Genomic DNA, 72,089 nt, shown 5'->3' on the forward strand with positions numbered 1-72,089 from the left:
ATCAAATAAAATCCTCATCAATCTACACACAATAACCCATAATGACAAAGCTATTTAAAATGTTTAAAAAAAAAACTTATTTACATAAGTATTCAGACCCTTTGCTATGAGACTCAAATTGAGCTCAGGTGCATCCTGTTTCCATTAATCATCCTTGAGATTTTTCTACAACTTGATTGAGTCCTCCTGTGAGAAATTAAATTGATTGGACATGATTTGGAAAGGCACACACCTGTCTATATAAAGGTCCCACAGTTGACAGTGCATGTCAGAGCAAAAACCATGAGGTCGAAGGAATTGTCCGTAGAGCTCCAAGACAGGATTGTGTCGAGGCACAGATCTGGGGAAGGGTACCAAAACATTTCTGTAGCATTGAAGGTCCCCAAGAACACCGTGGCCTCCATCATTCTTAAATGGAACAAGTTTGGAACCACCAAGACTCTTCCTAGAGCTGGCTGCCAAAAGCCACCTAAACAAGATTCTTTGGTCTGAAGAAACCTAGATTGAACTCTTTGACCTGAATGCCAAGCGACACGTCTGGAGGAAACCTGGCACCATCCCTACGGTGAAGCATGGTGGTGGCAGCATCATGATGTGGGGATGTTTTTCAGCGGCAGGGACTGGAAGACTAGTCAGGATCGAGGGAAAGATGAACCAAGCAAAGTACAGAGATTCTTGATGAAAACCTGCTCCAGTTCACCTTCAAACAGGGCAATGACCCTAAGCACACAGCCAAGACAACGCGGGAGTGGCTTCGGGACAAGTCTCTGAATGTACTTGAGTGGCCCAGCCAGAGCCTGGACTTGAACCCGATTGAACATCTCTGGAGAGACCTGAAAATAGCTGTGCAGCAACGCTCCCCATCCAACCTGACAGAGCTTGAGACGATCTGCAGAGATGAATGGGAGAAACTCCCCAAATACAGGTGTGCCAAGCTTGTAGCGTCATACCCAAGAAGACTCAAGGCTGTAATCGCTGCCAAAGGTGCTTCAACAAACACTTTACTGAGTAAAGTCTCTGAATATGTATGTAAATGTGATATTTAATTTTTAATTTTTTAAAATAAATTAGCTAACATTTCTAAAAAACTGTTGTGTGTAGATTGATGAGGGGAAAAAACAATTTCATCCATTTTAGAATAAGGCTGTAACGTAACAAAATGTGGAAAAAGTCAAGGGGTCCGAAGGCACTGTATGTGATCGTATACAAAGGTAAGCAAGGTTTGAAGTGATTGTTTTAATCAAATATTATATCGTTTTGGGCTTCTTGCGGTCAATTTGCAGTCTACAAATTATTTTTAATTATGTTCTGGCCCCCTGACCATCCACTCAAGAAAAGATCTGCCCCGAGGTTCAATCTAGTTGATGATCCTTAGTATAGGGAGTCTCAACAGGTGCAGCATACCTTTGGGAGTGTGGTGCTGTAACATTTAGTTCCCAGGTGCAGCATACTGTTGGGACTGTGGTGCTGTAACCTTTAGTTCCCAGGTGCAGCATACTGTTGGGACTGTGGTGCTGTAACCTTTAGTTCCCAGGTGCTGCATACTGTTGGGACTGTGGTGCTGTAACCTTTAGTTCCCAGGTGCTGCATACTGTTGGGACTGTGGTGCTGTAACCTTTAGTTCCCAGGTGCTGCATACTGTTGGGACTGTGGTGCTGTAACCTTTTGTTCCCAGGTGCTGCATACTGTTGGGACTGTGGTGCTGTAACCTTTAGTTCCCAGGTGCTGCATACTGTTGGGACTGTGGTGCTGTAACCTTTAGTTCCCAGGTGCTGCATACTGTTGGGACTGTGGTGCTGTAACCTTTAGTTCCCAGGTGCTGCATACTGTTGGGACTGTGGTGCTGTAACATTTAGTTCCCAGGTGCTGCATACTGTTGGGACTGTGGTGCTGTAACCTTTAGTTCCCAGGTGCTGCATACTGTTGGGACTGTGGTGCTGTAACCTTTAGTTCCCAGGTGCAGCATACTGTTGGGACTGTGGTGCTGTAACCTTTAGTTCCCAGGTGCTGCATACTGTTGGGACTGTGGTGCTGTAACATTTAGTTCCCAGGTGCTGCATACTGTTGGGACTGTGGTGCTGTAACCTTTAGTTCCCAGGTGCAGCATACTGTTGGGACTGTGGTGCTGTAACCTTTAGTTCCCAGGTGCAGCATACTGTTGGGACTGTGGTGCTGTAACCTTTAGTTCCCAGGTGCTGCATACTGTTGGGACTGTGGTGCTGTAACCTTTAGTTCCCAGGTGCTGCATACTGTTGGGACTGTGGTGCTGTAACCTTTAGTTCCCAGGTGCTGCATACTGTTGGGACTGTGGTGCTGTAACCTTTAGTTCCCAGGTGCTGCATACTGTTGGGACTGTGGTGCTGTAACATTTAGTTCCCAGGTGCTGCATACTGTTGGGACTGTGGTGCTGTAACCTTTAGTTCCCAGGTGCTGCATACTGTTGGGACTGTGGTGCTGTAACCTTTAGTTCCCAGGTGCAGCATACTGTTGGGACTGTGGTGCTGTAACCTTTAGTTCCCAGGTGCTGCATACTGTTGGGACTGTGGTGCTGTAACATTTAGTTCCCAGGTGCTGCATACTGTTGGGACTGTGGTGCTGTAACCTTTAGTTCCCAGGTGCAGCATACTGTTGGGACTGTGGTGCTGTAACCTTTAGTTCCCAGGTGCAGCATACTGTTGGGACTGTGGTGCTGTAACCTTTAGTTCCCAGGTGCTGCATACTGTTGGGACTGTGGTGCTGTAACATTTAGTTCCCAGGTGCTGCATACTGTTGGGACTGTGGTGCTGTAACCTTTAGTTCCCAGGTGCAGCATACTGTTGGGACTGTGGTGCTGTAACCTTTAGTTCCCAGGTGCTGCATACTGTTGGGACTGTGGTGCTGTAACCTTTAGTTCCCAGGTGCTGCATACTGTTGGGACTGTGGTGCTGTAACCTTTAGTTCCCAGGTGCAGCAAAGCTGACACACTAAAGATGCGGCAGATGTCTTGACCACCCTCTGGCTGTTGTCCAGACAGAGGTAGCGTTGGAAGGTACCCCAGACACTGTTGGTGTCCACGTCACCTCCCTCAGAACCAGTGAACATCTCCAGGTTTTTACACTGGGTCATCAGCATCATCTATAGAGAGGGCAGAACAATACAGGAGATGGAATAAGATTTCGAGTCCAAGTTCCAACTTAAAATCCTTGAACAGTCCATAGACATTGGTCAAAAAATGGTTAACAAAAGTATGGCACTGGAGATTGAGGAAGGTGAAGCAATACATACTTTATGTGCTGAGTTGTGTTAGGTATAAGATGGGTTGGTGACTCACTGGTCCAAACTTGAGGTCCTCTTCCTCGTTGGTGTAGTGGTCCAGGGCGATGAAGTAGAAGCCTGACTCCACCTGGTCAAATGTGTTCTCTCTACACACACTGACCTGTCTCCTGAGAACAACTGGAGCGAGAGAGAGTGTAAAACAATATGTCAGGAAATTATGTCACAGACAAATCAAATCAAATTTTATTGGTCACATACACATGCAGATGTTAATGCGAGTGTAGCGAAATGCTTGTGCTTCTAGTTCCGACCGTGCAGTAATCTAACAATCTAACAATTTCACAACAACTACCTTATACACACAATTGGAGTTGAAATGTTTTAACATCTTAATGTTGCCTTCAAGGTAACAGTCCATTTACAGACTGCTGTGGCTATATCAAAAGAGGCAACTATAGTTCATTATTTAGCCAAATCAGTGAGAAGATGTGGGACTGAGCCGAGCTGTAGGGCATTTTAAAATGTATGTCAAACAAAAACAAATGATTTCAAAGTGAAACAAACCATAGAACTATGCACAAGGACGATTGAAAAATCATTGCCTCAGCATCCGTTAGTGTGTAATTGCCCTGTACCAATCAATCCACGCCACTTGTCAGTCAGCATGGCTCAGTACTGAAGAGCATGCGGTCAGTTCATGCCCAACCCACCTTGTGGAGAGCCAGCCTCCTATAGGTTCACCCTTACCTACACTACTGTTACTGTATGGTTTAGCAATGACTATCACATACATTCAGCATATAAACATCTTAGTTTCGAACCAATAGACAGAAGCTTTGGCTTTGGTTAAACCACATGGCTAAACATTAGTTAGCTAGCTAACGTTAGCTTCCTAGCTAGCTGACATTCACCTAGCTTGCCTCATCAATAGCCTGCTTTAATAACAGAAGACCAAATAACTACTTACTTCAAAATTTAAATGATAGTTGATTAGCTAGTTAGTTGGTTAGCCAATTTCTCAAATCTTCTTCTTTTATGATATAATGGTGGTTCTTCTTCTATGGTCCGCAAACCAACGTTAAAAGTGCATGCTGCCACCTAATTATTGCAAACTATGACATGAAGTAATAAACACATTTCAATATGTTGCAAGAGAAAAGATAATTCGCCCTTATTAAACTCGCCAGATCATTTTCCATCAAAGGATGTAGATTTAACTCGTTCGACTGCTATGATTAAGCAATAAGGCACGAGGGGGTATGGTATATGGACAATATACCACGGCTAAGGGCTGTTCTTAAGCTTGATGCAACGCAGTCTGGATACAGCTGTGAGCCGGGGTTTATTGGCAATATACCACACACCCCCTGGGTGCCTTATTGGTTGCCGTATTGCTATTATGAACTGGTTACCAACGTAATTAGAACAATATATTTAAAAAAAAATGTATCATACCCCTGGTATACAGTCTAATATACCGCGGTTTTCAGCCAATCAGCATTCAGGGCTCGAACCCGGTTTATAATTGTAAATAAATCCCTTTAACGTATGTGTCTAACTATTGATAAATCCGTCAGGAGAGTTTGAATGATGAAAGTTGGACAGAGGATCTCGAAATCTCTGAGCAAGAAACACTTGGAGGAACTTCAAAAAATGAACGTTAGACTATTTTCTGGCAATTCTGCCCTTATTATGTGTGTAGCGTGGTGCGTACTGGCGGCAGAGAAGTCAGGCGCAGGAGAGTGAAAACTGATTTACGACGGTGTTGTTTAATAAACTTAAAAACCACCGTAAACAGAACAATCAATGAATGGGTCAAACAAAACCCGGTATCCACCAGCAAAATGTACACAAGCATTACAAGAAAACAATTCCGGACAAGGACATGGGGGGAACAGAGGGTTAAATACACAACATGTAATTGATGGAATTGAAACCAGGTGTGAGGGAAGACAAGACAAAACCAATGGAAAATGAAAGGTGGATCGGCGATGGCTAGAAGGCCGGTGACGTCGACCGCTGAATGCCGCCCGAACTAGGAGAGGGACTGACTTCGGCGGAAGTCGTGACAAGGTGCCAGAGATTAAGACTACAAACATTAGAAATGGTCTATTTGCGAGATTGACTTGTCGTTTCAATAGGCAAAGGCTACTGACTAAAATCTGGGTTGAAGATTGGAATTCAACTGTGCCATGGTTTGATTGGATAGATGATGGTAGCCTATATCCCCTGGTAACTTTTTGAAGAATCTAGAAGAAAAAGAAACGCACACCTATTAAGGCGAGGTGCTGGCTAGCGGAGTAGAAAACTTGAAAATAAGGGAGAGCCGCACACTCTAGGAGCTCAGATGCAAAAATGTAATATCCAATGTTTCGACAGCCAAGCTGTCTTCATCAGGATATGATCACAAACACTGCGAGATGACTCATTTATATAGTGTCAGAAGACACACAGGTGTCTGTAATCATATAACGCAGAGACGAAATCGAGTGGTTTGCTTCCATAAAGTGGGCCGCAACTGGATAAGTCAAGTTTTTGCACCTAATGGTGCTACGATGCTGTCACAAAATCCTTCGTTGTGTTGCAGGGAAGACCAAAATGCAGCGGAGTTGTGGATACTCATATTTTAATTAACAAAAAAAGAGTAAAGCATCCACTTGACAAAACAATAAATGATAACCACAACACTAAACAGTTTTGCAGGCTCACCAACGCAGTGCAAAAACAACTACCCACAAAACCAAGTGACAAACATACTCCTACATATATGACTCCCAATCAGGAACAACGATCCCCAGCTGTTCCTGATCAGGAGTCACAAGACCAACACAGAACAATCACACACACAAGACTGCCATGTCCTGACCCCAAAACTACTACAACAGCTCCATCTGCTGGTCAGGACGTGACAGTACCCCCCCCTCAAGGTGCAGACCCCGGAATGCACCTAACAAAAAAAAACACCAACAAACAAAATCCCCAACAAAACCCATAAACAATAACCCCTAAACAATAAGGGAGGGAAGGGAGGGTGGCTGCCGTCAACGACGGCACTGTGCTACACCCTCCCTCCCCAACCCACCTATCCTGGAGGTGGCTCAGGTGCAGGACGTGGACCTTGCTCCACCCTCGGTGTCGCCCACTTCGGTGGCGCCGATAGCTGCGCCAGGCAGACAGACCCCTCGGGCTGGGCCGGGGGACAGGAGGGCCCCTCGGGCTGGGCCGGGGGACAGGAGGGCCCCTCGGTCTGGCCACTCCGGCAGTTCAGCGCAGTCTGGCCACTCCGGCAGTTCAGCGCAGTCTGGCCACTCCGGCAGTTCAGCGCAGTCTGGCCACTCCGGCAGTTCAGCGCAGTCTGGCCACTCCGGCAGTTCAGCGCAGTCTGGCCACTCCGGCAGTTCAGCGCAGTCTGGCCACTCCGACGACTGTTGACTGGCGGGCAGCTCCGACGACTGTTGACTGGCGGGCAGCTCCGGCGACTGTTGACTGGCGGGCAGCTCCGGCGACTGTTGACTGGCGGGCAGCTCCGGCGACTGTTGACTGGCGGGCAGCTCCGGCGACTGTTGACTGGCGGGCAGCTCCGGCGACTGTTGACTGGCGGTCAGCTCTGGCGACTGTTGACTGGCGAGGCTGGGCTGACGCACTAGACTCCTGATGCGTGGGGCTGGTACTGGACGTGCCAGCCTGGAGACACGCACCTCCATGCTAGTGCGTCTAGCGGGAAACACCGGACCGAAAGGGCGCACTGGCGGTCTTGAGCGCAGGGTTGGCATCACCCCTTCCGGCTCGATGCCTACTTCGCCCTGGCACATGCGGGGCGCTGGTACCTTGCCTACCGGCCTGAAAATCCCAAGCCTCACCACAGCCCCAACCCCAAAGCACGGGACCTGTCCAGTCTGCCCTACAAGGGTACGGGGAGCTGGCCTGGGGCTGTAATCTCGCCCCGCCAAATAGCCCTTGTGCCCCCCCCTAAAAAATTATTGGGGCTGCCTCTCGGGTTCTACCTGCCTCCCAGGCAGGTTGTCACAGTGGACCCGCAACTGCTCCCATGTCCAGTCAATCCTCTCCGTCAACACCTCCAGCGACCAGGAATCCATCACCTCCCGAGCGCGCTGCTTCCAACATTCCTCCCTCACTTGCCTCTGTCCTCTTCTCCGCTGCTTGGTCCTTTGGTGGTGGGTAGTTCTGTCACAAAATCCTTCGTTGTGTTGCAGGGAAGACCAAAATGCAGCGGAGTTGTGGATACTCATATTTTAATTAACAAAAAAAGAGTAAAGCATCCACTTGACAAAACAATAAATGATAACCACAATACTAAACAGTTTTGCAGGCTCACCAACGCAGTGCAAAAACAACTACCCACAAAACCAAGTGACAAACATACTCCTACATATATGACTCCCAATCAGGAACAACGATCCCCAGCTGTTCCTGATCAGGAGTCACAAGACCAACACAGAACAATCACACACACAAGACTGCCACGTCCTGACCCCAAAACTACTACAACAGCTCCATCTGCTGGTCAGGACGTGACAGATGCTCTGAGATACGTACTTTTAATTCACACTTTGTTTTACCCACATAATTTACCACAAGGACAAGTTATAAGATAAATAACTGCCTTAGTGGAGCATGTAATAACACCTTTGATTGGGATAGATTTCCCTGTTTGGGAGTGTTTGAAGGATCTACATTTATAAGTGCCATTGCATTGAGCACAGCCATTACACTTGTAATTTCCATCCAGTAGGGGCGCAAATAGACGTTGTTCAGGAATATCTTGGGGTGGTAAATCAGAGTGTACCAATTGGTCTCTGAGATTTCTGCCCCGCGAGAATACGACCAAGGGAAGGTCCGAAAACACATTACCGAGACTATCATCAAATTTTAGAATGTGCCAATGTTTGAGAACGAATCCCTTAATTTGTTCAGAGAATAGTGGGTAGTTAGAACGCAAGAATGCGTCTTTTTGCGAGACTGACCTTGAAAAAGGTCATGTCTCGTTTTGTTTTGAATTTTCTCATTGGCAATATTAATCTGATCATTTTTGTACCCCCTCTCCTTGAACTTCAGCCATATTTCTGTCAAAATCTGATTGTTTTTTGCAAATTCTTTTGATTCGACAGAATTGGCTGTAGGGCAAACTATTTTTCAAGGGGAGTGGGTGACATCTATCAGCCCTCAACAAACTGTTACGATCAGTAGGTTTCCTGTAAAGATCAGTATATAGAACATTATTTTCACACAAGATCAGAAGATCAAGAAAACTGATTTGACGTGTATCAGATTGCATAGTGAATCTCAAATGTTCAGAACAGGAGTTAAGAAAAGCATAAAACGCCTGGAGCTGTTCTGCATCACCCCTCCATAGAACAAAAATATCATCAATATACCGTTTCCAAATAATGATGTTAGGCAAGAAAACATTTTTAGAGGATTGAAAAATAGACTGTTTCTCCAAGTAACCCACATACAAATTAGCATAGTTAGGAGCCATGGGGGATCCCATAGCAGTACCCTTCGTCTGAATAAAGAAATCATTTAGAAACATGAAATAGTTATGTGTGAGTACTATTTCAGCCAATGTTATAATGCAGGCACTGGAAGGTAGTTCATTAGGGTCACGTTGCAGAAGAAAATGTTCCATAGCTTCAATACCGCCCTCGTGTGGAATATTTGTGTATAACGACTCAACATCAAAAGTAACTAACAAGGTATTCTCAGGGAGAGGATCAAGAGATTCAATGATAGAGATCATACTGCTGGTGTCCTTTACAAAGGAGGGGAGCTGTTCTGCGAGTGGTCTAATAAAAAAGTCAACAAAAGTAGATAGAGGGGCCGTTACTGCATCAATGCCCGCTACAATAGGGGCCGTTACTGCATCAATGCCCGCTACAATAGAGGCCGTTACTGCATCAATGCCCGCTACAATAGGGGCCGTTACTGCATCAATGCCCGCTACAATAGGGGCCGTTACTGCATCAATGCCCGCTACAATAGGGGCCGTTACTGCATCAATGCCCGCTACAATAGGGGCCGTTACTGCATCAATGCCCACTACAATAGGGGCCGTTACTGCATCAATGAACGCTACAATAGGGGCCGTTACTGCATCAATGCCCGCTACAATAGGGGCCGTTACTGCATCAATGCCCGCTACAATAGGGGCCATTACTGCATCAATGCCCGCTACAATAGGGGCCGTTACTGCATCAATGCCCGCTACAATAGGGGCCATTACTGCATCAATGCCCGCTACAATAGGGCACCCTGGAGGGTTTGTAACATTCTTGTGTAATTTCGGCAAAGTATAGAAAGTGGCAATTTTAGGGTGTTGAATAGCCAGAAAGTCATGTTCTTTTTTGGTTATCTGACCAGAATTGAAATACCCATCTAGGACAGTAAAGATCATGTTCTGAAATTGGGAAGTAGGGTCACTTCTGAGTTTCTTGTAAATGGTGTTGTCAAGCAGTTGTCTGTGACACTCATTTACATAAGCTGTCCTGTCCATGAGTACAACCGACCCACCCTTATCAGCAGGACGAATAAGGACTGACGTATCGGATTGTACAACCGACCCACCCTTATCAGCAGGACGAATAAGGACTGACGTATCAGATTGTAAATCAAGCAAAGCTTGTTTTTCATCCTTAGGCAAATTATGGAAAGATTTGGACTCCTGTTTGTTCTTAAGGAGATGAGCAACATCTTTTTCAACAAGTCTGCAATATGTCTCGATAGAGTGATTGCGATTGGCTGGAGGTATAAAATAACTCCTGCTTCTAAAAGGAGTCGGAGTATGTAGAGGTGAGTAACCTACTGGTTCAATAGAAATGTCAGGATTGGGGGAGCTAAAGTATTCCCTTAAACGGATGGTTCTAAAAAACTTAAACATGTCTACCTTAACATCAAAATCGTTACACTGTGTTGTAGGCACAAAAGATAACCCTTTATTAAGCAAAGAGACATGGGCAGGGCTCAATATATTGCTTGATAAATTAAAGACACTCAGTCCCGTGGGTTCTGGGACCGTGTGAACGGTCTCCTCTGCCTCTGATAGTCGTTTCTTCTTACCCCGTCGGGTGCGGCTTCTCGTCGATGCGCGTGCCTGCGGCCACCTGCGCCCTTCCGTTGGCCCAGTCTCTCGTTGAATAAAAAACTACCACTGGAAGCCGATGAGGCGCTGGTTGTAGAGTGTTGGTCAGACGGCGGTGGATGGAAGTAAGCGTCATCCCTCCTGCGTCTTTCATGGAGAGTTGGTGCAGGACCTCCTCTGTCAGGGTTTCTCCAGAAGTAGACTTTATCCTCGGTCTTATCTTTTTTGTCTTGGTTGAATTTCTTGATTTTAAGTTCCTTTATTTCTGTAGACAGCTTGTCCTGGAGGCTTGGTTAGTTTTCATCAGTTCATTGAATATGCCATCATCATTAACAGCTATTTGTAGAGCTGTGCGTTTCTCTTTAATCGTATTATCCATTTCACTAAAATCCTTTTTCAACTGGTCAACAATTAATGTCATTAAATCAATAAAGCACTTGTTCAGGATGGCACACCAGCGCTCACAGAAATCATCTGTGCTCTGTCCCAATGATGGCTCTTTTTGCCACCTGAGTCCACGTGGAATAATGCCTTGACGCACGGAATCACTAAGAGTGACTATATGTAGATGCATTCTCGTCTGGAGCTTAGATAAATGTAACAGTTCTTTCGAGAGGTCAGAATTACCTCCCGGCATGTCAAAAAGGGACTCCAAAACAATGATCTTATCACGCTCCCTTTGGCTATATTCAAAGTAGTCTTGTATGGGTCTGTGACCAGTGTCAGGAAAATAATTATCATTCGGCATCGTTTTAGAGCTTTTTTGTTGGTAGGGTGCTGTTTACTGGGTAACAGAACAATCTAGAAGAAAAAGAAACGCGCACCTATTAAGGCGAGGTGCTGGCTAGCGGAGTAGAAAACTTGAAAATAAGGGAGAGCCGCACACTCTAGGAGCTCAGATGCAAAAATGTAATAACCAACGTTTCGACAGCCAAGCTGTCTTCATCAGGGTATGATCACAAACACTGTGAGATGACTCGTTTATATAGAGTCAGAAGACACACAGGTGTCTGTAATCATGGCCAAGTGTGGCCTAATATCATTGGTTAACTCTGAAATATAAAAATGGCATACAAAGAACATACAAAAGAACAAATGGATAGCATACGATCATAGATACATTTTAGACTACACAAGCTTACAAACAATTACAATGGCAAAGTCAAAATAATCACAAGAATGGCTTCAGATCAAAGTCTACATTGAGACCGAAGGGAGCAAGGGTCTTTAAATTAAAGATCCAGGCAGCCTCTCGTTTCAGATGTAACAATTATTCAGGCAGCCATTCTTGTGATTGTGACTTTGCCATTGTAATTGTTTGTAATCTTGTGTAGTCTAAAATGTATCTATGATCGTGGTACAGACTTTTGACCAGACAAACAGGTCATTTTATTTTTCACGTCAAGTAATCTCTGCTTTAAGTTGATTGGAGAATCATTTTTTTTTGTTAGATATAAGAAGAATGAAACTTTTTGTTGCATCATATCCCTGGATCTCATTTAATGTTTTGGCCGTTTGGGAACTTCGAATGTGGACTGTATGCGTCCGAAACAACCCCACTTCAGGCTTGGGCAGTGGTTATGGTCAAGAGGAAAGGAAGCCACTACAATCGTCATAAATATGGAAGAATTCTTCAGATTGTTTTGGCTGGGAAGCACGTAGACGCCTTAACTCAGCCTCCCATACTTACAGCCCTTAACCCCAGCACACCCTAACCCAAACTCAGCCCTGTCCCCCAGCCCTGTCCCCTGCACACCCTAACCCAAACTCAGCCCTGTCCCCCAGCCCTGTCCCCTGCACACCCTAACCCAAACTCAGCCTTTACCCCATCCCTGTCCCCTGCACACCCTAACCCAAACTCAGCCTTTACTCCCAGCCCTGTCCCCTGCACACCCTAACCCAAACTCAGCCCTGTCCCCCAGCTCTGTCCCCTGCACACCCTAACCCAAATTCAGCCTTTACTCCCAGCCCTGTCCCCTGCACAACCTAACCCAAATTCAGCCTTTACTCCCAGCCCCCTATATGGTATGTCTGACTTTCTGATTTGTAAATTCACTGCAGTTCCCAACATTGACCAGCAGGTGGTAATGATACTCTCTTCTCAGACAGTAAATGACCACCAGTCAGCTACATTTATTTTGTTAGGAGGGGATGGAAAAGCATTGAGACTATTTGTCATGGAAGCAATTTCACTCATTTACTCATGTGAATGGGTCCAAAGAGATAAGAGAAGCTAATATTGATCGGCACTGTTAAATCTTTACAGCTCAGGATAATATGACTATAATTAAAGAACATCACTACCATCTGTTGGCTGGATCGGTCTTCTGATTTGAATTGAAACAGTTTTTAGAACTTTAGAGATGAACTAAAATATGATGATAGAAGACAGCACCATGCTGTATGACAGCATCAACCCTCTAATGTTGCTCACTAGTTAACAAAGTCACAAACCCTGCCCATTTTTACATTTTACCAGACGCTCTGTAGTGAGTCCATTCATTTTCATACTTTTTTAGTAATTGAAACCACAACTCTGGCATTGCAAGCGCTATGCTCTACCAACTGAGTGTCACGGCTGTCGAAGTGATTAGACCAAGGCGCAGCGGGTTGCGTGCTCATCATATTTATTTATTATAGCGAACACGAAAAAACAAGAAAACAAAGAAAAACGACAGTACAACAGTTTTGCAGGCTATACACAAAGCAATGCAAAAACAACTACCCACAACCAGACAGGTGAAAACAAGCTCCCTAAGTATGACTCTCAATCAGAAACAACGATGTACAGCTGTTCTTGATTGAGAGCCACAACAGGCCAACAAAGAAATACAAAACCTAGAAACCCAAAACAAGAACATACACCAAAACACATAAATACAACGCCCCTCTACATACACATAACCCCCCAAACCACATAAAACAAATACCCCTTGCCACGTCCTGACCAAACTACAATAACAAATAACCCGTATTACTGGTCAGGACGTGACAGTACCCCCCCCCCCAAAGGTGCAGACCCCGGATGCACCTCAACAAAACCCCAAAAGAATCCCCTAACTAAAGGGAGGGAAGGGAGGGTGGCTGCCATCCCCGACGGCACTCGTGCAACACCCCCCGCTCCCCAAACCTCCTATAGTGGACGTGGCTTAGGCTCAGGCCTTAATCCCCTACCTGACCAAACCACCCCCACTGCATACCTCTGCCTGAGGCCAGTCACTGAAGACCCTGGACTGTACTCTGGGTGCTCCGGACTGTAGGGCGACTCTGGGAGCGCCGGGCTGTAGGACGACTCTGGGAGCGCCGGGCTGTAGGACGACTCTGGGAGCGCCGGGCTGTAGGACGACTCTCTTGGTTCCGGACAGTGGGCCGTCTCTCTTGGTTCCGGACAGTGGGCCGTCTCTCTTGGTGCCGGACAGTGGGCCGTCTCTCTTGGTGCCGGACACTCTGGACGAGGCACTGTTGCCGGACGCTCTGGACGAGGCACTGTTGCCGGAGCTTAGGACGAGGCACTGTTGCCGGAAGCTCGGGACGAGGTACTGTTGCCGGAAGCTCGGGACGAGGTACTGTTGCCGGAAGCTCGGGACGAGGTACTGTTGCCGGAAGCTCGGGACGAGGCACTGTTGCCGGAAGCTCGGGACGAGGCACTGTTGCCGGAAGCTCGGGACGAGGCACTGTTGCCGGAAGCTCGGGACGAGGTACTGTTGCCGGAAGCTCGGGACGAGGCACTGTTGCCGGAAGCTCGGGACGAGGCACTGTTGCCGGAAGCTTGGGACTGGGCTGACGCACTGAAAGCCTGATTCGTGGTGCTGGTACTGGAGGTATCAGACTTGAGGCACGCACTTCAGGGCTAGTGCGAGGAGCGGGATACACTGGACCGTAGAGACGCACTGGCGGTCTCGAGCGCAGGACTGGCACCGCCCGTACTGGCTGAGTGCTCACTTCCCCCTGGCAAATGCGGGGCGCTGGCACTGCGCACACCGGCCTGAAAATACTTGGCCTCGCCACAGTACGCATTACCCCGAAGCACGGGACCTGTCCAGTCAATGGTTGCTTGACAAAAGCACGGGGATTTGGCTCTGGTCTGTCACCTGACCCAGCCAATACTCCCGTGTGCCCCCCCCCCCAAAAAAATTCTGGGGCTGCCTCTCAGGCTTAAATGCCAACCGTGTACCTATATAACAGTTCCTCTCCTCTTCGCTCCATTTGTGCCGTTCCTCCCTCCCTGTCTCCACCTGTTTCCCAGGCAGCCTCTTACAATAGTCCAATAGTTTCTCCCACGTCCAGTCTATCCGTGCCTCCAATAATTCCAGCGGCCAGGATGCCATCTCCTCCCGAGCGCGCTGCTTGCTCCACTCCTCGTAGTCCACTTGCTGCTCCCTCCTCCGCTGTTTGGTCCGAGTGTGGTGGGTAGTTCTGTCACGTCCATCGTAAATATTGGACCAAGGCGCAGCGGGTTGCGTGCTCATCATATTTATTTATTATAGCGAACACGAAAAAACGACAGTACAACAGTTTTGCAGGCTATACACAAAGCAATGCAAAAACAACTACCTACAACCAGACAGGTGAAAACAAGCTCCCTAAGTATGACTCTCAATCAGGAACAACGATGTACAGCTGTTGCTGATTGAGAGCCACACCAGGCCAACAAAGAAATACAAAACCTAGAAAACCTAGAAACCCAAAACAAGAACATACACCAAAAGCCCGGAACACATAAATACAACGCCCCTCTACATACACATAACCCCCCGAACCACATAAAACAAATACCCCCTGCCACGTCCTGACCAAACTACAATAACAAATAACCCCTATTACTAGTCAGGACGTGACACTGAGCTACATTCTTCAAATCTGATTTTAACCCTAAACCACACTGCTAACCTTATGCCTAACCTTAAACTTAAATTAAGATCAGAAATGTACATTTTTATTTTCTTGATATTTTACGATAGGCCTATAGACAATTTAGACTTTGTGACTGGGTTTTCTAATAACCAGAGAGGCTGGGGGGAGGAGTTTACTCCAAGTACCTGTGCAAAGGTGAAAGTGATAGTTTTGTCTCAGTATAGACCTGAGATGTAGATTGTTCTGTAAAAATGTGTAGATATGCACAGATAGTGACTATTAGAGTGGTTATGGATTTAAATCAATTATTTTGAATGTGAAGTGGAGGACGTGAAGACCAGTAAAGGTAAGAGGAGATCTCAGTATATTTCACTTTCCAAACTAGACACAACAGTCCTGTTTTAAAACAATGAGGACTGGAGAAAGAGGAAGTGATGTTTGTATCTCTGTGATTGAGCAAAAGAGAGGATTTGATGAATTGTAATCATGTAAATATGAATGTTTTCTCTTTTTATTGCAGTTAAAATGACGTCCAGAGTTCATAGTAAGTCACCATGCTATAATTAATGATGAACTTTTCTTTCATGTATCTGGGAGAACAGAACTAAACCAACTATTGAAAATGAAATGTGTTTGTGGTTTTATTTCTCTTTATGTGTAAATGTGTGTCTGGATGAAATGTGTTTGTAACATGAGGAGTTGTAGCTGAGTTTGTGTCTGTGAGAAACAGCTCTACTGCTCCACAGTGACCTCTCCCTCCAAACATCTTTTTATTATAGAACCCATTTAATCCAGTCGGACACAATCCGGAAGAAAATAAACCTTTTGTACTTTACTGGCTCTAGAGTAATTAAAGTTGTACATATCAACAAATAATTTGGGCTTCTGAGTGGCGCAGCGCTCTAAGGCACTGCATCTCAGTGTGAGAGGCGTCTCTACAGACTCTGGTTCAATTCCAGGCTGTATCACAACCGCCCATGATTGGGAGTTCCATAGGGCGAAGCACAATTGGTCCAGCGTCGTCCGGGGTAGGCTGTCGTTGTAAATAAGAATTTGTTCTTAACTGACCTGCCTCGTTAAATAAATAAAATATGTATCCAGAGCAATAAGGATTAAGTTCCTTGCTCAAGGGCATACCAACAAATGTTTTCCTAGTTGCCTCAGGGATTCAAACCAGCGACGTTTGGGTTACTGGCCCAATGCTCTTAAGTGCTAGGCTACCTGCCAAACATTTCTGACTAATGGGAAAATACAGTGCCTCTAATTTATTCTATATATTTAGTCGTAGCAGATCCTTTTCTTTCTTCAGTAGATTTAAGTTGAGTTTGGTTCAGGATATACTGGCTCAAAATGATGTTACAGATGATTTTACCATTATCCATTAACCTTTACTGATGTTAAAATCAGAGATTTTTACTGTAAAACATCATATGTTGTTATTTCAGGGGGAATTGGCCATGTATAGACCCATAAACTGAATCAGTATAATAATTGAACTGATATTTAATGTTATTTGGTTTGTTTAGTGTCTGTTGCACAATGGTAGACCTGGTTAGTATGAATGTTGAGGCTTGGACACTGGGGTAGACCTGTTTTATATGAGTATGCCCATGGATTTCCCTGGTTTATAATGGGGTGTAGGGATACACAAGGTTCATACAGGTAATGGGACTGGATGGACGTCTATTGCTCATTCAAATCCTTTATGGCAAAAACGTTTGTGGTAGAAAAAAGAGATTTGGGCTGGGGCACTGTTACGGCTTGGTAATTGTGGAGGAGGAATGAGGCGCAGGAAGCAGCGAACACAGGGTAGTGGTGTTTTTAATATACACTCACACAAAAAAACAAATGTTCCCACACACAGGGGAGAAAATACATACGGCGTCCAACAACGTCGACATGAACACAAGCCGTCTCACAAGAAACAATCATTAATCCCGCACGAACAGGAGCGGGCCAGCTAAACTAAATAGCCCCTCTAATGGCTAATTGACCACAGGTGTCACAAAATAAAAAAAGGGAAAAGCAAAAGGGAATCGGTGGCAGCTAATAGGCCGGTGACGATGACCGCCGAGCGCCACCCGAGCAGGAGGGGGCGCCACCGTCGGTGGGAATCGTGACAGTACCCCCCTCCTGACGCGCGGCTCCCGCAGCGCGCCGACACCGGCCTCGAGGTCGACCCGGAGGGCGAGGCGCAGGGCGATCCGGACGGAGGTGGTGGAACTCCCTCAACATAGATGGGTCCAGGACGTCCGCCGCCGGCACCCAGCACCTCTCCTCCGGGCCGTACCCCTCCCAGTCCACGAGGTACTGTAGGCCCCTCGCCCGGCGTCGCGAGTCCAGAATGGCCCTTACGCTGTACGCCGGGGACCCCCCGATGTCCAGAGGGGGCGGAGGGACCTCCGGCACCTCATCTTCGTGAAGGGGACCAGCTACCACCGGCCTGAGGAGAGACACATGAAACAAGGGGTTAATACAGTAATAGGAAGGGAGTTGCAACCGATAACACACCTCGTTTATCCTCCTCAGGACTTTGAAGGGCCCCACACACTGCGGCCCCAGCTTCCGGCAGGGCACGCGGAGGGGCAGGTTCCGGGTCGAGAGCCAGACCCTGTCTCCCGGTGCGAACACGGGCGCCTCACTGCGGTGGCGGTCAGCACTCCTCTTCTGCCACGCACTGGCCTCCTTTAGTGAGTCCTGGACGGCTCTCCAGGTCTCCTTGGAGTGCTGGACCCAGTCCTCCACCGCAGGAGCCTCGGTCTGACTCCGGTGCCATGGTGCCAGGACCGGCTGGTAACCTAACACACACTGAAAGGGTGATATGTTAGTAGAGGAGTGGCGAAGTGAGTTCTGGGCTAACTCAGCCCAGGGAATATACCTCGCCCACTCCCCTGGCCGGTCCTGGCAATACGACCTCAGGAACCTGCCCACCTCCTGGTTCACCCTCTCCGCCTGCCCATTGCTCTCGGGGTGATAACCGGAGGTCAAACTGACCGAGACCACCAGCCGCTCCATAAACGCTCTCCAGACCCTGGATGTGAACTGGGAACCTCGATCAGAGACAATGTCCTCCGGCACCCCGTAGTGCCGGAAGACGTGGGTAAATAGGGCCTCCGCAGTCTGCAGGGCCGTAGGGAGACCGGGCAATGGGAGGAGACGGCAGGACTTAGAGAACCGATCCACAACCACCAGAATCGCCGTGTTCCCCTGAGAGGGGGGAAGATCTGTCAGGAAGTCAATGGACAGGTGCGACCATGGTCGTTGTGGAACGGGGAGGGGCTGTAACTTCCCTCTTGGTAGATGCCTAGGAGCCTTACTCTGGGCACACACCGAACAGGAAGAGACATAGGACCTCACGTCCTTAGCTAAGGTGGGCCACCAGTACTTCCCCCTTAGACTCCCCACTGTCCTCGCCTCACCAGGATGACCCGCAGTAGGTAGCGTGTGCGCCCACCGAATCAAACGATCACGAACACCGAGCGGCACATACATGCGCCCCCCGGGCACCTGCGCAGGCGCAGGTTCCAACATCAATGCCCGCTCGATGTCCGCGTCCACCTCCCATACCACAGGTGCCACCAGCCTAGACGCTGGAATGATGGGAGTTGGATCGATGGGCCGGTCCTCCGTGTCATAGAGACGGGACAGCGCGTCGGCCTTAGTATTTAGGGAACCCGGTCTATAGGAGATGGTAAACCTAAACCGGGCGAAGAACATGGCCCACCTCGCCTGACGTGGATTCAGTCTCCTTGCTGCCCGGATGTACTCCAGGTTTCGGTGGTCGGTCCAGATGAGAAAGGGGTGTTTAGCCCCCTCAAGCCAGTGCCGCCACACCCTCAAAGCTTTAACCACTGCTAGCAACTCCCTGTCCCCCACATCGTAGTTACGCTCCGCCGAACTGAGCTTCTTCGAAAAGAAAGCGCAGGGGCGGAGTTTCAATGGCGCACCCGAGCGCTGTGATAGCACGGCACCCACCCCAGCCTCGGATGCGTCCACCACTACGAACGCTAAAGACGGGTCCGGGTGCGCCAACACGGGTGCGTCGGTGAACAGCGTCTTCAATTTCTTGAAGGCTCCGTCTGCCTCCGTCGACCATCGCAAACGCACCGGCCCCCCCTTCAGCAGTGAGGTAATGGGAGCCGCTACCTGGCCAAAACCCCGGATAAACCTCCGGTAGTAATTGGCAAAGCCTAAAAACCGCTGCACCTCCTTCACCGTGGTTGGAGTCGGCCAATTACGCACGGCCTTAACGCGGTCACACTCCATCACCACCCCCGTGGTGGAAATGCGATAACCCAGAAAGGAGACGGCTCGTTTGGAAAACTCACACTTCTCAGCCTTAACGTATAGGTCATGCTCCAGCAGTCTACCAAGCACCTTGCGCACCAGCGACACATGCGCGGAGCGGGTGGCGGAATATATCAGAATGTCATCGATATATACAATCACGCCCTGCCCGTGCAGGTCCCTGAGAATCTCGTCAACAAAGGATTGAAAGACGGCTGGAGCATTTTTCAACCCATACGGCATGACGAGGTACTCATAATGGCCTGATGTGGTACTAAAGGCAGTTTTCCACTCGTCTCCCTTCTTGATGCGCACCAGATTATACGCGCTCCTGAGATCCAGTTTTGTGAAGAACTGCACTCCGTGAAATGATTCCACCGTCGTAGCGATGAGAGGTAGTGGGTAACTAAACCCCACCGTAATAGCGTTTAGACCTCGGTAATCAATGCACGGATGCAGACCTCCCTCCTTTTTCTTCACAAAAAAGAAACTCGAGGAAGCGGGTGAGATGGAGGGCCGAATGTACCCCTGTCCCAGGGATTCCGTGACATATGTCTCCATAGCCGCCGTCTCCTCCTGTGACAAGGGGTACACGTGACTCCTGGGAAGCGCAGCGTTAACCTGGAGATCTATCGCACAATCCCCCTGTCGATGAGGTGGTAATTTAGTCGCCCTCTTTTTACAAAAAGCGATCGCCAAATCGGCGTATTCAGGGGGAATGCGCACGGTGGACACCTGGTCTGGACTCTCCACCGACGTGGCACCTATGTAAACTCCTAGACACCTACCTGAACACTCCTCTGACCACCCCTGGAGAACCCCCTGTTTCCACGAAATACGGGGATTGTGACCAGCCAGCCAGGGGACCCCCAGCACCACCGGAAACGCAGGCGAGTCAATAAGGAAAAAACGAATGCGTTCCTTATGATTCCCCAGCGTTACCATGTCCAGTGGCACCGTAGACTCCCTGACTAGCCCTGACCCTAATGGTCGGCTATCTAGGGAGTGCACGGGGAAAGGGGAATCTATCGGCACCCGCGGAATGCCCAGCTTAATGGCAAGTCCACGGTCCATAAAATTCCCAGCTGCGCCTGAATCGACTAGCGCCCTATGCTGGGAAGAGGGAAAAATTTTTGTAAACAAAACAGGTAAAAACACATGACCAACAGGGGGTTCTGGGTGAATCTGGTGCTGACTCACCTGAGGTGACCGAGAAATGTTCTGCCTACCATCTCGACTCCCAGACTGGCTCCTCCAGCACCGGTCGGCCGTGTGTCCTCTCCGACCACGGCTGGTGCAGGAGGAGCCACCTCCTCCAGTGCCCCTTGGCACGGCCCCCCCTACCTCCATAGGGGTAGGGGCGGGGGTGCACGGGGGTGGAACGGGCAGGACCCTCTCCGAACGCCCGCGGGCAGCCAGCAAGTTGTCCAGTCGTATGGACATATCTATCAGTTTGTCCAGGGACAGAGCTGTGTCCCGACAGGCCAGCTCCCTGCGGACGTCTGCCCGGAGACTGCAGCGGTAGTGGTCTATGAGGGCCCTGTCGTTCCACCCCGCCCCAGCAGCCAAGGTCCTGAAGTCCAGCGCGAAGTCCTGGGCACTCCTCGTCTCCTGCCTGAGGTGGAACAGCCGTTCACCCGCCGCTCTTCCTTCCGGAGGGTGGTCAAACACGGCCCGAAAGCGGCGGGTGAACTCCGGGTAGTGGTCCCTCGCCGAGTCTGGACCGTTCCAGACCGCATTAGCCCACTCCAGAGCTCGGCCCGTCAGGCAGGAAACGAGGGCACTCACGCTCTCCTCCCCCGTGGGAGCAGGTCTGACGGTGGCCAGGTACAGCTCAAGCTGGAGCAAAAACCCCTGGCACCCAGCCGCCGCCCCATCGTACTCCCTCGGGAGCGCCAGACGAAGCGCGCCAGAGCCAGACGTCATGGGAGGCGAAGATGGCTGTATCGGGGGAGGTGGAGGTGGAGAGAGGATACCACTTCTCTCCCATCTGTCCATCCTCTCCATCATCTGGTCCATTGCCGATCCGATGCGATGGAGGACTGTCGTGTGGTGGAGTACGCGTTCCTCCATCGAGGGCAGAGGAGTGGCCGCTGCTCCCGCTGATTCCATGCCTTCTATCGTGGTGCGGGATTCTGTTACGGCTTGGTAATTGTGGAGGAGGAATGAGGCGCAGGAAGCAGCGAACACAGGGTAGTGGTGTTTTTAATATACACTCACACAAAAAAACAAATGTTCCCACACACAGGGGAGAAAATACATACGGCGTCCAACAACGTCGACACGAACACAAGCCGTCTCACAAGAAACAATCATTAATCCCGCACGAACAGGAGCGGGCCAGCTAAACTAAATAGCCCCTCTAATGGCTAATTGACCACAGGTGTCACAAAATAAAAAAAGGGAAAAGCAAAAGGGAATCGGTGGCAGCTAATAGGCCGGTGACGACGACCGCCGAGCGCCACCCGAGCAGGAGGGGGCGCCACCGTCGGTGGGAATCGTGACAGGCACATGTGTTATACCACTGTAATATTAGTTTATCTATGAAATGATTAGTGTATACAGGTCAGATGTCACAGGACTAAAACATGCTGATAACAGGGTTGGGGTGTGCAGCGAATAGCTGGATATAGGTTACTGTTGGTGACTTGGTGAATACAGGCCTATGGAAAGTGGGTTGAGATAGGAAAGTAACAGGAAAGTAACAGGGATGTGTCACGGCTGTTATAAGAATGAGCGGACCAAAATGCAGCGTCGGTTTCGTTCCACATATTTTTTAAACATGAAACTTAATGCAATGACAAAGAATAAACTTACTGACAAAACAACAAACCGTGACGCAGGAGGAACAAACACACTCACAAAATATAATCACCCACAAAACAGGAAGAGAAAAACCCCTACTTAAATATGATCTCTAATCAGAGGCAATGAGGATCAGCTGCCTCCAATTAGAGATCAACCCCAAACAATCCCAACATAGAAATAGAAAAAACAGAACCTAAACATAGAAATAGAAAACATAGAAAACCCCAAAACACCCCCTGTCACGCCCTGACCAACTCTACTATAGAAAATTACATCTTACTAGGGTCAGGATGTGACAGGATGAGGTGTATTGGCAAAGGAACTGGGGTCTTGAGTAACACACAGGTCATTTAGGGCCAGGATATGCCTGTATCTGTACTTGATTGTACAGGTTTGAGGGTTTTGGCATGTGGGTGTCAGGGTTAGGGCATGGGGGTAACAGGGCTGGGGTGTGTGGGTCATTGAGTTTAGGTGTGTGGGTAAGTGGGCTGAGGTATAGAGATATTGAGGTTGAGGAATAGGGGTAAATATCTGTTCATGTTATTATAGTGTAACGACTGCCGTGAGAGAGAAGGGACCAAAACGCAGCGGAGTTAGTGTTCATCATATTTAATTCTTAAACGGAACACTATACAATTACAAAACAAGAAACTGACAGCCAAACAGTCCTGTCAGGTGAAACACAATGACAGAAACAATTACCCACAAAACCCCAACGGAAAAACATGCACTTATGTGTGACTCCTAATCAACAACAACGAACTTCAGCTGTGCCTGATTGGGAGCCACACACGGCCCAAAACAAAGAAATACAAAAACATAGAAAAAGAACATAGAACGCCCACCCAATGTAACACCCTGGCCTAACCAAAATAAAGAACAAAAACCCCTCTCTATGGCCAGGGCGTTACAGTACCCCCCCCCCCCCCCCCCCCCCAAGGTGCGGACTCCGGCCGCAAAACCTGACACTGAACGGGAGGGTCCGGGTGGGCCTTCCTACGGCGGCGGCTCAGGTGCGGGACGTGGCCTCTGCCCCACCCTTGGCGTCGCCCTCTTAGGTGGCGCACCTGGCCGCGCCGAAGGTCTGGTGGGCGACCCTGACTTCGCCCGGCTGGCGGGCGACCCTTGTTGCGCCCGGCTGGCGGACGACCCTGGCAGATCCGGACCGGCGGGCCACTCTGGCAGCTCCGAACAGGCGGGCCACTCTGGCAGCCCCGAACAGGCGGGCCACTCTGGCAGCTCCGTACAGGCGGGCCACTCTGGCAGCTCCGTACAGGCGGGCCACTCTGGCAGCTCCGTACAGGCGGGCGGCTCTGGCAGCTCCTGACTGGCGGGCGGCTCTGGCAGCTCCTGACTGGTGGGCGGCTCTGGCAGCTCCTGACTGGCGGGCGGCTCTGGCAGCTCCTGACTGGCGGGCGGCTCTGGCTCTGGGTCCAGAAGACACACTTGAGGTCTAGAGCGCAAGTCCTGCACAACCCGTCCTGGCTCGATGCCCAACCTCCCCCGGCAGATGTTAGGAGCTGGGATGTAGCGCACCGGGCTCTCCACGCGTACTGGGGACACCGTGCGCTTTACCGCATAACACGGTGTCTGACCAATACTGCGCTGCCTCCTGTAAGCATGGGGAGCTGGCTCAGGTCTCCAACCTGACTCTGCCACACTCCCGTGTGCCCACGGGGCTGCCTCTCGGGCTTCCTTCCCAGCCGTGTTCCCTCATACCATTGCCGTTGGCCCTTCTTTCCTGCTGCCTCCACTCTTCTGAGTGCCTCTACCTGTTCCCATGGGAGGCGATCCCTTCCGACCAGGATCTCTTCCCAAGTGTAGGATCCCTTGCCGTCCAGGATGTCCTCCCATGTCCAGTCCCTTCTCTCCCTGGTCCAGGATCCTTGCTCCTCCTGGCGCTGCTCCTTCCTCCGCTGCTTGGTCCTTGTTTGGTGGGTAATTCTGTAATGACTGCCGTGAGAGAGAGTGGACCAAAACGCAGCGGAGTTAGTGTTCATCATATTTAATTCTTAAACGGAACACTATACAATTACAAAACAAGAAACTGACAGCCAAACAGTCCTGTCAGGTGAAACACAATGACAGAAACAATTACCCACAAAACCCCAACGGAAAAACATGCACTTATGTGTGACTCCCAATCAACAACAACGAACTTCAGCTGTGCCTGATTGGGAGCCACACACGGCCCAAAACAAAGAAATACAAAAACATAGAAAAAGAACATAGAACGCCCACCCAATGTAACACCCTGGCCTAACCAAAATAAAGAACAAAAACCCCTCTCTATGGCCAGGGCGTTGCATATAGGCAGAGCACTCTGTCACAGTTGTGACCAAGAATAAAACTTACTTTAAAATAATAATAAAAAAAAGCAAAATGGAGGACATGTTAGGCTTACTAATGGCATAAGATTTGCATAGTGGCATGTCTGGGAAAGATGTGGGAACAAATGGGATAACATCATTCTAGATTGTAGCATCACATTCTTCTATGACATATATACTTTCCTTCAAATGAATATGTCTGTCTGGGATTGTGTGTGTTGTATTTTAGAATTGACATGGTCCTGGTTGTTGTATGTCTATTGACCACCTCTCTCTCTCTCTCTCTCTCTCTCTCTCTGGAAGTGGAGGTGTGGACACTGGTCATCAGAGACACTGGAAATTATATTTGGAGGTAAAGGTCACAGTAAGTGATTCGATTGGTTTACAGTGTGTTATTTATTTATTGGATCGTACAGTACTGTACTTCTGCTCTTTAATGTTTTCCTTTATGGTGCTTCTGTGAGATACCATTTCCAACAGTTGTAAAGTATTGTAATACCAAAACAATACAGGTTTTACTTTTCCATGGCCAACCTTAGACTGTTCCCTCCCCGATTACTAAGGACCACAGTTTCTGATGTAAAAACAGCCCTCTGAAAGGACAAAGCTCCACTTAATAACCAGAACATTTAAAAGGAGACATCTTACATACATCGTAAATGAAAAGTAACAACATTATTCACGCTATATTGTGAGTATCAAGGTATTTTTGGGGGGACAGAAAATGTAATCCAAAGTGTGCTTACTACTGTACAACATAACCACTTATATGGTATTTAATGATACTAATTTAACACAATATTGTTGAGGTAACATATACTATGTGTGATACAAAGAAACAAAACTCTTTCTATATAGTAAAACAAGCAACATAATACTTATATTTCTCTGTGTGTCTGTTTTGTTATCAAATCAAAATAGTTGGAATCAAGTATTGGAGTCAGGTGTTGAAAGGTCAACTGCTACTCCTATAGTCCTCATGGTTCCTCCTGCTCCTCTGGTGGTGTAACAGAGACATCTGGTGGTCAGAGAAGGTTACTGCAGGTATATTTAATTACTCACCGATCAGTCATATGGGCATCTGCATTCAGACTGATGCTCCATCACTTCCTCTGGTCTTCTCAAACTGCTGTCCTAGAGTTTTAGTAGCAGTAGTAGTAGCAGTAGCATTAGCAGTAGTAGTAGTATTAGCAGTAGTGGCAGTAATAGTAGGAGTAGTAGTAGTTGGTATTAGTAGTAGAATTAGTAGTAGTTGGTAGTAGTATTAGTAGTAGTTGGTAGTAGTAGTAGTAGTTGGTAGTAGTATTAGTAGTGGTAGTTAGTAGTAGTAGTAGTTGGTAGTAGTATTAGTAGTGGTAGTTAGTAGTAGTAGTAGCAGTAGCAGTAGTTGGTAGTAGCAGTAGCAGTAGTAATAGTAGTAGCAGTAGTAGCAGTAGTAGTAGCAGTAGTAGCAACAGTAGGTAGTAGTAGTAGTAGTAGTAGCAGTTACTAGTAGTAGTAGTTGGTAGTAGTATTAGTAGTAGTGTGTAGTATTATTAGTAGTAGTAGTTGGTAGTAGTATTAGTAGTAGTAGTAGCAGTAGTTGGTACCAGTAGTAGCAGTAGTTGGAACCAGTAGTAGCAGTAGTTGGTACCAGTAGTAGCAGTAGTAGTAGTAGTAATAGTAGTAGTAGTAGTAGTAGTAGTAGTAGTAGTAGTACTATTAGTGGTAGTAGTAGCGGTAGCGGTAGTAGTAATAGTAGTAGTAGTAGTAGTAGTAGTAGTACTATTAGTGGTAGTAGTAGTAGAAGTTGGTAGTACTAGTAGTAGTAGTACTTGGTAGTAGTAGTAGCGGCAGTAGTAGTAGTAGTAGCGGCAGTAGTAGTAGTAGTAGCAGCAGTAGTAGTAGTAGTAGTAGTAGTAGTAGTAGTAGTAGTAGTAGTAGTAGTAGTAGTAGTTGGTAGTAGTAGTAGCGGTAGTAGTAGCAGTAGTAGTAGTAGTAGTAGTTGGTAGTACTAGTAGTAGTATCAGGTAAAGAGAGAGACCAGCCTACTGTTGACAGCTCAGTGTTGACAGATAAGTGTTGACACCTCAGCTCTGTACTGTAGAGAATCATCCAAGACAAACAATGTCCAAACACTGATGTCTTACAAAGTTCAATTTCTTTATTTCAACAATATCAGTCTCATGTGGTATCAGAGTTCCATTGGGATAGATTCCCAGCATCAATATGAGACGTCACCGTGGTAACTGGAAGCTACATCCACATCCCTGATTACTACCCACTGGGTAATGGGCTCAACTAACAGACCATAATAAACACATGTATCACTCATCAATCCTTCACTGTGACCTCTGAACCCTGAACCAAATCTTACGTGAGCAGAGCGTTGCCTGTCTGTCCACTAGTGAGTACTGTAGAGATATGTTTAAGGTTTCAACTTGAAACATAACATCATAACAACAGCAGTATCCTGATGAACTTTGATTGATGAAGGTCAGCAAATAGAAAACAACAGTGTGACTGTAGTAAAATAATAACACTCCTATGTTTCTCTCACAGTGGCGGAAAATACAGTGGGATTCTCTCTAACTAGTCTCCTCTCTAACCCCTACACAAAACAGTTGTCTCTCTAACTAGTCTCCTCTCTAACCCCTACACAAAACAGTTGTCTCTAACTAGTCTCCTCTCTAACCCCTACACAAAACAGTTGTCTCTCTAACTAGTCTCCTCTCTAACCCCTACACAAAACAGTTGTCTCTAACTAGTCTCCTCTCTAACCCCTACACAAAACAGTTGTCTCTAACTAGTCTCCTCTCTAACCCCTACACAAAACAGTTGTCTCTCTAACTAGTATCCTCTCTAACCCCTACACAAAACAGTTGTCTCTAACTAGTCTCCTCTCTAACCCCTACACAAAACAGTTGTCTCTCTAACTAGTATCCTCTCTAACCCCTACACAAAACAGTTGTCTCTAACTAGTCTCCTCTCTAACCCCTACACAAAACAGTTGTCTCTAACTAGTCTCCTCTCTAACCCCTACACAAAACAGTTGTCTCTAACTAGTATACTCTCTAACCCCTACACAAAACAGTTGTCTCTAACTAGTCTCCTCTCTAACCCCTACACAAAACAGTTGTCTCTAACTAGTATCCTCTCTAACCCCTACACAAAACAGTTGTCTCTAACTAGTCTCCTCTCTAACCCCTACACAAAACAGTTGTCTCTCTAACTAGTCTCCTCTCTAACCCCTACACAAAACAGTTGTCTCTCTAACTAGTATCCTCTCTAACCCCTACACAAAACAGTTGTCTCTAACTAGTATCCTCTCTAACCCCTACACAAAACAGTTGTTTCTAACTAGTCTCCTCTCTAACCCCTACACAAAACAGTTGTCTCTCTAACTAGTATCCTCTCTAACCCCTACACAAAACAGTTGTCTCTCTAACTAGTCTCCTCTCTAACCCCTACACAAAACAGTTGTCTCTAACTAGTCTCCTCTCTAACCCCTACACAAAACAGTTGTCTCTCTAACTAGTCTCCTCTCTAACCCCTACACAAAACAGTTGTCTCTAACTAGTCTCCTCTCTAACCCCTACACAAAACAGTTGTCTCTAACTAGTCTCCTCTCTAACCCCTACACAAAACAGTTGTCTCTAACTAGTATCCTCTCTAACCCCTACACAAAACAGTTGTCTCTAACTAGTCTCCTCTCTAACCCCTACACAAAACAGTTGTCTCTCTAACTAGTCTCCTCTCTAACCCCTACACAAAACAGTTGTCTCTAACTAGTCTCCTCTCTAACCCCTACACAAAACAGTTGTCTCTCTAACTAGTCTCCTCTCTAACCCCTACACAAAACAGTTGTCTCTAACTAGTCTCCTCTCTAACCCCTACACAAAACAGTTGTCTCTAACTAGTCTCCTCTCTAACCCCTACACAAAACAGTTGTCTCTAACTAGTATCCTCTCTAACCCCTACACAAAACAGTTGTCTCTAACTAGTCTCCTCTCTAACCCCTACACAAAACAGTTGTCTCTCTAACTAGTATCCTCTCTAACCCCTACACAAAACAGTTGTCTCTCTAACTAGTCTCCTCTCTAACCCCTACACAAAACAGTTGTCTCTAACTAGTCTCCTCTCTAACCCCTACACAAAACAGTTGTCTCTCTAACTAGTATCCTCTCTAACCCCTACACAAAACAGTTGTCTCTCTAACTAGTCTCCTCTCTAACCCCTACACAAAACAGTTGTCTCTAACTAGTCTCCTCTCTAACCCCTACACAAAACAGTTGTCTCTCTAACTAGTATCCTCTCTAACCCCTACACAAAACAGTTGTCTCTCTAACTAGTCTCCTCTCTAACCCCTACACAAAACAGTTGTCTCTAACTAGTCTCCTCTCTAACCCCTACACAAAACAGTTGTCTCTCTAACTAGTATCCTCTCTAACCCCTACACAAAACAGTTGTCTCTCTAACTAGTATCCTCTCTAACCCCTACACAAAACAGTTGTCTCATCCAACTCATCCTTCTTCCCTCTCTTCCTCCTCTTTTTACTCTTGTCTCTCTCTGGATATTTGGGGAGTCTGGACTGCTGCTCTCTCCTCCCACTGCAACACAACACACAGCACTGATCAACACACTGACTCTCTGGAGGATGTACAACAGTGTCAAATATAATATAATCTACATCCATAACTCACTAAGTGGAGGAATTATATCCATGCTGTTTCTCCTCCTCAGTGGAAGTGTGGGGTCTGTATCTGAGGTCTCTCCTCCCACTGTAACACAACATAGAGAACTGGTCAAAATGCAAATCATTTTATAACATTTTTGACATGCGTTTCTCTGGATTTTGTTGTTGTTATTCTGTCTCTCACTGTTCAAATAAACCATTAAAATTATAGACTGATCATTTCTTTGTCAGTGGGCAAACGTACAAAATCAGCAGGGGATCAAATACTTTTTTCCCTCACTGTACATAAAACAATCACGCACAAAAACCATGGGGAAAACAGAGGGTTAAATAATGAACATGTAGTTGGGGAATTGAAACCAGGTGTGTAAAACAAAGACAAAACAAATGGAAAATGAAAAGTGGATCGGCGATGGCTAGAAAGATGGGGACGTCGACATCCGAACGCCACCCGAACAAGGAGAAGGACCGACCTCGGCGGAAGTCATGACAACATCATTATGTACAGAACAAACAGGACCAATCAGATTTCTCCTGTCACTCAAGCGTCCCTCATGTAGGGCACCAATGAGATCTGGTGAACTTCATAAATAATGTTGTTTAGTTATTGGTTATCTCTGATCAAATGATTATGTTCATTGTTTGTGATAAGCAGCATTGGGCTCTATGGCAGATACAGGATATTGTGTCAGGAGGCAGGGTTCTATGGAATATACATTCAGTAGAATTTGAAGAACATCTGACATCTTAATCCAACCTACCTTGAGAACATTTGGGGAGAGTATTGATAAATGTAAAGAAACTGATTTAATTTGTAGCCTTGAAGAAGACACACTGCTGTTCACAAGGCCTGTAGTTTTATAGTATCAGATTAACACTCTGGTCTGTTCTTTGTCTTGTGTTATTGGTTGTCAATAAACAAAACAGACAAATAAGTAATTACTCACGTTGTTCTGATCATCCATTATCCAAGATAGAGAGTCATGAATAATGATCATGTAAAACAGAATGCATTAGTTATTATTGTTCATTGAATTTCTGTCTCATTACATAATTTAATGAAATACTATACATCATATTGGAATGACTGTTCATCACATTCATTACTAATGTACATCTAGGGAAAGGGATGTAAGCAGTGCTCCTATTGGAACAGTCTAAACATCACAGAATGCTTCATACTAGGACATCAAACTGAATTAAAGCTGATTCCATGTTCATTTTGGAGTGTGAAATGTTGAGCACCATAGCAGATATATTGTAGGAGGACTATGTGAAATGTTGATCTCTATGGCAGATATATTGTAGGAGGACTATGTGAAATGTTGACCTCTATGGCAGATATATTGTGGGAGGACAATGTGAAATGTTGACCTCTATGGCAGATATATTGTAGGAGGACTATGTGAAATATTGACCTCTATGGCAGATACATTCTGGCAGGACTATGTGAAATGTTGACTTCTATGGCTGATATATTGTGGGAGGACTATGTGAAATGTTGACCTCTATGGCAGATATATTGTGGGAGGACTATGTGAAATGTTGACCTCTATGGCAGAGAAATTGTGGGAGGACTATGTGAAATGTTGACCTCTATGGCAGATTTATTGTGGGAGAACAATGTGAAAGGGAAAGGAAAGGGGGATACCTAGTCAGTTGTCCAACTGAATGTATTCAACTGAAATGTGTCTTCCGCATTTAACTCAACCCCTCTGAAATGTTGAGCTCTATAGCAGATATATTGTGGGACGTTTATGTGAAATGTTGACCTCTATGGCAGATATATTGTAGGAGGACTATGTGAAATGTTCACCTCTATGGCAGATATATTGTAGGAGGACTATGTGAAATGTTCACCTCTATGGTAGATATATTGTGGGAGGACTATGTGAAATGTTGACCTCTATGGCAGATATTTTGTAGGAGGACTATGATGTGAACATTCTGGATAGTTTAAAGAACATCTATACATCTTAATCCAACCTACCTTGAGAACATGTGGGGAGAGTATTGATAAATGTAAAGAAACTGATTTAATTTGTAGCCATGAAGAAGACACACTGCTGTTCACAAGGCCTGTAGTTTTTATAGTGTCAGATTAACACTCTGGTCTGTTCTTTGTCTTGTGTTATTGGTTGTCAATAAACAAAACAGACAAATAAGTAATTACTCACCGAAATCTGATCATCCATTATCCAAGATGGAGAGTCATGAATAATGATCATGTAAAACAGAATGTATTAGTTATTATTGTTCATTGAATTTCTGTCTCATTATATAATTTAATTAAATACCATACATCATATTGGAATGACTGTTCATCACATTCATTACTAATGTACATCTAGGGAAAGGGATGGAAGCAGCACTACTATGTGAGCAGACTGAGAATGACTGAATGCTTCATAATAAGACATCAAGCTAAATTCAAGCTGATTCCATGTTAATTTTGATGTATGAAATGTTGAGCTATATGGCAGATATATTGTGGGAGGTTTATGGTATTGCTCCTGATCATCCATTATCCAAGATGGAGAGGAATGAATATTGATAATGTATAACAAAATGTATGAGTTATTAAAGCTACATTCAATCTAATTTTCAGTCACATTACATTATTCAATCAAATACCATACATTTTATCGATGTTCACTAAATTATTGCTAATGTACATCTAGTGAAAGGGATGTAAGCAGTGCTACTATTGGAACAGTCTAAACATCACAGAATGCTTCATACTAGGACATCAAACTGAATTCATGCTGATTCCATCTTCATTTTGGAGTGTGATATGTTGACCTCTATAGCAGATATATTGTAGGAGGACTATGTGAAATGTTGACCTCTATGGCAGATATATTGTAGGAGGACTATGTGAAATATTGACCTCTATGGCAGATACATTCTGGTAGGACTATGTGAAATGTTGACCTCTATGGCTGGTATATTGTGGGAGGACTATGTGAAATGTTGACCTCTTTGGCTGATATATTGTGGGAGAACTATGTGAAAGGGAAAGGAAAGGGGGATACCTAGTCAGTTGTCCAACTGAATGTATTCAACTGAAATGTGTTTTCTGCATTTAACTCAACCTCTCTGAAATGTTGAGCTCTATAGCAGATATATTGTGGGAGATCTATGATATGAAAATTCTGGATAATTTGAAGAACTTCTATACATCTTAATCCAACCTACCTTGAGAACATTTGGGGAGAGTATTGATAAATGTAAAGAAACTGATTTAATTTGTAGCCTTGAAGAAGACACACTGCTGTTCACAAGGCCTGTAGTTTTATAGTATCAGATTAACACTCTGGTCTGTTCTTTGTCTTGTGTTATTGGTTGTCAATAAACAAAACAGACAAATAAGTAATTACTCACGTTGTTCTGATCATCCATTATCCAAGATGGAGAGTCATGAATAATGATCATGTAAAACAGAATACATTAGTTATTATTGTTCATTGAATTTCTGTCTCATTACATAATTTAATGAAATACCATACATCATATTGGAATGACTGTTCATCACATTCATTACTAATGTACATCTAGGGAAAGGGATGTAAGCAGTGCTACTATTGGAACAGTCTAAACATCACAGAATGCTTCATACTAGGACATCAAACTGAATTCAAGCTGATTCCATGTTCATTATGGAGTGTGAAATGTTGAGCACCATTGCAGATATATTGTGGGAGGACAATGTGAAATGTTGACCTCTATGGCAGATATATTGTAGGAGGACTATGTGAAATATTGACCTCTATGGCAGATATATTGTGGGAGGACTATGTGAAATGTTGACCTCTATGGCAGAGAAATTGTGGGAGGACTATGTGAAATGTTGACCTCTATGGCAGATTTATTGTGGGAGAACAATGTGAAAGGGAAAGGAAAGGGATACCTAGTCAGTTGTCCAACTGAATGTATTCAACTGAAATGTGTCTTCCGCATTTAACTCAACCCCTCTGAAATGTTGAGCTCTATAGCAGATATATTGTGGGACGTTTATGTGAAATGTTGACCTCTATGGCAGATATATTGTAGGAGGACTATGTGAAATGTTCACCTCTATGGCAGATATATTGTAGGAGGACTATGTGAAATGTTCACCTCTATGGTAGATATATTGTGGGAGGACTATGTGAAATGTTGACCTCTATGGCAGATATTTTGTAGGAGGACTATGATGTGAACATTCTGGATAGTTTAAAGAACATCTATACATCTTAATCCAACCTACCTTGAGAACATGTGGGGAGAGTATTGATAAATGTAAAGAAACTGATTTAATTTGTAGCCTTGAAGAAGACACACTGCTGTTCACAAGGCCTGTAGTTTTTATAGTGTCAGATTAACACTCTGGTCTGTTCTTTGTCTTGTGTTATTGGTTGTCAATAAACAAAACAGACAAATAAGTAATTACTCACCGAAATCTGATCATCCATTATCCAAGATGGAGAGTCATGAATAATGATCATGTAAAACAGAATGTATTAGTTATTATTGTTCATTGAATTTCTGTCTCATTATATAATTTAATTAAATACCATACATCATATTGATATGACTGTTCATCACATTCATTACTAATGTACATCTAGGGAAAGGGATGGAAGTAGCACTACTATGTGAGCAGACTGAGAATGACTGAATGCTTCATAATAAGACATCAAGCTAAATTCAAGCTGATTCCATGTTAATGTTGTTGTATGAAATGTTGAGCTATATGGCAGATATATTGTGGGAGGTTTATGGTATTGCTCCTGATCATCCATTATCCAAGATGGAGAGGAATGAATATTGATAATGTATAACAAAATGTATGAGTTATTAAAGCTACATTCAATCTAATTTTCAGTCACATTACATTATTCAATCAAATACCATACATTTTATCGATATGACTGTTCATTATATTCATTGCTAATGTACATCTAGGGAAAGGGATGTAAGCAGTGCTACTATTGGAGCAGTCTAAACATCACAGAATGCTTCATACTAGGACATCAAACTGAATTCAAGATGATTCCATGTTCATTTTGGAGTGTGAAATGTTGCCCTCTATGGCTGAAATATTGTGGGAGGACTATGTGAAATGTTGACCTCTATGGCTGGTATATTGTGGGAGGACTATGTGAAATGTTGACCTCTTTGGCTGATATATTGTGGGAGAACTATGTGAAAGGGAAAGGAAAGGGGGATACCTAGTCAGTTGTCCAACTGAATGTATTCAACTGAAATGTGTTTTCTGCATTTAACTCAACCTCTCTGAAATGTTGAGCTCTATAGCAGATATATTGTGGGAGATCTATGATATGAAAATTCTGGATAATTTGAAGAACTTCTATACATCTTAATCCAACCTACCTTGAGAACATTTGGGGAGAGTATTGATAAATGTAAAGAAACTGATTTAATTTGTAGCCTTGAAGAAGACACACTGCTGTTCACAAGGCCTGTAGTTTTTATAGTATCAGATTAACACTCTGGTCTGTTCTTTGTCTTGTGTTATTGGTTGTCAATAAACAAAACATTCAAATAAGTAATTACTCACCTGTTCCTATTTATCCATTATCCAAGATGGAGAGTCATGAATAATGATCATGTAAAACAGAATGCATTAGTTATTATTGTTCATTGAATTTCTGTCTCATTACATAATTTAATGAAATACCATACATCATATTGATATGACTGTTCATCACATTCATTACTAATGTACATCTAGGGAAAGGGATGTAAGCAGCAGTACTATGTGAGCAGTCTGAGAATGACTGAATGCTTCATAATAAGACATCAAGGTAAATTCAAGCTGATTCCATGTTAATTTTGATGTGTGAAATGTTGAGCTATATGGCAGATATATTGTGGGAGGTTTATGGTATTGCTCCTGATCATCCATTATACAAGATGGAGAGGAATGAATATTGATAATGTATAACAAAATGTATGAGTTATTAAAGCTACATTCAATCTAATTTTCAGTCACATTACATTATTCAATCAAATACCATACATTTTATCGATATGACTGTTCATCACATTCATTACTAATGTACATCTAGGGAAAGGGATGTAAGCAGTGCTACTATTGGAACAGTCTAAACATCACAGAATGCTTCATACTGGGACATCAAACTGAATTCAAGCTGATTCCATGTTCATTATGGAGTGTGAAATATTGACCTCTATGGCAGATATATTGTGGGAGGACTATGTGAAATGTTACCTCTATGGCAGATATATTGTAGGAGGACTATGTGAAATGTTGACCTCCATGGCAGATATATTGTAGGAGGACTATGTGAAATGTTGACCTCTATGGCTGAAATATTGTGGGACGACTATGTGAAATGTTGACCTCTAAGGCAAATATACTGTGGGAGGTTTATGTGAAATGTAGACCTCTATAGCAGATATATTGTAGGAGGACTATGTGAAATGTTGACCTCTATGGCAGATATATTGTGGGAGGACTATGTGAAATGTTGACCTCTATGGCAGATATATTGTAGGAGGACTATGTGAAATGTTGACCTCTATGGCAGATATATTGTAGGAGGACTATGTGAAATGTTGACCTCTATGGCAGATATATTGTAGGAGGACTATGTGAAATGTTGACCTCTATGGCTGAAATATTGTGGGACGACTATGTGAAATGTTGACCTCTAAGGCAAATATACTGTGGGAGGTTTATGTGAAATGTAGAACTCTATAGCAGATATATTGTAGGAGGACTATGTGAAATGTTGACCTCTATGGCAGATATATTGTGGGAGGACTATGTGAAATGTTGACCTCTATGGCAGATATATTGTAGGAGGACTATGTGAAATGTTGACCTCTATGGCAGATATATTGTAGGAGGACTATGTGAAATGTTGACCTCTATGGCAGATATATTGTGGGAGGACTATGTGAAATGTTGACCTCTATGGCAGATATATTGTAGGAGGACTATGTGAAATGTTGACCTCTATGGCAGATATATTGTAGGAGGACTATGTGAAATGTTGACCTCCATGGCAGATATATTGTAGGAGGACTATGTGAAATGTTGACCTCTATGGCTGAAATATTGTGGGACGACTATGTGAAATGTTGACCTCTAAGGCAAATATACTGTGGGAGGTTTATGTGAAATGTAGACCTCTATAGCAGATATATTGTAGGAGGACTATGTGAAATGTTGACCTCTATGGCAGATATATTGTGGGAGGACTATGTGAAATGTTGACCTCTATGGCAGATATATTGTGGGAGGACTATGTGAAATGTTGACCTCTATGGCAGATATATTGTAGGAGGACTATGTGAAATGTTGACCTCCATGGCAGATATATTGTAGGAGGACTATGTGAAATGTTGACCTCTATGGCTGAAATATTGTGGGACGACTATGTGAAATGTTGACCTCTAAGGCAAATATACTGTGGGAGGTTTATGTGAAATGTAGACCTCTATAGCAGATATATTGTAGGAGGACTATGTGAAATGTTGACCTCTATGGCAGATATATTGTGGGAGGACTATGTGAAATGTTGACCTCTATGGCAGATATATTGTAGGACTATGTGAAATGTTGACCTCTATGGCTGATATTCTGTGGGAGGACTATGTGAAATATTGACCTTTATGGCAGATACATTGTGGAAGGACTATGTGAAATGTTGACCTCTATGGCAGAGAAATTGTGGGAGGACTGTGTGAAATGTTCACCTCTATGGCAGATATATTGTGGGAGGACTATGTGAAATGTTGACCTCTATGGCAGATATATTGTGGGAGGACTATGTGAAATGTTGACCTCTATGGCAGATATATTGTAGGAGGACTATGTGAAATGTTGAACTCCATGGCAGATATATTGTAGGAGGACTATGTGAAATGTTGACCTCTATGGCTGAAATATTGTGGGACGACTATGTGAAATGTTGACCTCTAAGGCAAATATACTGTGGGAGGTTTATGTGAAATGTAGACCTCTATAGCAGATATATTGTAGGAGGACTATGTGAAATGTTGACCTCTATGGCAGATATATTGTGGGAGGACTATGTGAAATGTTGACCTCTATGGCAGATATATTGTAGGACTATGTGAAATGTTGACCTCTATGGCTGATATTCTGTGGGAGGACTATGTGAAATGTTGACCTCTATGGCTGATATTCTGTGGGAGGACTATGTGAAATATTGACCTTTATGGCAGATACATTGTGGAAGGACTATGTGAAATGTTGACCTCTATGGCAGATATATTGTGGTAGATCTATGATATGAACATTCTGGAAAATTTGAAGTACATCTATACATCTTAATCCAACCTACCTTGATAACATTTGGGAAGAGTATTGATAAATGTGAAGTACCAAAAAAAATGCATGAAATGAAATGTATGCATTCACTACTGTAAGTCGCTCTGGATAACAGCGTCTGCTAAATTACTAAAATGTAAAGAAACTGATTGAATTTGTAGCCTTGAACAAGACACACTGCTGTTCACAAGGCCTGTAGTTTTTATAGTATCAGATTAACACTCTGGTCTGTTCTTTGTCTTGTGTTATTGGTTGTCAATAAACAAAACATTCAAATAAGTAATTACTCACCTGTTCCTATTTATCCATTATCCAAGATGGAGAGTCATGAATAATGATCATGTAAAACAGAATGCATTAGTTATTATTGTTCATTGAATTTCTGTCTCATTACATAATTTAATGAAATACAATACATCATATTGATATGACTGTTCATCACATTCATTACTAATGTACTTCTAGGGAAAGGGATGTAAGCAGCAGTACTATGTGAGCAGTCTGAGAATGACTGAATGCTTCATAATAAGACATCAAGGTAAATTCAAGCTGATTCCATGTTAATTTTGATGTGTGAAATGTTGAGCTATATGGCAGATATATTGTGGGAGGTTTATGGTATTGCTCCTGATCATCCATTATACAAGATGGAGAGGAATGAATATTGATAATGTATAACAAAATGTATGAGTTATTAAAGCTACATTCAATCTAATTTTCAGTCACATTACATTATTCAATCAAATACCATACATTTTATCGATATGACTGTTCATCACATTCATTACTAATGTACATCTAGGGAAAGGGATGTAAGCAGTGCTACTATTGGAACAGTCTAAACATCACAGAATGCTTCATACTGGGACATCAAACTGAATTCAAGCTGATTCCATGTTCATTATGGAGTGTGAAATATTGACCTCTATGGCAGATATATTGTGGGAGGACTATGTGAAATGTTACCTCTATGGCAGATATATTGTAGGAGGACTATGTGAAATGTTGACCTCCATGGCAGATATATTGTAGGAGGACTATGTGAAATGTTGACCTCTATGGCTGAAATATTGTGGGACGACTATGTGAAATGTTGACCTCTAAGGCAAATATACTGTGGGAGGTTTATGTGAAATGTAGACCTCTATAGCAGATATATTGTAGGAGGACTATGTGAAATGTTGACCTCTATGGCAGATATATTGTGGGAGGACTATGTGAAATGTTGACCTCTATGGCAGATATATTGTAGGAGGACTATGTGAAATGTTGACCTCTATGGCAGATATATTGTAGGAGGACTATGTGAAATGTTGACCTCTATGGCAGATATATTGTAGGAGGACTATCTGAAATGTTGACCTCTATGGCAGATATATTGTAGGACTATGTGAAATGTTGACCTCTATGGCTGATATTCTGTGGGAGGACTATGTGAAATATTGACCTTTATGGCAGATACATTGTGGAAGGACTATGTGAAATGTTGACCTCTATGGCAGAGAAATTGTGGGAGGACTGTGTGAAATGTTCACCTCTATGGCATTTATTTTGTGGGAGATCTATGATATGAACATTCTGGAAAATTTGAAGTACATCTATACATCTTAATCCAACCTACCTTGATAACATTTGGGAAGAGTATTGATAAATGTGAAGTACCAAAAAAAATGCATGAAATGAAATGTATGCATTCACTACTGTAAGTCGCTCTGGATAACAGCGTCTGCTAAATTACTAAAATGTAAAGAAACTGATTGAATTTGTAGCCTTGAAGAAGACACACTGCTGTTCACAAGGCCTGTAGTTTTTATAGTATCAGATTAACACTCTGGTCTGTTCTTTGTCTTGTGTTATTGGTTGTCAATAAACAAAACATTCAAATAAGTAATTACTCACCTGTTCCTAATTATCCATTATCCAAGATGGAGAGTCATGAATAATGATCATGTAAAACAGAATGCATTAGTTATTATTGTACATTGAATTTCTGTCTCATTACATAATTTAATGAAATACCATACATCATATTGGAATGACTGTTCATCACATTCATTACTAATGTACATCTAGGTAAAAGGATGTAAGCAGCACTACTATGTGAGCAGTCTGAGAATGACTGAATGCTTCATAATAAGACATCAAGCTAAATTCAAGATGATTCTATTTTAATTTTAACCTGTGATATGTTGAACTCTACGGCAGATATTTTGTGGGAGATCTATAATGTGAAAATTCTGGATAATTTGAAGAACATCTATACATCATAATCCAACCTACCTTGAGAACATTTGGGGAGAGTATTGATAAATGTAAAGAAACTGATTTAATTTGTAGCCTTGAAGAAGACACACTGCTGTTCACAAGGCCTGTAGTTTTTATAGTATCAGATTAACACTCTGGTCTGTTCTTTGTCTTGTGTTATTGGTTGTCAATAAACATAACAGACAAATAAGTAATTACTCACCACTATCTGATCATCCATTATCCAAGATGGAGATTCATGAATAATGATCATGTAAAACAGAATGCATTAGTTATTATTGGTCATTAAATTTCTGTCTCATTACATCATTTAATGAAATACCATACATCATATTGGAATGACTGTTCATCACATTCATTACTAATGTACATCTAGGGAAAGGGATGTAAGCAGTGCTACTATTGGAACAGTCTAAACATCACAGAATGCTTCATACTAGGACATCAAACTGAATTCAAGCTGATTCAAGTTCATTTTGGAGTGTGAAATGTTGAGCACCATAGCAGATATATTGTAGGAGGACTATGTGAAGTGTTGACCTCTATGGCAAATATACTGCGGGAGGTTTATGTGAAATGTTGACCTCTATGGCAGAAATATTGTGGGAGGACAAAGTGAAATGTTGACGCCTATGGCAGATATATTGTGGGAGATCTATGTGAAATGTTGACCTCTATGGCAGATATATTGTGGGAGGAATATGTGAAAGGGAAAGGGGGATACCTAGTCAGTTGTCTAACTGAATGTATTCAACTGAAATGTGTCTTCCGCATTTAACTCAACCCCTCTGAAATGTTGACCTCTATGGCAGATATATTGTGGGAGGACTATGTGAAATATTGACCTCGATAGCAGATATATTGTTGGAAATCAATGATACGAACATTCTGGATAATTTGAAGAACATCTATACATCTTAATCCAACCTACCTTGAGAACATTTGGGGAGAGTATTGATAAATGTAAAGAAACTGATTTAATTTGTAGCCTTGAAGAAGACACACTGCTGTTCACAAGGCCTGTAGTTTTTATAGTATCAGATTAACACTCTGGTCTGTTCTCTGTCTTGTGTTATTGGTTGTCAATAAACAAAACAGACAAATAAGTAATTACTCACCTGATCCTGATCATCCATTATCCAAGATGGAGAGTCATGAATAATGATCATGTAAAACAGAATGCATTAGTTATTATTGTTCATTGAATTTCTGTCTCATTAAATAATTTAATTAAATACCATACATCATATTGGAATGACTGTTCATCACATTCATTACTAATGTACATCTAGGGAAAGGGATGTAAGCAGCACTACTATGTGAGCAGTCTGAGAATGACTGAATGCTTCATACTGAGACATCAAGCTAAATTCAAGCTGATTCCATGTTAATGTTGTTGTATGAAATGTTGAGCTATATGGCAGATATATTGTGGGAGGTTTATGGTATTGCTCCTGATCATCCATTATCCAAGATGGAGAGGAATGAATATTGATAATGTATAACAAAATGTATGAGTTATTACTGTTACATTCAATCCAATTTCAGTCACATTACATTTATCAATCAAATACCATACATCATATTGATATGACTGTTCATCACATTCATTACTAATGTACATCTAGGGAAAGGGATGTAAGCAGTGCTACTATTGGAACAGTCTAAACATCACAGAATGCTTCATACTAGGACATCAAACTGAATTCAAGCTGATTCCATGTTCATTATGGAGTGTGAAATGTTGAGCACCATTGCAGATATATTGTGGGAGGACAATGTGAAATGTTGACCTCTGTAGCAGATATATTGTGAGAGGACTATGTGAAATGTTGACCTCTATGGCAGATAAATTGTGGGAGGACTATGTGAAATTTTGACCTCTATGGCTGATATATTGTGGGAGGACTATGTGAAATGTTGACCTCTTTGGCTGATATATTGTGGGAGGACTATGTGAAAGGGAAAGGAAAGGGGGATACCTAGTCAGTTGTCCAACTGAATGTATTCAACTGAAATGTGTTTTCTGCATTTAACTCAACCTCTCTGAAATGTTGACCTCTATGGCAGATATATTGTGGGAGGACTATTTGAAATGTTGACCTCTGTAGCAGATATATTGTGAGAGGACTATGTGAAATGTTGACCTCTATGGCAGATATATTGTGGGAGGACTATGTGAAATATTGACCTCTATGGCAGATAAATTGTGGGAGGACTATGTGAAATTTTGACCTCTATGGCTGATATATTGTGGGAGGACTATGTGAAATGTTGACCTCTTTGGCTGATATATTGTGGGAGGACTATGTGAAAGGGAAAGGAAAGGGGGATACCTAGTCAGTTGTCCAACTGAATGTATTCAACTGAAATGTGTTTTCTGCATTTAACTCAACCTCTCTGAAATGTTGAGCTCTATAGCAGATATATTGTGGGAGGACTATATGAAATATTAACCTCTATGGCAGATATATTGTGGGAGGGCTATGATATGAAAATTCTGGATAATTTGAAGAACTTCTATACATCTTAATCCAACCTACCTTGAGAACATTTGGGGAGAGTATTGATAAATGTAAAGAAACTGATTTAATTTGTAGCCTTGAAGAAGACACACTGCTGTTCACAAGGCCTGTAGTTTTTATAGTATCAGATTAACACTCTGGTCTGTTCTTTGTCTTGTGTTATTGGTTGTCAATAAACAAAACAGACAAATAAGTAATTACTCACCTGATGCTGATCATCCATTATCCAAAATGGAGAGTCATGAATAATGATCATGTAAAACAGAATGCATTAGTTATTATTGTTCATTGAATTTCTGTCTCATTACATAATTTAATGAAATACCATACATCATATTGGAATGACTGTTCATCACATTCATTACTAATGTACATCTAGGGAAAGGGATGTAAGCAGTGCTACTATTGGAACAGTCTAAACATCACAGAATGCTTCATACTAGGACATCAAACTGAATTCATGCTGATTCCATGTTCATTTTGGAGTGTGAAATGTTGCCCTCTATGGCTGAAATATTGTGGGAGGACTATGTGAAATATTGACCTCTATGGCTGATATATTGTGGGAGGACTATGGGAAATGTTGACCTCTATGGCAGATATATTGTGGGAGGACTATGTGAAATGTTGACCTCTATGGCAGAAGTATTGTGGGAGGTTTATGTGAAATGTTGACCTCTATTGCAGATATATTTTGGGATGTTTATTTGAAATATTGACCTCTATGGCAGATATATTGTGGGAGGACAATGTGAATTGGTGACCTCTACACAGATAAATTGTGGGAGGACTATGTGAAATGTTGACCTCTATAGCAGATATATTGTGGGAGGACTATTTGAAATGTTGACCTCTATGGCAGATAAATTGTGCGAGGGCTATGTGAAATGTTGACCTCTATGACAGATATATTGTGGGAGGAAACAATGGGAAATGTTGACCTCTATGGCAGATATATTGTAGGAGGACTATGTGAAATGTTGAGCTATATGGCAGAGAAATTGTGGGAGGACTATGTGAAATGTTGACCTCTATGGCAGAGAAATTGTGGGAGGACTATGTGAAATGTTGACCTCTATGGCTGATATAATGTGGGAGGACAATGTGAAATGTTGAGCTATATGGCAGATATATTGTGGGAGGACTATGTGAAATGTTGACCTCTATGGCAGATAAATTGTGGGAGGACTATGTGAAATGTTGATCTCTATGGCTGATATAATGTGGGAGGACAATGTGAAATGTTGAGCTATATGGCAGATATATTGTGGGAGGACTATGTGAAATGTTGACCTCTATGGCAGATAAATTGTGGGAGGACTATGTGAAATGTTGACCTCTATGGCTGATATAATGTGGGAGGACAATGTGAAATGTTGACCTCTATGGCTGATATATTGTGGGAGGACTATGTGAAATATTGACCTCTATGGCAGATACATTGTGGCAGGACTATGTGAAATGTTGACCTCTATGGCAGATAAATTGCGGGAGGACTATGTGAAATGTTGACCTCTATGGCAGATATATTGTGGGAGGACTATTTGAAATGTTGAGCTCTATAGCAGATATATTGTGGGAGATCTATGATATGAAAATTCTGGATAATTTGAAGAACTTCTATACATCTTAATCCAACCTACCTTGAGAACATTTGGGGAGAGTATTGATAAATGTAAAGAAACTGATTTAATTTGTAGCCTTGAAGAAGACACACTGCTGTTCACAAGGCCTGTAGTTTTTATAGTATCAGATTAACACTCTGGTCTGTTCTTTGTCTTGTGTTATTGGTTGTCAATAAACAAAACAGACAAATAAGTAATTACTCACCTGATGCTGATCATCCATTATCCAAGATGGAGAGTCATGAATAATGATCATGTAAAACAGAATGCATTAGTTATTATTGTTCATTGAATTTCTGTCTCATTACATAATTTAATGAAATACCATACATCATATTGGAATGACTGTTCATCACATTCATTACTAATGTACATCTAGGGAAAGAGATGTAAGCAGCACTACTATGTGAGCAGTCTGAGAATGACTGAATGCTTCATACTGAGACATCAAGCTAAATTCAAGATGATTCTATTTTAATTTTGATGTGTGAAATGTTGAGCTATATGGCAGATATATTGTGGGAGGTTTATGGTATTGCTCCTGATCATCCATTATCCAAGATGGAGAGGAATGAATATTGATAATGTATAACAAAATGTATGAGTTATTACTGTTACATTCAATCCAATTTCAGTCACATTACATAATTTAATGAAATACCATACATCATATTGGAATGACTGTTCATCACATTCATTACTAATGTACATCTAGGGAAAGGGATGTAAGCAGTGCTACTATTGGAACAGTCTAAACATCACAGAATGCTTCATACTAGGACATCAAACTGAATTCAAGCTGATTCCATGTTCATTTTGGAATGTTAAATCTTGACCTCTATATTAGATATATTGTGGGAGGACTATGTGAAATGTTGACCTCTATGGCAGATATATTGTAGGTGGACTATGTGAAATGTTGACCTCTATGGCAGATATATTGTAGGAGGACTATGTGAAATGTTGACCTCTATGGCAGATATATTGTAGGAGGACTATGTGAAATGTTGACCTCTATGGCAGATATATTGTAGGTGGACTATGTGAAATGTTGACCTCTATGGCAGATATATTGTAGGAGGACTATGTGAAATGTTGACCTCTATGGCAGATATATTGTGGGAGGACTATGATATGTAAATTCTGGATAATTTGAAGAACATCTATACATCTTAATCCAACCTACCTTGAGAACATTTGGGGAGAGTATTGATAAATGTAAAGAAACTGATTTAATTTGTAGCCTTGAAGAAGACACACTGCTGTTCACAAGGCCTGTAGTTTTTATAGTATCAGATTAACACTCTGGTCTGTTCTTTGTCTTGTGTTATTGGTTGTCAATAAACAAAACAGACAAATAAGTAATTACTCACCCCATTCTGATCATCCATTATCCAAGATGGAGAGTCATGAATAATGATCATGTAAAACAGAATGTATTAGTTATTATTGTTCATTGAATTTCTATCTCATTACATAATTTAATGAAATACCATACATCATATTGGAATGACTGTTCATCACATTCATTACTAATGTACATCTAGGGAAAGAGATGTAAGCAGCACTACTATGTGAGCAGTCTGAGAATGACTGAATGCTTCATAATAAGACATCAAGCTAAATTCAAGATTATTCTATTTTTATTTGGTGTGTGAAATGTTGAGCTATATGGCAGATATATTGTGGGAGGACTATGGTATTTAAATTCTGGATAATTTGAAGAACATCTATACATCTTAATCCAACCTACCTTGAGAACATTTGGGGAGAGTATTGATAAATGTAAAGAAACTGATTTAATTTGTAGCCTTGAAGAAGACACACTGCTGTTCACAAGGCCTGTAGTTTTTATAGTATCAGATTAACACTCTGGTCTGTTCTTTGTCTTGTGTTACTGGTTGTCAATAAACAAAACAGACAAATAAGTAATTACTCACCCCATCCTGATCATCCATTATCCAAGATGGAGAGTCATGAATAATGATCATGTAAAACAGAATGTATTAGTTATTATCATTACCTTCAAATCACCATCTGTCACATGATCCTCTCAAATACCATAGTGATGTGATATACATCAGAGGGGTATGAGTGTTCATCACATTCATTACTAATGACAATCAAGGGACGTGACAGTAATGTTGGAATGGTTCTAATGCTTTAGGACAAGCTCAAAGCTCAGAGTGATGGTAATATGCATTGTAACTAGTTGATATTCAGAATGAATCTAGTCTATTCATCTGTAACTCCTACTATGAACTCCTACCTACATGAGAAAGTAGAAGTGTTCTGTATAGGGAAAGAGACTGGTTGTTATTGCTGTTGTTTAGGTGTTTAGAAACATTACTGGAGTTATAGAACACTTACCTTCTCTATCCCATAAACCCACTGCAGCCTCCTCCTTCTGTTCTCCATGGATGACCTGACATATGTAGACTCCTCTATCTGACCTCCTGTAGTCTCTCAGCCTCAGAGACACGTTGCCTCTCTCCAGCTCCTGGGTGATCAGACTCACTCTGCCCTCATAGCCACTCCTCTCTGTCACCTGGCCATTCTGATACAGGTAAATACACTCTGTCCCTTTAAACCACCTGATCGTCGTGGTAACAGCACTGGTGTCAGGTGAGAGGTGACAGGGGAGGGTGACCTCTTCACCAACATCAGCCTTCACCTTGTCTCCTGAGGTGAGTTTAAACTGAGCTGTTCAGAAAGAGAGAACATTTCATGTTTAATGACATCATCTGTGTCAGGAACACAAATACTCTCAGTACATTTATAAACACAGCTGATTGAAAAACTACAATAGACATACAACAACCAGGACCATGTCAATTCTAAAATACAACACACACAATCCCAGACAGACATATTCATTTGAAGGAAAGTATTTATGTCATAGAAGAATGTGATGCTACAATCTAGAATGATATTATCCCATTTGTTCCCACATCTTTCCCAGACATGCCACTATGCAAATCTTATGCCACTAGTAAGCCTAACATGTGATCCATTTTTTAAATGTATTTATTTAAAAGTATGTTTTATTCTTGGTCACATTTGTGACAGAGTGCTCTGCCTATAATAACATGAACAGATATTTACCCCTATTCCTCAACCTCAATGTCTATATACCTCAGCCCACTTACCCACACTCCTAAACTCAATGACCCACACACCCCAGCCCTGTTACCCCCATGCCCTAACCCTAACACCCACATGCCAATACCCTCAAATCTATACAATCAAGTACAGATACAGGCATATCCTGGCCCTAAATGACCTGTGTGTTACTCAAGACCCCAGTTCCTTTGCCAATACACCTCATCCCTGTTACTTTCCTATCTCAGCCCTGTTACCCACTTTCCTTAGGCCTGTATTCCCCAAGTCACCAACAGTAACCTATATCCAGCTATTTGCTGCACACCCCAACCCTGTTATCAGCATGTTTTAGTCCTGTGACATCTGACCTCTATACACTAATCATTTCATAGATAAAGTAATATTACAGTGGTATAACACATGTGCCCCAGCCCCCATCTCTTTTTTATACCACAAACGTTGTTGCCAGAAAGGATTTGAATGGGCAATAGACGTCCATCCAGCCCCATTACCTGTATGAACCTTGTGTATCCCTACACCCCATTATAAACCAGGGAAATCCATGGGCATACTCATATAAAACAGGTCTACCCCAGTGTCCAAGCCTCAACATTCATACTAACCAGGTCTACCATTGTGCAAGAGACACTAAACAAACCTAATAACATTAAATATCAGTTCAATTATTATACTTATTCAGTTCACTGGTCTATACATGGCCAATTCCCCCTGAAATAACAAAATATGAAGAAAGAAAAGGATCTGCTATGACTAAATATATAGAATAAATTAGAGGCACTGTATTTTCCCATTAGTCAGAAATGTTTGGCAGGTAGCCTAGCACTTAAGACCATTGGGCCAGTAACTGAAACGTCGCTGGTTTGAATCCCTGAGGAAACTAGGAAAACATTTGTTGATATGCCCTTAATCCTAATTGCTCTGGATACATATTTTATTTATTTAACGAGGCAAGTCAGTTAAGAACAAATTCTTATTTACAATGACAGCCTACCCCGGATGACACTGGACCAATTTTGCTCTACCCTATGGGACTCCCAATCATGGCTGGTTGTGATACAGCCTGGAGTTGAACCAGAGTCTGTAGAGACGCCTCTCACATTGAGATGCAGTACCTTAGACCGCTGCACCACTCAGGAGCCCAACTAATTTGTTGATATGTACAACTTTAACTTCTCTAGAGCCAGTAAAGTACAAAAGGTTTATTTTGTTCCGTATTGTGTCCGACTGGATTAAATGGGTTCTATAATAAAGAGATGTTTGGAGGGAGAGGTCACTGTGGAGCAGTAGAGCTGTTTCTCACAGACACAAACTCAGCTACAACTCCTCATGTTACAAACACATTTCATCCAGACACACATTTACACATAAAGAGAAATAAAACCACAAACACATTTCATTTTCAATAGTTGGTTTAGTTCTGTTCTCCCAGATACATGAAAGAAAAGTTAATCATTAATTATAGCATGGTGACTTACTATGAACTCTGGACTCTGCCATTTTAACTGCAATAAAAAGAGAAAACATTCATATTTACATCATTACCATTCATCAAATTCTCTCTTTTGCTCAATCACACAGATACAAACATCACTTCCTCTTTCTCCAGTCCTCATTGTTTTAAAACAGGACTGTTGTGTCTAGTTTGGAAAGTGAAATATACTGAGATCTCCTCTTACCTTTACTGGTCTTCACGTCCTCCACTTCACATTCAAAATAGTTGATTTAAATCTATAACCACTCTAATAGTGACTATATGTGCATATCTACACGTTTTACAGAACAATCTACACTTCAGGTCTAAACTGAGACACAACTTTCACCTTCACATTTACACAGGTACTTGGAGTAAACTCCTCCCCCCAGCCTCTCTGGTTATTAGAAAACCCAGTCACAAAGTCTAAATTGTCTATAGGCCTATCGTAAAATGTCATGAAAACAGAAATGTACATTTCTGATCTTAATTTAAGTTTAAGGTTAGGCATAAGGTTAGCAGTGTGGTTTAGGGTTCAAATCAGATTTTAAGAATGTAACTCAGTTGGTAGAGCATAGCGCTTGCAATGCCAGAGTTGTGGTTTCAATTACTAAAAAAAGTATGAAAATGAATGGACTCACTACAGAGCATCTGGTAAAATGTAAAAATGGTCAGGGTTTGTGACTTTGTTAACTAGTGAGCAACATTAGAGGGTTTATGCTGTCATACAGCATGGTGCTGTCTTCTATCATCATATTTTAGTTAATCATCTCTAAAGTTCTAAAAACTGTTTCAATTCAAATCAGAAGACCGATCCAGCCAGCAGATGGTAGTGATGTTCTTTAATTATAGTCATATTATCCTGAGCTGTAAAGATTTAACAGTGCCGATCAATATTAGCTTCTCTTATCTCTTTGGACCCATTCACATGAGTAAATGAGTGAAATTGCTTCCATGACAAATAGTCTCAATGCTTTTCCATCCCCTCCTAACAAAATAAATGTAGCTGACTGGTGGTCATTTACTGTCTGAGAAGAGAGTATCATTACCACCTGCTGGTCAATGTTGGGAACTGCAGTGAATTTACAAATCAGAAAGTCAGACATACCATATAGGGGGCTGGGGGTAAAGGCTGAGTTTGGGTTAGGGTGTGCATGGGACAGGGCTGAGGGACAGGGCTGAGTTTGGGTTAGGTTGTGCAGGGGACAGGGCTGGGAGTAAAGGCTGAGTTTGGGTTAGGGTGTGCAGGGGACAGGGCTGAGGGACAGGGCTGAGTTTGGGTTAGGTTGTGCAGGGGACAGGGCTGTGCGTAAAGGCTGAGTTTGGGTTAGGGTGTGCAGGGGACAGAGCTGGGGGACAGGGCTGAGTTTGGGTTAGGGTGTGCAGGGGACAGGGCTGGGAGTAAAGGCTGAGTTTGGGTTAGGGTGTGCAGGGAACAGGGCTGGGGTAAAGGCTGAGTTTGGGTTAGGGTGTGCAGGAGACAGGGCTGGGAGTAAAGGCGGTAAGTATGGGAGGCTGAGTTAAGGCGTCTGCATGCTTCCCAGCCAAAACAATTCTGAAAAGTTGTTCCATATTTATGACGATTGTAGTGGCTTCCTTTGCTCTTGACCATAACCACTGCTCAAGCCTGAAGCGGGGTTGTTTCGGACGTATACAGTCCACATTCGAAGTTCCCAAACGGCCAAAACATTCAATGAGATCCAGGGATATGGTGCAACAAAAAGGTTTATTCTTCTTATATCTAACAAAAAAATGATTCTCCAATCAACTTAAAGCAGAGATTACTTGATGTGAAAAATACATAATATGACCTGTTTGTTTGTCTGGTCAAAAGACTATACCACTCCCACATCTAGCTAGGACTCCCCCTCCCCCGAAGTCCCAACTTCCTGTCTTTATCCTGTCAGTAACACACTGACCACAGTACAATGAATGGGCAAGAGGGGGAGCTAAAAACTAAGGTACACTTATAACAAAGGAATATATCTCAATCAGGTCAATATAAATCATAATGTACCTGATATTTCATCATATACATTCATATTTCAAATATTTACACACACGTACATAGAGCTCTGTTTGTTCTGTCTTTTACACAAATATGTCCACATCGGCTCTAACATACCGGCCCCTAATTGTTAACTGCACTGAATACATAACAGTTACTTAATATTCAAAAAATAGAGCCAATACACAAAACATTCTATACCAGAGCACTATTACGGTTCATAGCTACACTACCGTTCAAAAGTTTGGGGTCACTTAGAAATGTCCTTGTTTTTGAAAGAAAAGCACATTTTTGTCCATTCAAATAACATAAAATTGATCAGAAATACAGTGTAGACATTTTTTATGTTGTAAATGATTATTGTAGCTGGAAACGGCTGATTTTTAATGGAATATCTAAGTAGGTGTACAGAGGCCCAATATCAGCAACCACCATTCCTGTGTTCCAATCGCACATTGTGTTAGCTAATCCAAGTTTATCATTTTAAAAAGGCTAATTAATCATTAGGAAACCCTTTTGCAATTATGTTAGCACAGCTGAAAACTGTTGTTCTGATTAAGGAAGCAGTAAAACTGGCCTTATTTAGACTAGTTGAGTATCTGCAGCATTAGCATTCGTGGGTTCGATTACAGGCTCAAAATGGCCAGAAACAAAGACTTTCTTCTGAAACTCGTAAGTCTATTCTGGTTCTGAGAAATGAAGGCTATTCCATGTGAGAACTTGCCAAGAAACTGAAGATCTCGTACAACGCTGTGTACTTCACAGAACAGCGTAAACTGTCTCTAAACAGAATAGAGAGAGAGGGAGGCCCCGGTGCACAACTGAGCAAGAGGACAAGTACATTAGAGTGTCTAGTTTGAGAAACAGACACCTCACAAGTCCTCAACTGGCAGCTTCACCCCACCTTCAGGGGAGGGGGAGTCCTAGCTAGACGCAGGAGTGGTATTGTCTTTTGACCAGACAAACAAACAGGTACTTTTCATGTCAAGTAATCAATGTTTCAAATTAATTGGAGAATCATTTTTTTGTTCGATATAAGAAGAATAAATATTTTTGTTGCACCATATCCCTGGATCTCAATGAATGTTTTGGCCGTTTGGAACTTCGAATGTGGACTGTATGCGTCCCAAACAACCCCACGTCAGGCTTGGGCAGTGGTTATGCTCAAGAGGAAATGAAACCACTACAATTGTCATGCATATGGAAGTACTCTTCAGATTTTTGGGGGGCTGGGAAGCATGCAGAGTTGCAAAGAAAAAGCCATATCGCTGTCCAGTGTCTGTGTTCTTTTGCCCATCTTAATCTTTTATTTTTATTGGCCACTCTAAGATATGGCTTTTTCTTTGCAACTTTACCTAGAAGGCCAGCATCCCGGGGTCGCCTCTTCACTGTTGATGTTGAGACTGGTGTTTTGCGGGTACTATTTAATGAAACTGCGAGTTGAGGACATTTCTAAGTGACCCCAAACATTTGAACGGTAGTGTATATACAAATATACAAGGTCCCATATAGGACAAGAGTCCACTGATCTCAGTCTCAGAGTTCAAGTGTTCAACATCCAAAAATGTCAAGAGTATGACGTCCAGAAATGTAAGAATATGACATCCAAGAATCAGAGGTGCACTTGACTCAAAGATGGATCACTGTGTGTGTGTCTCACTCAGCTGCCTCCAGGAGCAGACAGAGTTTATTGGTAGGTCTCTGTAAGATGTTAATCTTGGTCTTTAACCATGACGCTCCGTACAAGACCTTTTGACCCATGGAAAAGCCTCCACCACATGACCCATTATCCAAGAGTTCCTTGGGACGGTGTCATCGACGATGACCACAAGGTCACCAGGATTGAGGTTTCTCTTAGGTTTTGTTCCACTTGTTCCACTCCTGCATAAGTGGAAGATACTCTTTTATCCATCTCTTCCAGAAGAGGTCAGTGATATATTGTATTTGCTTCCATCTCCATCATGAGAATAGATCTCCTCTCTGGAATAGTCCGGGTGGCAGGACTGGCTTTGATTTCAGATGAAGCAGATGGTTCCTCTCTGGAATAGTCCGGGTGGCAGGACTGGCTTTGATTTCAGATGAAGCAGATGGTTCCTCTCTGGAATAGTCCGGGTGGCAGGACTGGCTTTGATTTCAGATGAAGCAGATGGTTCCTCTCTGGAATAGTCCGGGTGGCAGGACTGGCTTTGATTTCAGATGAAGCAGATGGTTCCTCTCTGGAATAGTCCGGGTGGCAGGACTGGCTTTGATTTCAGATGAAGGAGATGGTTCCTCTCTGGAATAGTCCGGGTGGCAGGACTGGCTTTGTTTTCAGATGAAGCAGATGGTTCCTCTCTGGAATAGTCCGGGTGGCAGGACTGGCTTTGATTTCAGATGAAGGAGATGGTTCCTCTCTGGAATAGTCCGGGTGGCAGGACTGGCTTTGTTTTCAGATGAAGCAGATGGTTCCTCTCTGGAATAGTCCGGGTGGCAGGACTGGCTTTGTTTTCAGATGAAGCAGATGGTTAGCAGTCAGGGGTTCTAGATCATTATGGTCATTTGTTACAGTTGTGATTGGTCTGTTGTTCATGATCACCTCAACGTCTGCAAAGCCTCATCATCCAGTCCAGGCTCTTCAGGGACTGAATAGAGGATCTTTCTCCACCAGTTAGATCAACCTCTCCCATACCCCCCCCCCCCCCCCCCATGAATGACCATGTCACTCCTTCCTTCAGTAATTAATTTTGAATATTGTGTTCCAGCTCTTTCAGAGCTCTCTGTGTGCTCCAACAAAGTTGGTGCCATTGTCTGTTCTGACAAGTGTTACTGAGCCCCTTCTACAGATGAACCTGTGCAGGGAATTGATGCTGGAATCAGTATCCAGATAACTAGCAACTTCTAGATGGACAGCTCGACTCACAAGGTAAGTAAAGATCCCACCATACCACTTCACATGAACGTGGCCTCGCTTCACCTCTATGGGGCCGAAGTAATCTATGCCCACATGGCTGAATGGCGGCAAATCAGGTGACACCCGATCTTGTGGAATGTCGGCCATCTTCTGTTCTCCAGCTCTAGCTTGCATCTGCCTGCAGAAGACACAGCTCTTAAGGATCTTCCCTGCTAAGGAGTTGGCACAGGTTATCCAATATCGCTGGTGATGTCTGGAAAGCATGTGACCTCTCCCAGTGTGGCCAACCTGCTCATGGATGTGGAGTAAGATCAGTCTGGAGATGTGGGAGTCTTTGGGCAGGATCATAAGATTCTTTAGTTCCGTAGGCATAGCAGCTTTGCTTTATCTTCCTCCCACTCTCACGCTTTTCCAAACGTCAGTTTGAACTTGTCAATTTGTTCCTTCAGTGAGTTTGTTCAACTCTGATCTGATCCTGGATCAGTTTGTGAGAACTGGCTTTTCTGGCTTAACTGTAGAAGTCTCTTCAGTTTCAGCATCCAGGCATCAGCTTTCTTCAATCTGTTCCATGTTGTATAGTACTCAGTTTTCTGGCAGACTCTTTTCATCCACACTTGTACTATTCACGATGATGTCCTTTCTCAACTCTGGATCATCCGGAGGGATGGAGCCAAGCTCCTCGGGTACTTCCACCATTGTGTTTCTGCTTTCTTCAGGATTTCTGGTCCTTTGAGGCATCTCTTAGAGTTCAGGAAAGTTTCAGCATGTAACCCTCGAGGCGTCGTCGGCTGGGTTGTGTTGGGAGTTCAAATACCTCCATTGTGTTGCTTTCGACAGGTCACGGATCACAGCAACCCTATTAGCCACAAAGATATGGAATCTCTTGGTATCGTTGCGGATGTATTTTAGCACAGACTGGCTGTCTGTCCAGAATGTTGACTCCTCAAGTTCAATCTGGAGCTCCAACCTTAAGATCCTGTCCACTCGCACCTCCAATGTTGCTGCCGCAACTACCAGTCTGGGGATTTGGAGTCACGCTTGATTTCCCCAGTATGAATGGGATGTGGACCTTTTTCATACCGTTTGTGAACCTAAGGTAACTTGCCGTGCCATAACCTTGTTCACTTGCGTCACCGAAGTGATATAGCTGTGCGGTCTTGACTTGACCAAAGTTCTCAGGCATCATACACCTGTCAATCTCGAAACTGGACAGCTGGTCCAGCCCAGAGCCATTTCTTCCATGAAATAGTGTTCTTTGGGGATGACTTCGTCCCATCCAAACTTTAGCTTGCAGAACAAAGACCTCTTGATCTTAGAAACTCAACCTTGGATTTGGGTGGCTGTGCCTTCACCTGTTGGCAGTCGATCAATACATTTTTAACAGCACAACATACACAAGATACTGGAGCATCAGAAGGGCATGTGCCTGGTCTCTTTACTTTGAATGTTTGTTCTTTTAAATGTTTTTCAGAGTCGGAATCTGCACTACATCTACTACTGCAGTGTCAAATCTGCTTCCCTACTCTTGGACTTGAACTGCTGTTTAGAGTCTGCTGCTGTTTTGGTTTTTAAAAACCTTTTGTTGGACAGGGGATCTTGAATATCTCCATAAAATGGATGCTGCAATATTTTGGCCTGTTTTTCCATGAACGTTACAAGGTCACTGAACTGGGCTCTCAGGTGTCTTCTCTCTAAAATATCACATGCTGTTCCATTAGTTTATAGGGAAGTTTTGACATTATCAACTTTATGTCGGAGGGAAGATTAAGCTCTTCCATGTTCTGTAGGTCTTGCATAGTGTTACAGCAACCTTTAAGAGCAGCAACCTTTCCATCATCTGATTTAATGTTTGTCCAGTTCAAAACTTTTCCCATGTAAGCAGTGGTGACTTTGATTTCATTGCCAAAGTGTGCCTTTAACAACCTCTTAGCCTCCACGTTGCCTCTTCTGCCTTCCATATGCAGACAACTACGGACCAGATCCTTGGTGCTGACCAGAGGTGTACTGTTCCAGGTAATAGAGCCTATCCTGATGGCTGCTGACCAGAGGTGTACTGTTCCAGGTAATAGAGCCTATCCTGGTGGCTGCTGACCAGAGGTGTACTGTTCCAGTTAATAGAGCCTATCTTGGTGGCTGCTGACCAGAGGTGTACTGTTACAGGTAATAGAGCCTATCCTGGTGGCTGCTGGTCTTCTCTTCTATGCCATGCACAAATGCACGCATGAATGGCCGGAAGTTTACAGGATCACCATCAAACATCTCCCTAACAGGTATCTCCCAAACAGGGAGTGTAGCCTGTTTGTGCTGTAGTACAAGGAGGTCAGCAATTTCATCCTGCCTTTGCATGACAATAGAGAGGTTATCATGGCTGTTATTATGGCTGATACCCATAGTGTTGATTCTGTGTTGACTGCTAGACCTTGCTGTTGGCTGTTGAGGGGTTTGGTTTATGACTGTTTTTTGAATAGATTTTGATTGCTTTGTTGTCGGTTGTTGTAAAACCCTTTGTAGTGGGGTTTTTGGAACTGCACCTAATGCAGCAAACTCAACAGGTGATGGTTCAGGTTCCTCATAGACCTCGGGTTCCTGTTTCTCAAAATAGGAGTTCATTCTTGTTGGCTTAGTAAGTGGGCTGCCACGGCATGGGATTGAGAAGTTGACTCAACACTCTCCTGGACCTTCAGTCTGGCATTATATGCTGCTACGTTCATTTCCTGATCCATTTTTTACATTCTAACATTCAGTTGAGCTTTCTCCAGTTCCAACGCATGCTTGTCCTGTAATGATGCTTGGCGAGCTAGTAGAGCCGCTCGTTCTGCCTCAGCTTTTAGGCGTGCAGACGACACTGAGGATGATGCCGCCTTAGAATGCTTTGTTTTACTTGATATTTTTGACACATTGGAAGTGCTGTCATGTGGTTCAATTAGCGTTTGTGGCTCAACTTCAGCAACTTTCATTTTCATTTTCCTGTTCCTCCTCTGTGACTAGCTCTAGTACAGATTCATGAGCATTCTGAAAGTTATTTTCTTGTTCCTCCTCTGTGACTAGCTCTAGTACAGATTCATGAGCATTCTGAAAGTTATTTTCTTGTTCCTCCTCTGTGACTAGCTCTAGTACAGATTCATGAGCATTCTGAAAGTTATTTTCTTGTTCCTGCTCTGTGACTAGCTCTAGAACAGATTCATGAGCATTCTGAAAGTCATTTTCCTGTTCCTCCTCTGTGACTAGCTCTAGAACAGATTCATGAGCATTCTGAAAGTCATTTTCTTGTTCCTCCTCTGTGACTAGCTCTAGTATAGTTTCATGGGCATTCTGAAAGTTATTTTCTTGTTCCTCCTCTGTGACTAGCTCTAGAACAGATTCATGAGCATTCTGAAAGTCATTTTCCTGTTCCTCCTCTGTGACTAGCTCTAGAACAGATTCATGAGCATTCTGAAAGTCATTTTCCTGTTCCTCCTCTGTGACTAGCTCTAGCATGGACTAGCTCTATTAATGTACATTTCAGGATGAATTAAATTGTTAATGTTGGTCTTTTGTTATATAGATGTTGTTTGATTTTGTGGGGGAGGATGATGCCTGGAGTGAGGTTTTTACCCTCCAGACAGCAGCGGGCTTCACAACCCTGAAGAGAACCATTAATGGGGCATTGGAGGACCATGACATTAGGGAGTCTACAACATTGTATGTGTTGTGGTTGTCTGTGGAGGATGTACAGGTGACTAGCATGACAATACTTAATAATAATAGATTTGATGTTCGTATCGGACTACATTTGAACTACTTGATAGTTATAACCTTTGTGTGTGGTTGTTTCTGTCCATTTACAGGCAATCCTATCACCTCATCTCTCACCTGCCCCATCCTCACCTCTCTCCTGTCACCTCTCCTCACCTCTCACCTCTCCTCACCTCTCACCTGTCCCCTCTCAACTGTCCCCTCTCCTCACCTCCTACCTGTCCCCTCTCCTCACCTCTCACCTGTCCCCTCTCCTCACCTCTCACCTGTCCCCTCTCCTCACCTCCTACCTGTCCCCTCTCCTCACCTCCTACCTGTCCCCTCTCCTCACCTCTCACCTGTCCCCTCTCCTCACCTCCTACCTGTCCCCTCTCCTCACCTCCTACCTGTCCCCTCTCCTCACCTCTCACCTGTCCCCTCTCATTACCTATCACCTGTCCCCTCTTCTAACCTCACACCTGTCCCCTCTCCTCACCTCTCACCTGTCCCCTCTCCTCACCTCTCACCTGTCCCCTCTCCTCACCTCCTACCTGTCCCCTCTCCTCACCTGTCACCTGTCCCCTCTCCTTACCTATCACCTGTGCCCTCTTCTCACCTCGCGCCTGTCCCCTCTCCTCACCTATCACCTGTCCCCTCTTCTCACCTCCCACTTGTCCCCTCTTCTCACCTCTCACTTGTCCCCTCTCCTCACCTCTCACCTGTCCCCTCTCCTCACCTCGCGCCTGTCCCCTCTCAACACCTGTCACCTGTCCCCTCTCAACACCTCTCACCTGTCCCCTCTCCTCACCTCTCACCTGTCCCCTCTCCTTACCTATGACCTGTCCCCTCTTCTCACCTCTCACTTGTCCCCTCTCCTCACCTCTCACCTGTCCCCTCTCCTCACCTCTCGCCTGTCCCTCTCTCCTCTCCTCACCTCTCACCTGTCCCCTCTCAACACCTGTCACCTGTCACCTGTCCCCTCTCAACACCTCCTACATGTCCCCTCTCAACACCTCTCACCTGTCCCCTCTCCTCACCTCTCACCTGTCCCCTCTCCTCACCTCTCACCTGTCCCCTCTCCTCACCTCTCGCCTGTCCCCTCTCCTCACCTCTCACCTGTCACCTCTCCTCTCCTCACCTCTCACCTGTCCCCTCTCCTTACCTATCACCTGTCCCCTCTCCTCACCTCTCGCCTGTCCCCTCTCCTCACCTCTCACCTGTCCCCTCTCCTCACCTCTCACCTGTCCCCTCTCCTCACCTCTCTCCTGTCCCCTCTCCTCACCTCTCACCTGTCCCCTCTCCTCACCTCTCTCCTGTCCCCTCTCCTCACCTCTCTCCTGTCGCCTCTCCTCACCTATCTCCTGTCCCCTCTCCTCACCTGTCACCTGTCCCCTCTCAACACCTCCTACATGTCCCCTCTCAACACCTCTCACCTGTCCCCTCTCCTCACCTCTCACCTGTCCCCTCTCCTCACCTCTCACCTGTCCCCTCTCCTCACCTCTCGCCTGTCCCCTCTCCTCACCTCTCACCTGTCACCTCTCCTCTCCTCACCTCTCACCTGTCCCCTCTCCTTACCTATCACCTGTCCCCTCTCCTCACCTCTCGCCTGTCCCCTCTCCTCACCTCTCACCTGTCCCCTCTCCTCACCTCTCTCCTGTCCCCTCTCCTCACCTCTCACCTGTCCCCTCTCCTCACCTCTCTCCTGTCCCCTCTCCTCACCTCTCTCCTGTCCCCTCTCCTCACCTCTCACCTGTCCCCTCTCCTCACCTCTCGCCAGCCTCCTTTCCACTCACCTCCTTCATCACCAAACATTCCTTCTCATCACCCCTCAACCTGAGCGTCTTCACTCTTTTCTTCTTTCCACTCCTCACCTTCTAACTCATTTTCTTCTTCTCCCTCACCTTCACCTCTCTCATCTCCATCACGTTTCTTCTTCTCCCTTCTCCCAGGAGTTGTGTTTTAGTGGTGTGTGTGTGTTTTGAGTATTCAGGAGTTGTGTTTTGGTGTGTCTGTTTTGGAGTATTCATGAGTCTGCTCCCTCTCCTCTCTCTCTGTGGGCGAGAAATAGAGAGAACGAAAGAGAGAAAGTGTGTGTGTGTGTGTGTGGGGGCATGGTGTGGGGGCATGGTGTAGTAGAGAGCAGAGCAGAGCAGACCCCAGGTCTCAGACAGCTCTCTGTGTTTCCTCTGTAAGGTCTGATTCTGATTGGTTAGATTAAACACATTACAGGAACTTTACAAGATGCTCCGCTTGGTGGCTGAATTTATAGCTGAAACTTTGCTTTGCACAAACTCTGCTTGACAGATCAGAACGTTACAGAGCGCTGAAAACATGACTGTCTGTACCAAACCTGTGAGCCAGAAGATGGGCTTTTAGCCAGATTGTTGTTGAAAAACTACATCTATATAGCATTATTGAAAGCAGAAAGTCAGTTACCCAAGCTAACATTCAACTACAGTACATAGAAACATCATTCTGGCACTATGGGGACACTATTTAAATCCAATGCCGTCAGTACAGAATGTCTCTTTTCAGAGTCCTGGTGGAGATGGAGAGAGCTCTCAGGGCCAGAGAGAGTGGGTAGTTGATGTTCAATGTAGTAGGTTACCATTTCATTTAAAGTGCATTGAGCCTCAGTGAAAAGCTCTGTAATAAAGATAATGTATTATTGTTAAGGTGTGGCTGCCACTTCCTGTCTGAGAGCCAGTGTTAGACTTAGACATACCTGTGTATAATGTCATCACACAAACCCCAGCATTCAACACACACAACCCCCCCCCCCCCCCCTGTCCTGAATAGACTGTGTGTGTGTGTGTGACAGGGACTCAGACAGGAAATCAAGAATATGCTTCATTGATGTTCGGAAGACAACTGACTTTAAATGAACATTTATAACTTTCATCAGAAGTAACTTCACAAACAATTATTATATATTATTTACAGGTTTCAGGAATTCCAGTGTCTTGACCCATGCTAATCCTGGTCAACAATCCAATAGACAAATATCCCACACACTCCAGATAATAACAACACCAAAAGTAGTGACAATGTTGACTTTTAGTCTCTGTCTCAATGACCTCATTTATATTCCACATGTCTGTACAATCACTTCAGAGTCTGGGGTCAGAAACCATGTGGAGTCTGGTCTGTAGACCTCTCACTCTCCTCAACATTAAATAACTCTTACGGACAGATTGGGTTGGAACCAAAGTCTCATGTGGACCACAAGACTGTGTTAGCTTCCACAAGTCTTCAGGTCTCAGATATGGTGACTATTACACCAGCTTGGTTCACCCAACCACAAGGAGGCATTTAAAGCTCTTAGGGAATAAACCTAGTCCTTAACTACAAATCACTTTCAATGGAGATTCTTAACCTGTTAGGGCTAGGGGGCAGTATTGACACGGCCGGATAAAAAAACTTACCCTGCTGTCTCTCTCCTCTCTGTCTCTCTGTCACTCAGCTGTCTCTCTCTCTCTCTCCTCTCTGTCTCTCTGTCACTCAGCTGTCTCTCTCTCTCCTCTCTGTCACTCAGCTGTCTCTCTCTCTCCTCTCTGTCACTCAGCTGTCTCTCTCTCTCATTTCCTCTCCCTCTCTTTGGGAAAACACATTACTGAAACAATTAAAGTCATTTATATGAAATATTTGTGTGTTGATTCATTAACCGTGTGTTGTAGAGTGTAGTGATAGAACATACTAAGAGAAGCATGCAGTCTGGTGTCACGTCAAATAGCATCTCAACTCTCCATAGATCACCAGCATTATAAACTAGTAACAATCACAGTCATCAGGTTGTAATGAGATGGATCTTAGTAGGAGGGGATTGTTGCATCACTTGTACTGTTCCTGTTTAGTTTTACTGTCCACTGTCTATCCTTGAGGGACTCTCCAGTGTTTTGGCTGGAGGTGGTTGGAGTCCTCCTGTAGGTTAAACACACTCAGTAGAGAAACATGTTTATGAATGAATGGATGGATGGACTAGAGAGGAGGTCTAGGATCAAACATACAGTCTATGTGGATAAGAGAAGAAATGCAGAGTGTGTGTGTGCTTGTGTGCATGTGTTGTGTTTGTTTTAGGAGGGCGTGTGTCTGAGGAAGGTCAGTATGAATCTCTAGTGAGTGTGTTGTGTTTTGAAACCTTCCAAGCAATCTGTGGTTAGATTGAGCAGAAATCATCGTTAGCCAATCAACACCCACAGAACTGTTCTGAATTAAACTATGACTAACTCACCAACTTAACACAAAACAGACCAACAGCACATTACAGAGAGAGAGAGAGAGAGAGAGAGAGAGAGAGAGCTCAGCCCTCCCCACCAAGAGACTAACAAGGGTTCTATAACAGAGGCAGTCTACCAGTGTGTGTCTCAGTAAGGTGTAAAAGTGATTGGCAGACACCAGCACTCATATTGTATGTTACAGTGCTGCTGGTTTATATGACTGAATGAGGTAGAAGGAGCCCAAAGGCCAGCAGATGGCAATGTTGACTCATTTCATCTTACCATTTACATTTAAGTCATTTAGCAGACGCTCTTATCCAGAGCGACTTACAAATTGGTGCATTCACCTTATGACATCCAGTGGAACAACCACTTTACAATAGTACATCTGAATCTTTTAGGGTGGGGGGGGGGGGGGGGGGGGGGTAGAAGGATTACTTTATCCTATCCCAGGTATTCCTTAAAGAGGTGGGGTTTCAGGTGTCTCCGGAAGGTGGTGATTGACTCCGCTGTCCTGGCGTCGTGAGGGAGCTTGTTCCACCATAGGGGTGCCAGAGCAGTGAACAGTTTTGACTGGGCTGAGCGGGAACTGTGCTTCCTCAGAGGTAGGGGGGCCAGCAGGCCAGAGGTGGATGAGCGCAGTGCCCTCGTTTGGGTGTAGGGACTGATCAGAGCCTGAAGGTAGGAAGGTGCCGTTCCCCTCACGGCTCCGTAGGCAAGCACCATGGTCTAGTAGCGGATGCGAGCTTCAACTGGAAGCCAGTGGAGAGAGCGGAGGAGCAGGGTGACGTGAGAGAACTTGGGAAGGTTGAACACCAGACGGGCTGCGGCGTTCTGCATGAGTTGTAGGGGTTTAATGGCACAGGCAGGGAGCCCAGCCAACAGCGAGTTGCAGTAATCCAGACGGGAGATGACAAGTGCCTGGATTAGGACCTGCGCCGCTTCCTGTGTGAGGCAGGGTCGTACTCTGCGAATGTTGTAGAGCATGAACCTACAGGATCGGGTCACCGCCTTGATGTTAGTGGAGAACGACAGGGTGTTGTCCAGGGTCACGCCAAGGTTCTTAGCACTCTGGGAGGAGGACACAATGGAGTTGTCAACCGTGATGGCGAGATCATGGAACTGGCAGTCCTTCCCCGGGAGGAAAAGCAGCTCCGTCTTGCCGAGGTTCAGCTTGAGGTGGTGATCCGTCATCCACACTGATATGTCTGCCAGACATACAGAGATGCGATTCGCCACCTGGTTATCAGAAGGGGGAAAGGAGAAGATGAATTGTGTGTCGTCTGCATAGCAATGATAGGAGAGACCATGTGAGGATATGACAGAGCCAAGTGACTTGGTGTATAGCGAGAATAGGAGAGGGCCTAGAACAGAGCCCTGGGGGACACCAGTGGTGAGAGCACGTGTTGCGGAGACAGATTCTCGTCACGCCACCTGGTAGGAGCGACCTGTCAGGTAGGAGCGACCTGTCAGGTAGGACGCAATCCAAGCGTGGGCCGCGCCGGAGATGCCCAACTCGGAGAGGGTGGAGAGGAGGATCTGGTGGTTCACAGTATCAAAGGCAGCAGATAGGTCTAAAAGGATGAGAGCAGAGGAGAGAGAGTTAGCTTTAGCAGTGCGGAGAGCCTCGTGACACAGAGAAGAGCAGTCTCAGTTGAATGAGCAGTCTTGAAACCTGACTGATTTGGATCAAGAAGGTCATTCTGAGAGAGATAGCAAGAGAGCTGGCCAAGGACGGCACGCTCCAAAGGGAATGTATGCAGCTGGCTGTACACTGTATCCCCGTGCATCGGGTCGTACAGAAAACATTCTCTATTCAGGCTGCAAGGCATGTTGCATATCGCATTCGGCCAATCAGGTAGCAGCAGTCTGTTTTTTCACCCCTGGTCTGATTGGCTGAACGCGATAATCAACATGGGACTATCATTATTCACTGTAGCATGGTGGTAGAAAAGGGTGTTTCATAAAGAAAGGATGCATATTTACCCTGTTTTTTCCCTGCCTTCTCACCATTAAATCGGGTTAAGGAGGAAATTGATGCCTTTGCATCCTGAATGGAGAATATTTTATGTATTAACCGATCCACGGGGGATGAGAGTGTATAGCCAGCTGCATACATTTCCTTCAGAGTATGTGAGCTGATTTGAGTGTTCAGAAATCCGGTTCATTGCTCACAGAGGGTTCTTGCACACTCCTTCAGCGCTCCATGTCCTTTGAGTTTGCATCCCAATATTACACTTTATATACATAACAGAAGACAGAAATATAACAAAACTGTTCTACATAAACAACACCAGATTAATTTGTTTAAATAATAATAGTCTCTATTGATTATGAAATTCTGAAAAATATGAATAACATTCCAGCCCGAGGCCAAAGAGGTGCTTTTGGTCATTAACACCAGGAAAGGGCTACCCAACACCCATCTATTTTGGTGACTACCTGGACCTACCATTTGGTTTTGAAGTATTGAAAGAAATCCAGATGATTTGAATGAAAAGGTGACTGTAAGAAGCATTCATCATTTCAAATAGGATACTTTATCATATTAAACAACATATAAACACTAAATAGATGTCTCTCCACTCACACTCCTCCAGGACCAAAGCCAACTCCTCCTTTAGTCGTCTCTCCTTCCAGTTCTCTGCTGATATGACTGGAACGAACTACAAAAATCTCTGAAACTGGAAACACTTATCTCCCTCACTAGCTTTAAGCACCAGTTATCAGAGCAGCTCCCAGATCACTGCACCTGTACATAGCCCATCTATAATTTAGCCCAAACTACTACCTTTTCCCCTACTGTATTTATTTATTTTATTTATTATTTTGCTCCTTTGCACCATATTATTTGTATTTTAACTTTGAACTTTCTTCAAATTATAATTCTACTATTCCAGTGTTTTACTTTATCTACTTTGCCACCATGGCCTTTTTTTGCCTTTACCTCCCTTTACCTCCCTTATCCCTTATCTCACATCATTTGCTCACATTGTATATAGTCTTATTTTTGTCTACTGTATCATTGATTGTATGTTGTTTTACTCCATGTGTAACTCTGCATTTTGTATGTTGTCGAACTGCTTTGCTTTATCTTGGCCAGGTCGCAATTGTAAATGAGAACTTGTTCTCAACTTGCCTACCTGGTTAAATAAAGGTGAAAAAAATAAATAATAAAAAAATGAATACATCATAAATCAGAAGCCTCAGATCAGATATTATATCTGACAGTTATATTAGGAAAATTATAACTGCGTAATCTGAATTTTTTCCTTGGTGCCCCGACCTCCTAGTTAATTACAGTTACACGATTAATCAGTTAATCGCGTAATAATAATTACAGAGAGTTATTTGATAAAAATGTCTTCAAGTTAATGATGCCCAAAGACACAACACTGGTCTCTTTCCTTTGAATGTTTGTTTTTCAGAGTGGCAATCTGCCACTAAATCTACTGCAGTGTCAAATCTGCTTCCCCTACTCTTGGACTTGAACTGCTGTTTAGAGCCTGCTGCTGTTTTGGTTTTTAAGTTTTTGAGGATAGGGGGCAGTATTTTCACAGCCGGATGAAAAAACGTACTCTTGCCAAGAAACTAGAATATGCATATTATTAGTAGATTTGGATAGAAAACACTCTGAAGTTTCTAAAACTGTTTGAATGGTGTCTGTGAGTATAACAGAACTCATATGGCAGGCAAAAACCTGAAAAGAATTCAACCAGGAAGTGGAGGATCTGACAATTGTAGTTCTTTCTAGTCCCTTTCGAAACTACAGTATCTGTGGGGTCACGTTGCACTTCCTAAGGCTTCCATTGGCTGTCAAAAGCCTTCAGAAAGTTGTTTTATCTGTCTCCTGTTACTGGGCAGATAATAGGAGCTCAGTCACTGAGTGGACAGCCTGGGGACAAAGGGATTGGATATGCGCGGTCCCGCGAGCGCGCTGTTCCTTCTTTTTCTCCTTGAATGAATACGCTATTGTCCGGTTGGAATATTATCGCAATTTTAAGTTAACGGATCCTGCAATATTTTCGCCTGTTTTTCCATGAACGTCACAAGGTCACTGAACTGGGCTCTCAGGTGGCTTCTCTCTAAAATATCACATGCTGCAGACCTCCAGTTTTCCATTAGTTTGTAGGGAAGTTGACATTACCAACTTTATGCTCTTCCATGTTCTGTAGGTCTTGCATAGCGTTACAGCAACCTCTAAGATAGTGCATAGCCACCCAGTCCCTTTTCATCATCCGGTTTGATGTTTGTCCAGTTCTACACTTTTTCCATGTAAGCAGTGGTGACTTTGATTTCATTGCCAAAGTGTTCCTTTAACAACCTCTTAGCCTCCACGTTGCCTCTTCTGGCTTCCATATGCAGCCAACTACGGACCAGATCCTTGGTGCTGACCAGAGGTGTACTGTTCCAGGTAATAGAGCCTATCCTGATGGCTGCTGACCAGAGGTGTACTGTTCCAGGTAATAGAGCCTATCCTGGTGGCTGCTGACCAGAGGTGTACTGTTACAGGTAATAGAGCCTATCCTGGTGGCTGCTGGTCTTCTCTTCTATGCCATGCACAAATGCACGCATGACTGGCCGGAAGTTTAGAGGATCACCATCAAACATCTCCCTAACAGGTATCTCCCTAACAGGGAGTGTAGCCTGTTGGTGCTGTAGTACAAGGAGGTCAACAATTTCATCCTGCCTTTGCATGACAGTAGAGAGGTTATCATGGCTGGTATTATGGCTGATACCCATAGTGTTGATTCTGTGTTGATTGCTAGACCTTGCTGTTGACTGCTGAGGGATGTGGTTTATGACTGTTTTCTGAATAGGTTTTGATGGCTTTGTTGTCGGTTGTTGTAAAACCCTTTGTAGTGGGGTTTTTGGAACTGCACCTAATGCAGCAAACTCAACAGGTGATGGTTCAGGTTCCTCATAGACCTCGGGTTCCTGTTTCTCAAAATAGGAGTTCATTCTTGTTGGCTTAGTAAGTGGGCTGCCATGGCATGGGATTGAGAAGTTGACTCAACACTCTCCAGGACCTTCAGTCTGGCATTATATGCTGCTACGTTCATTTCCTGATCCATTTTTTCCATTCTAACATTCAGATCAGCTTTCTCCAGTTCCAATGCATGCTTGTCCTGTAATGATGCTTGGCGAGCTAGTAGAGCTGCTCGTTCTGCCTGAGCTTTTAGGCGTGCAGACGACACTGAGGATGATGCAGCCTTAGAATACTTTGTTTTACTTGATATTTTTTACACATTGGAAATGCTGTCATGTGGTTAAATGAGCGTTTGTGGCTCAACTTCAGAATTTTTCCATATTTCCACCTCTTTCAGGAAATGTTCATAAGTCCTCATTCTTGGTTGATAATAGTTAATGCTCTCATTTTCCTGATCCTCCTCTGTGACTAGCTCTAGAACAGATTCATGAGCATTCTGAAAGTCATTTTCCTTTTCCTTCTCAACAGGGGGTGCCACTACATCCAGCCAGCTCACTGCACCAGGGAGATGGGGTGAGGGCCAGAGAGAGCTGGGGCCGACCCAGGGAGGGTGAGGGAGTCTCCCTTCGAGGTTTGCCGACCCCCTGCCCTCGATACCCTAGGCGGCGCCACTACATCCACCCTGCTCTCTTCACCAGGAAGAGAGGGGGGAGACGGCCAGAGAGGGATGGACAAGCCCAGGGAGGGGGGGCCGACCACCAGAGAGAGGGCCCGGCACCTGCCCGTGGCCACCAAGGGATGCTACTAAATTCACCCAGAGAGGGCTGGGGCCGACCCAGGGTGCCGGAGCCGACCCCCAGACAGGGGGTCCGACCCCCCTCGTAGCCACTTCATCCATCCAGCTCCCTGCCCCAAGGAGAAGAGGGGAGAGGGCCCAATGTGGGCAACTACATTCAGCCAGCTCTCTGCACATGCTGGGGCAACCCAGGGGGTGCCACTTCATCCAGCCAGCTCCCTGTTCCAAGGAGAAGAGGGAAGAGGGCCACCAGGGGGCACCACTACATTCAGCCAGCTCTCTGCACATGCTGGGGCAACCCAGGGAGCGCCACTTCATCCAGCCAGCTCCCTGTTCCAGCTATAGAGAGAAATAGTAATGATTCGTTCGACAGCCTATGGGATAATGAATGGCATTTTTGTAGTTTTTTTATTATCTCTGAAAATGAGTTATTTGGTAAATACAGGCTGAGGAAATGTTATACACTTTGTTCTGAGATAATCTTCATCAGCTAACGTCACATTCTGTGATTTTTTTTTAAGCATTTCTGCACATAAAGCACATAAAGGCTTCATAATTCATAAAGGTCATGTTAAATGACTGATATTATCTCATAGAAGGAAATCTCCTAAGCCCGTCTTAACTTCAGACCTTATTTTTGGTGTTTTGTCATATTTCTACCATATTTACATTTTAGTAATTTAGCAGACGCTCTGGTAATATTTGACTAAATACATATACTGGGACATCTTTTAACACTTTCCTCACACTAACACACATTTTCAGTCTTTATTAGTCTGAAAAATCTATTCAGTTCCTCCACATTGAAATGAACGGCGGCCAACTTGAAGATAGGCTGCTGTGACTGATTTACACTGAATCCATGATGACTCTATGAAACCTTTCCAATGGGTCTCCTTGTTCTGTGGGAAGTTTGTTGTAGTTATCATCTATGGTACGATGTGATAATAAAGCACATCCCAATGCTGCCCATTCTGTCTCATCAATATACCCCAAAATGCATACAGGTATGACCTCTGACCCCCCCCAGGTTGGACCCATGGAGATGTCATTAACATTCCAATTATTTTATACCTTATTCCATACCTCAAGTTAATAACATATCAATTGCCTTATTTTGCAAAGATTGTTCCCTGATAATACATTCATTTCTATTTTCTGGATATCAACAGTTTTGCTTCTAAAGTAACAAGCTATAAATCCATGTGAAAACAAATCCCCTCCATTGTGTATTCATTATTTTATAGTAACAATATGTTCCTCCAGCCTTGTCTTGAATAGTGATTTCCTACTCATTCTAATGACACTATACATCCACTAGATGGGGGTGTTTTGACTAAAGTACCTACTTTTCCAAAACCCCCTCTGTGATTATTAGATGAATGTATGAATAGTCACTACTCTTTCCAAGACACAAAGCCTGGAGGAAAGGACATGGCTGCAGTGGAGGAAAGGACCTGGGTCATTCCAAAAACCATTTATTCTGGAACAGAGTAATTAAATCAAGCTTTATTTACACAGCACATTGATGACATGAATGCAACATAATTCACTTCACAGGAAAAAAACTATGAAAATAAAAACCTGAAATATTTACACAAGAAACAAAAGAATACCAATTTTAAACTAAAAGACAAAAAAAAATCACACTAAGGAAAAGAAAAGCTAAAAAGGTGTGTTTTAAGATGCCTTTTAAATATGTCCACAGTTTCAGACCTCCCCAGGTTCTCTGGCAGGCTATTCCAGAGGCTGGGGACATAATAACTAAAGGCTGTCTCTCCATGTCTCTTGGTCCTAGGCTTCAGGATAGTTAAAAGGCCAGTTTCAGACCTCCTCAGGTTCTCTGGCAGGCTATTCCAGAGGCTGGGGACATAATAACTAAAGGCTGTCTCTCCATGTCTCTTGGTCCTAGGCTTCAGGATAGTTAAGAGGCCAGTTTCAGACCTCCTCAGGTTCTCTGGCAGGCTATTCCAGAGGCTGGGGGCATAATAACTAAAGGCTGTCTCTCCATGCCTCTTGGTCCTAGGCTTCAGGATAGTTAAGAGGCCAGTTCCAGAGGACCTGAGGGACATACTGGGTACATAACTTAAAAGCATGTCTGACATGTATTGAGGGGCACTATGGAACGCCGTTTGGGTCATTGCGTGTTAAAAAGATACACGTCAAATTACACTATGTAAACTATATGCAAATGTTGGCCAATCACAAATAAGGCGCATGTGAAGCCAGCTATATGAAAAACATCTCATTCATCATCACCAACAAACGACTAAATCATGTCGAACCTTGAAAACATGAGAGACGCTTTTTAAGTTTTACCAGCCAAGTGGAACCACCTTTACAACCAGCCCAGGAGGATCAGGTGGTTCAAAGGTAGGATTCATTCTGGTAGGTTAGGTAATACCTGGCAAAAGTCAACATTAACCAGTACAACTACCTAGTAACGTTAACACGTAACGCTCCCCTGTCTATTATTAGCCTATCTAGCTAGCTATGTTATTGTTTGTTATTTTACAGTATGTCTGTTCCAGTAAACTAGGCCTTTCTATTATTAGCCTATCTAGCTAGCTATGTTATCGTTTGTTATTTGTTATCTAAATGCAGAGGCCTTAGATTTAAATAATGTTTCCATATCTCAGTATCTTTAGTATCCTGTGAGGCAGATCAAGTTGCACTATGGTCAGGAGGAGAGCAGATTCTTGAAGGTTTTAGTGGAAACATTCCCCCAGATGAATCCAAATGTAGAGGCATTTAAGACAGACAGGAAGAGGAGGCTCGTTCTCCTACAACTGGACAGCATGTGTCCAGCTGCAATCAAATCAGCTGGACTATGGAGGTCTGCCCTGTACTTAAGATTGAAGGTATTTGATAGTTTGTGTTAGGAAGGGGGAGGTAGATTGAGATGTATTATGTCACGTGATTAATGCCAGAGGTAATGAATTAATTTAAAATTAACTTGTTATGGATAAGGGGCAGTATTTTCACGGCCGGATAAAAAACGTACCCGATTTAATCTGATTATTACTCCTGCCAGAAACTAGAATATGCATAGAATTATTAGCTTTGGATAGAAAACACTCCAAAGTTTCTAAAACTGTTTGAATGGTGTCTGTGAGTACAGAACTCATTTGGCAGGCCAAAACCTGAGAAGATTCCAAACAGGAAGCGCCCTCTCTGACCATTTCTTGGCCTTCTTGATCATCTCTATCCAAAACAGGGGATCTCTGCTGTAACGTGACATTTTCTAACGCTCCCATAGGCTCTCAGAAGGCGCCAGAACGTTGAATGATGACTTTGCAGGCCATGGCTGAAAAACAGTAGCGCATTTGGTAAGTGGTCGATCAGAGAACAATGAGACTGGCCCGCGCGTGCACGAGACGACTCCATGTTTTCATTTTCAGTCCTTGAACGAAAACAACGACTCCCGGTCGGAATATTATCGCTTTTTTACGAGAAAAATCGCATAAAAATTGATTTTAAACAGCGTTTGACATGCTTCGAAGTACGGTAATGGAATATTTTGAAATTACCCTTCGGATAGTGTCTTGAACGCACAACAAAACGCCGCTATTTGGATATAACTATGGATTATTTGGAACCAAACCAACATTTGTTATTGAAGTAGAAGTCCTGGGAGTGCATTCTGACGAAGAACAGCAAAGGTAATCCAAATTTTCTTATAGTAAATCTGAGTTTGGTGAGTACCAAACTTGGTGGGTGTCAAAATAGCTAGCCCGTGATGGCGAGCTATCTACTCAGAATATTGCAAAATGTGCTTTCACCGAAAAGCTATTTTAAAATCGGACACCGCGATTGCATAAAGGAGTTCTGTATCTATAATTCTTAAAATAATTGTTATGTTTTTTGTGAACGTTTATCGTGAATAATTTAGTAAATTCACCGGAAGTGTTCGGTGGGAATGCTAGTTCTGAACGTCACATGCTAATGTAAAAAGCTGGTTTTTGATATAAATATGAACTTGATTGAACAAAACATGCATGTATTGTATAACACAATGTCCTAGGTGTGTCATCTGATGAAGATCATCAAAGGTTAGTGCTGCATTTAGCTGTGGTTTTGTTTTTTGTGACATTATATGCTAGCTTGAAAAATGGATGTCTGATTATTTCTGGCTGGGTACTCTGCTGACATAATCTAGTGTTTTGCTTTCTCTGTAAAGCCTTTTTGAAATCGGACAGTGTGGTTAGATTAACGAGAGTCTTGTCTTTAAAATGGTGTAAAATAGTCATATGTTTGAAAAATTGAAGTTTTCGGATTTTCGAGGAGTTTGTATTTCGCGCCACGCCTATCATTGGATATTGGAGCAGGTGTTCCGCTAGCGGAACGTCTAGATGTAAGAGTTAACTGGATTTCCCTCTGTATACAAACGTTATAAAGTAATTTATCAATTGGTGATTCCTTGTATTTTAATGTTAAAGGAAACTGTAAGGGAGGACAGAACCTCGGAGACAGAGACTCCACCTATGGAGACAGGCCTCCCTGTTGACTCACCTCAAGCTTCAATGACACTAGAGGTTTGGAACGTTAAATGACCTTTTCCACTTTTAGCATCAAATGATAAAGAATAATATTAGTTCTAGGATTCTCATTGTAACTTAACAATCAGAATAGCTTTATTTATTACTGTACCTGTATTGATTTCAGTTTCTAGTAGAAATGTGGGAGATACGACGTCTCCAAGACGAGGCCTACCATCTCTCTCTGGCTGCAGACCAGGAGAAAGTATGTATATAATATAGCTTAGTAAATCTGTTCAAATCACACATCATCGGCATTCCAACAGGAAACACTTACCTTTTCATACACAAAACAGATGAATTCAATACTTATTTTTGCCACAGGAGATGAAACGTCGTCGTTTTGCGG

The 72,089-nt window shown here is 43.6% G+C and overlaps 1 protein-coding gene across 1 annotated transcript; it reads right to left on the reverse strand.

Moving 5' to 3' along the window:
* Positions 1 to 26,756: 26,756 nt before the first annotated feature.
* Positions 26,757 to 49,039, reverse strand: LOC123732758 (myelin-oligodendrocyte glycoprotein). Its single transcript, XM_082968766.1, has 5 exons — positions 48,853 to 49,039; positions 48,652 to 48,678; positions 46,395 to 46,756; positions 29,317 to 29,527; positions 26,757 to 29,223 (listed from the first exon to the last, which is right to left on the reverse strand). Exons 2-5 carry the CDS (start codon positions 48,671 to 48,673, stop codon positions 29,087 to 29,089), a joined length of 732 nt encoding a protein of 243 aa, XP_082824892.1. The 5' UTR covers positions 48,674 to 48,678; positions 48,853 to 49,039; the 3' UTR covers positions 26,757 to 29,086.
* Between the last annotated feature and the right edge of the window lie 23,050 nt (positions 49,040 to 72,089).

Source organism: Salmo salar, chromosome 24, assembly GCF_965601325.2.
Source record: "Salmo salar chromosome 24, fSalSal1, whole genome shotgun sequence".
In the NCBI taxonomy this organism is placed as follows: domain Eukaryota; kingdom Metazoa; phylum Chordata; class Actinopteri; order Salmoniformes; family Salmonidae; genus Salmo; species Salmo salar.

Excerpts from the sequence above, each read along its gene's own strand:
- LOC123732758 (XM_082968766.1), bottom strand. The coding sequence starts at position 48,673 with ATGGCAGAGTCCAGAGTTCATA. Across the intron at positions 46,757-48,651 it reads GGCAGAGTCCAGAGTTCATA|CTCAGTTTAAACTCACCTCA; the intron begins GTAAGTCACCAT and ends CTTTCTGAACAG. Across the intron at positions 29,528-46,394 it reads CTATAACTCCAGTAATGTTT|GATCAGTCTATAATTTTAAT; the intron begins CTAAACACCTAA and ends TGACAAAGAAAT.